Source organism: Hakea prostrata, chromosome 2, assembly GCF_041222555.1.
Source record: "Hakea prostrata isolate BN-2017 chromosome 2, UWA_Hpros_2, whole genome shotgun sequence".
Taxonomy (NCBI): Eukaryota; Viridiplantae; Streptophyta; class Magnoliopsida; order Proteales; family Proteaceae; genus Hakea; species Hakea prostrata.
This window is the reverse complement of record NC_142601.1, coordinates 19,327,094-19,399,182: the sequence shown is the minus strand read 5'-3', so window position 1 is coordinate 19,399,182 and position 72,089 is coordinate 19,327,094. Positions and strand designations below refer to the sequence as shown.

The 72,089-nt window shown below is 40.6% G+C and overlaps 1 protein-coding gene across 1 annotated transcript; it reads left to right on the top strand.

The window, feature by feature from the left end:
• The first annotated feature begins 42,880 nt into the window (after positions 1–42,880).
• On the top strand, positions 42,881–49,372 carry LOC149023963 (ABC transporter C family member 3-like). The gene is given in 13 exon segments (XM_089142867.1): positions 42,881–45,235; positions 45,555–45,641; positions 45,752–46,000; positions 46,002–46,316; positions 46,318–46,404; positions 46,514–46,678; positions 47,301–47,363; positions 47,366–47,597; positions 47,701–47,909; positions 48,047–48,352; positions 48,632–48,695; positions 48,920–49,159; positions 49,275–49,372. Coding segments are annotated over 13 exon segments (4,470 nt in total).
• The last annotated feature ends 22,717 nt before the right edge of the window (positions 49,373–72,089 follow it).

Below are 72,089 nucleotides of genomic sequence, written 5' to 3'. Positions count from 1 at the left end.
AGTCAGATGGTAGCTGACCCTCTTACCAAACCTATAGCCAAGGATGTTTTTATTTCTCATGTAAAATCCTTGGGCTTGTGTAGATTGTGACTATTTTTGTACTGAGACTTTCTTATTATTGAGTAATATGAGTTCATTCCAGCATTTATTTTATTCATTTTCTGTGTGATTGTGTTCTTATAGCATAAAACAAGATATGTCAATAGGCAAGAGAATGGCTCACTCATATGAGCATTCGCTTCTGGCCCCTTGGAGGTGAGCAGAGATGAGACAGATTGTGAATGACTTTGTGTAGGTCAATTCATAATCATGATGTTGCCTTGATTTGGAGTCAAGATGAGTTTCTCTATAGTGAACAGAATCGACATGAATGTTCCCACTATTCATGTTGCCTATAGGAGCTAGTGCGAGTACTTTATGTGGCGCCAAGGTGGCGACAATAAAGAAACTCGGGTTAGACACAAGAGGGTTGCTATCACATCCTCCTAGTCGGTACCCTAACTGGCATACCCGAGAGTGTGATCCACAGCCCTAAAGATCAAGTTTAGGAACTATCATATCCATTTAGCACAATAACATAATCAAAAGCAAGAACAAATCATTGTATTCTAATAAGTTAATAATAAAATTCAAGAAAAGATCTCAAAAGAATCACTAAGAATATTAGAGTGCGAAAACATGATACCAAATCAAAAGACAACTGTAGAGTATAGCGGAAATATACTCCACAACATATGCGCAAGGTAGATCGAAATCTAAGTAAAGCTCTAAGCTAATACAAGTAAAGTAAAAGATAAGTCTAGAAGAAACAAGAGAAATCTAATCCACATCTTCAGTCTGCTCTTCTTCATCTTCAGTCTTCATCTTCTTCACCTTGCCCTTCCTTATATGGACCGTCATCATATTTCAAACCTGCAGAGAAGTCTAACAAAAGATATGGTACAAAAGGAGTGAGTTTCGAAAGAAACCCAGTAAGGCAGTTAAATCCATAATAACATAAATGGCAGGATTTCAGAACAAACATAAATGCAATATGGTATGAGACAAACAATGAATGTATGAATCTAACTCTATGTATGCTGGTCTCTATTGGCAGACATGCTTTAAGTCATAGCACCGTACTTCTTTAGGAAAGTCTCATTCACTCATCATCAGTTGGTAATGGGTCCTTCATCCCTCAGGACATTCCATGGCTGGGGTATAGGTCACCACTCTCTCACATCACCATTGGTCTAAGTACCGGCGCATGTCAGGGTAAAGCCTAGCCAAATGTAAGTCTTCTACTTAGTTACATCAAGCCAGATCCAGATACGTCCATTCCTTGCCCCTGGCGATCCTTTCCGATATCCTTCACACTAGAGTCCTCATAGTCCCTAACTACGGACTCATCAACCCTATTGGTTATCCACATATGGTAAACGGGAAGCTCTCACGTCCCCTCACGGATTGGTTACCGGTCTTGAGAGCCCGTGAGCCCAAGTCTATCCATATGCAACCCTACCAATAAATGGCCCCCACAATGTGATTCCTGTCCTCTCACGGGTTGGTTATCGGTCTTGAGCGCCCATGAATCCCCATTGCTACCATGGGTCGTTCGGTCTCAATACCCCTCCGATTAGGGTCTGACATAATGGGACATCCTAGCCAAACACTACTAGACAGTCCTAAATATGTCATCCAACAGTTTAGGAAGGTGTCCAGAGGGCATCTCCGTAAACATCCCATAATATTCCCGTAGTAGTCCTAAGACAGAAGTGTCAAAAGGACACCTCTCCTTTCCAAACCATACTTAAGCATACACAAGCATCAATTCATAACATCCCATATATGGTAACTTCATATATGGAAAGAAATCAATAATTACAATCAACTTGTATATAACTGGTAAGTAAATCATAATGAGTCAATTTAATATAAATAAGTAATGATACTGATATCAAGAAAGTACCACAGTAGTATAACATTATAAGAATCTAATTAAAGAAATAAATTAACAAGATTCAAATATAGAAACTAAGATATGCAAATTTATGTTGTTAAAGAAGTAACCATCCTTACCTTTTATAACTTGCAAAGGAATCCTAAGAAATCAAGTAATATCTTGACAAACTTGAGAAGAAGGTCCTAAACAGGTGTATTAACATATTAGGAAAGATCCCTAACAAAAAAGATATCAAAACATCCAAAACAGACCAAATCTGGAGTTGTTGTACTCATTGGTCGATTGGATTGGTCTACTGTCCCAGTCGACCAATCAGTCGACCAATGGAGACAGTGGCCTACAAAATCAGAGTTGTAAGGATAAAGAACCGAATTTGGTGGTTCAAAAGGGTACTAAACAAGGGGTAAACTACATTGGTAGTATCCTAACATATAGAGGACCTCAAAACACTAATCGAATCAAGTTTTCAAGTTACAAATTAGGAAACAAAAAGTTACCATAATTAGATCAATCATGGTTCTTGAAGAATTCAAGATATAAATCATAGACAAGAACAATAGGAGAATGAATCATTGATTCAGATAAAGATATCATGGAAGGCATACTTAGATCTTCAAGAAAATAGATCTAAGAACATAAATCTAAATAAGGAAACAAAACCTACCATAGATGTAACTGTCATGATTCTTGAAGAAAGCATGGTATGGTAGAAGAGAAACTACTAGAGATTGATAGATCATGGATCATGTAAAGAAAACACAGCGATTGACTACTAACATGATCAATATAGTAGATCTAAGAAGATCAGAATTTAAATCAAAAGATGAACAAAGACAAGATCATGATTCCTTCAAAAGCTTGCAATGATCATGGTTAAGATCATCGCATTAGCCATTAATCCTTAGGAAGATCATAAGAGACAAGTTCAGAGATGTTTGCAACAGAGAATGCAGCATCTCCTCTACTGTCTCAACTCAAAAAGGAAAGAAAACAAGGTTAAAGAAGAAGAAGAGAGTGTAAACATACCTTTTTTTGTAAGAACAAGAGTTTTGACGAAGATCCGTCAAGATAAACACCAAGGACGCAAGGGAGATGACTTGCAGAGGTCTTTGGTTCGTTCCAAAGAGCCTGGAGGTAGAAAATACGAAGTAGACTCGAGATTGGACTTAAATAGAGCAAGCAAGACCTAATTACCAAAGACAGAACCCATTGGTCGAGTGGATTGGTCGACCAATCAGTTCAGCAACCTCTAAACAGGGAATTGAAGGCCCAGATCAAATCCAACCCTAAAGGGGTTTTGCACACATACCAAGTGACTTACCTAATAGGTAGAAATGCCTTCAAACCATGATAGAGAGCACTACAAGTCCATCAACTAATCCGATCTTCATCAAGATTCAGTTTCCATAAATAGAACCTCATCATCAACACTCATGGATTCAAAGCCAGACACCAAGTCCTCCACTGGGATGGCCCAAAGCCGACTTCTTACTTTACTTCGGGTCACTGGACCTACAAATAACAAAGTTTCCGGGTCAAGGTTAGGGCTGGGTTTCACATTCTCCCCCCCTTAAAGAAATTTCGTCCTCGAAATTGAAAGCGTACCTATGCTTCCAAAGAGGTGAGGAAACTTCTCCTTCATATCTTCTTCCTTCTCCCAAGAAGCTTCTTCAGGGGTATGGTTCTTCCACCGAATCTTCACCAGAGGGATGGTGCGATTCCGCAGCTACTTGTCCTTCTTATCCAAGATTTCGGCCGGCTCTTCATCGTAGGTCAAATCAGCACTAAGTCCTTCAGGTGCTTGTTGCAAAATGTGTTCCGGATTCTCTATGTATTTCCGGAGCATCGAAATATGAAACACATTGTGAACACCACCAAGAGGCGGAGGTAATGCTAATCGATACGCAACAGGTCCAACCTTTTCCAAAATCTCGAAAGGTCCAATGAAATGAGGGCTAAGCTTTCCCTTAACATTGAATCTCATCACACCCTTCATTGGTGAAACCTTCAGGAAAACTTTCTCTCCAACTTGAAATTCCAAATCGGTCCTCCTCTTATCAGCATAAGATTTCTATCTTGACTGGGCAGACTTAATCCTTTCTCTTATTATATCAACCATAGCACTCGTAGCTTCAATCATCTCAGGACCTAAGACTTTTCTTTCACCTGTCTCAGACCAAGACAAAGGTGTCCTACAAGTACTTCCATACAAAGCCTTGAATGGAGCCATGCCTATTGTTGCTTGATAACCGTTGTTATAGGCAAACTCAACCAAAGCTAGGTGTTCATCCCAATTACCACCCATATCCACCACACAAGATCCGAGCATGTCTTCCAATGTCCGAATTGTCCGCTCAGATTGTGGATGATGAGCTGTACTCAAGTTCAATTGGGTTCCCAAGGCCTTCTGCAAACTATTCCAAAACCTTGAGGTGAACCTAGGATCACGATCAGAAACAATACTCAATGGCACACCATGCAGGCGAACCACATTATCCACGTAAAGCCTTGCTAGCTTACCCAGAGTATGAGTGATCTTCATAGGAATGAAGTGGGCTGATTTGGTCAACCTATCAACAATCACCCACACGGTGTCATTGCCTTTACTTGTCCGAGGCAAGCTAGTCACAAAGTCCATAGAGATATCCTCCCACTTCCAACTAGGAATAGGAAGGGGTTGAAGTAATCCAGATGGGGGTTGACGAACGGCTTTCACACGTTGGCAAGTCTCACACTTGGCAACAAAATTATCGACATCAGCCTTCAAACCAATCCACCAAAAATGTTCCTTCAAGTCTTTGTACATCTTGGTGTCACATCCTCCCAGCCGGTACCCAATCTGGCATACCCGAGAGTGTGATCCACAGCCCTAAGATCAGGTATCGAGTAATCAACCTCCCACATAAACAATAACATAATCATGAACAATAATAATAAAAGTGCGGAAGATAAACCATAGATCCAAATAAGGAAAGAATGAATCATATATAAATCAGAGTACTAGATATAATCAGAGTGTCTAAAACAGATAAGTAAAGTGAGGCAAAATCCCACTCTACAACCAGCGGAAAAGTAGTTCTAAAAGAGAATAAGCAAAACAAAATCTAATCCCAAGAGCAGGTACATTGGGTAACTAAATTGTTCTCAACTTTATAGACAACATCCCTATAAGTATAAATCTCATAAACAGCACAAGGGCGCTTCCACTCAATGGTCGGACTAAGCATCGTACGGAGCATAACCACTCGCGGGATCTTCAGTGTAATTGTTGTAACCGCAATCACCTTCCCCGGAGATATGCCTCTTCTCCTTGCGCTTCTTCATAGGGGCCGTCATAATATTCAGTACCTGCAGAATAGTCTAACAAACATTGTACAATAAAAGAATGAGTTTCAAAGAAACTCAGTAAGGCAGTTAAATCCATAATAACATAAATGGCAGGATTTCAGAACAAACATAAATGCAATATGGTATGAGACAAGCAATGAATGAATGAATCTAACTCTACATATGCTGGTCTCTATTGGCAGACATGCTTTAAGTCATAGCACCGTACTTCTTTAGGAAGATCTCAATCACTCATCATCAGTTGGTAATGGGTCCGGCATCCCTCGGGACATTCCATGGCTGGGGGTATAGGTCACCACTCTCTCACATCACCATTGGTCTAAGTACCGGCGCATGTCAGGGTTAAGCCTAGCCAAATGCAAGTCTTCTACTTAGTTACATCAAGTCAGATCCAGATACGTCCATTCCTCATCCCTGACGATCCTTTCCGGTATCCTTCACTCTAGAGTCCTCATAGTCCCTGACTACGGACTCATCAACCCTATTGGTTATCCACATATGGTAAACGGGAAGCTCTCACGTCCTCTCACGGGTTGGTTACCGGTCTTGAGCGCCCGTGAGCCCAAGTCTATCCATATGCAACCCTACCAATAAATGGCCCCCACAATGTGATTCCTGTCCTCTCACGGGTTGGTTACCGGTCTTGAGCGCCCACAAATCCCCATTGCTACCACGGGTCGTTCGGTCTCAATACCCCTCCGATTAGGGTCTGACATAACGGGACATCTTAGCCAAACACTACTAGACAGTCCTAAATATGTCATCCAACAATTTAGGAAGGTGTCCAGAGGGCATCTCCGGAAACATCCCATAATATTCCCGTAGTTGTCCAAGGACAGAAGTGTCAAAAGGACACCTCTCCTTGCCGAACCATACTTAACAATCACAATCACAAATCAATCATATCATACACATTTACAGTATATAGAAAATATACCATAATAAGATTCATCTCATATACAATTGACAAATAAAGACTTTCATAAACTAAAGAAAGCAAGTAAATAATGCTACTGTAATTGAAGTAAATACAACAGTAATATATTCATAAAAGAATCTAATTATGGTAACAAATCCGAAAGATTCTAATATAGAAACTAAAATCACACAATCTATGCTATTATAGAAGTAACCATCCTTACCTTATATAACTTGAAGAGAATCTCCAAGGATCAAGGAGAATGTTCCCAAACTTGGCAAGAAGGTCCTAAACAAGTATATATATCATATTAGGAAAGAAACCTAGAAGGAAAGATATCAAAACATCCAAAACAGACCAAATCTGGAGTTGCTGTACTCATTGGTCGATTGGATTGGTCTATTGTCTCAGTCGACCAATGAGTCGACCAATAGAGACAGTGGCCTTCAAAATCAGAGTTTTTAGAATAAAGAACCGAATTTGGTGGTTCAAAAGGGTACCAAACAAGGGGGAAACTACTATGACAGTATCCTAGTATATAAAGGACTTCAAAACACTAATCAAATCAAATCTTCAAGTTACAAATTAGGAAACAAAAGTTACCATAATTAGATTAATCATGGTTCTTGAAGAATTCAAGATAGAAATCGAAGACAAGAACAATAGGAGAATGAATCATTGATTCGGGTAAAGGTATCATGAAAAGCATACTTAGATCTTCAAGGTAATAGGCTTAAAAGCATAAATCTAAATAAGGAAACAAAACCTACCATATATGTAACTATCATGATTCATGAAGAAAACATGGTATGGTAGAAGAGAAACAACTAGAGATTGATAGATCATGGATCATGAAAAGAAAACACAGCAATTGACTACTAACATGATCAATATAGAAGATCCAAGGAGATCAGAATTCAAATCAAAAGATAAACAAAGACTAGATCATGATTTGATCATGATTCCTTCAAAAGCTTGCAATGATCATGGTTAAGATCATTGTTTTAGCCATTAATCCTTAGGATGATCATGAGAGACAAGTCCAGAGATGTTTGCAACAGAGAATGCAGCATCTCCTCTACTGTCTCAACTCAAAAAGGAAAGAAAAACAGAGATGGAGGAGAAGAAGAGAGATCTTCTTGAGTTCTTGCGAGGGATCAACCAAGGATGCAAGGAAATTGATTAGAATGGAGTTCTAACTCGTTCCAGAGGCTTAGGAGGCAGAGGAGACGAACTAATCCCAAGATTGGACTTAAATAGAGCAACAAAGACCTAAATCTGGAAAACAGATCTCATTGGTCGATTGGATTGGTCTACTGGCCCAGTCGACCAATCAGTCGACTAATGCAGACAGCAATTCCAAAACAGGGAATTGAAGACCCAGATCAAATCCAATCCTAAAGGGGTTTTGCACACATATCAAGTGACTTACCTAATAGGTAGAAATGCCTTCAAACCATGATAGAGAGCACTTCAAGTCCATCAACTAATCCGATCTTCATCAAGATTCAGTTTCCATAAATAGAACTTCATCATCAACTCTCATGGATTCAAAGCCAGACACCAAGTCCTCCACTGGGATGGCCCAAAGCTGACTTCTTACTTTACTTCGGGTCATTGGACCTACAAATAACAAGGTTTCCGGGTCAAGGTTAGGGCTGGGTTTTACACTTGGTGCTTCCCGGGTGTATAGTAAAGACTGACTGGTGTGCTTCCTTCAATATTTCCTTTTTAATTTCTTCGTTTGCAGGCACGCACAGTCTTCCTCTAAACAATAAAGCACCATCCATGGATATACCAAAGTCGGGGTCCGACTCAGGATTCGAAGAAATCTTCTCAACTTTGATCAAAAGTTCTTGATCAGAACTCTGCAAAGCAACAATCTTATCTCTAAGGCTAGATCTTGCCATCATGGCAGAAAGAATAAAATCAGAATTCTCAGGGACAATTTCCAAATCAAAGCTCTCAATAGAAGACCACAATGGTAGACTCAAAGCATTCAAATCCAAAGTCTTCTTCTGGTTCTTCCTACTAAGAGCATCAGCAACAACGTTTGCCTTCCCAGGGTGATACTGAATATCACAATCATAATCAGAGACTAGTTCCAACCATCTCCTTTGTCTCATGTTCAACTCCTTTTGGGTAAAGAAGTATTTCAAACTCTTATGATCCGTGAAAATGGCAATCTTCTCACCGTAGAGGTAATGTCTCCAAATCTTCAAAGCAAAGACAACAGCGGCAAGTTCTAGATCGTGAGTGGGGTAATTTCGCTCATAATCTTTCAATTGCCGAGAAGCATAGGCTACGACCTTGCCATGTTGCATCAGTATGCAACCCAATCCAATCTTTGACGCATCGGTATAAACTGTCATACCACCGGAACTATCAGGTATAGTCAAAACCGGGGCACTTGTCAATCTATCTTTCAACTCTTGGTAAATTTTTCTCACAGGCGTCAGACCAAAGAAACTTCTCTTCTTTCCTGGTCAACTTAGTCATAGGAGCAGCCAACCGAGAAAAGTTCTCAATAAACCTTCTGTAGTAACCCGCCAATCCAAGAAAACTTCTTATTTCCGTTACCGACTTCGGTCTTTCCCAATCAGCCACAGCTTGGACTTTCTCAGGATCGACATGAATACCTTCAGCTGAAACCACATGGCCAAGGAATACTACTCTCTTAAGCCAGAAATCACACTTGCTAAACTTGGCGTACAACTTCTTTTCTCGCAATCTTTGCAAAGTGAAACTTAGATGGCTCGCATGCTCTTCTTCGCTCTTCGAATAGATCAAGATGTCGTCGATGAAAACAATCACAAACTTATCAAGCACATCGTGAAATACTCGGTTCATGAGGTCCATGAACACCGCAGGAGCATTGGTCAATCCGAAAGGCATGACCCTAAACTCGTAGTGGCCATACCGTGTTCAGAAAGCTGTCTTGAAGATATCACTAGACTTTACTTTCAATTGGTGATATCCGGATCTCAAGTCAATCTTTGAGAACACAACTGCACCTTTCAACTGATCGAAGAGATCATCAATTTTGGGCAGCGGGTATCTATTCTTGATAGTCAGCTTATTCAACTCACGGTAGTCGATGCACAGGCGCATACTACCGTCTTTCTTCTTGACAAACAAGACCGGAGCTCCCCAAGGTGATACACTAGGTTGTACGAAACCTCTATCAATGAGCTCATTCAACTGGTTTTGCAACTCTTTCAACTCAGTAGGAGCCATCCTATACGGAGCCTTAGATACCGGAGCGGCACCAGGGACGAGATCAATAGAAAACTCGACATCCCTGTCTGGAGGCACTCCCGATAGATCATTAGGGAAGACATCAACAAAGTCACAGACAACCCTGACTTCATCGACTCTTTTCTCCACTTTACCCTTGCCTTCAGATGAAGCATCATCCACTAGGGCATAGACTTGCATCAGTGTAGACAGCACCTTCTTACAAACCCTTCTTTTCTCACCAAGAAATTCGAAGACCGGACTTCCACAAATATGGAACTGAATCTTCTTTGAGGAGCAAAGAAACACAGCTTTGTGGGCTGTTAACCAATCCATTCCCAAAATAACATCGAAGTCCTTCATATCAAGAAGTACAAAATTGGCTTCCAAGTTCTTCTCACCAATCAACACAGGACATTTAACTAACCCTTTATCTAGTTTCACAACAGGACCAGTAGGTGTACTAATCAATAAACAACTAGACAACTTCTCAGGGATTAGGTCAGTCTTCTTGATGAATGCAGATGACATGAACGAATGAGATGCACCCGTATCAAATAAGACAAATGCAGAAATAGAAGCAACTAACAATGTACCTGTAATCACTTCATGGCTTGGATCCTGCTCAGCACTGGAAATACTGAACACTCTACCAGAGGGAGGAGTAGGAGCACTCTTCACCACTGGAGCAGGCTGCTGGACAGGCCGCTTCGGACAGGCACGAGCGAAATGACCAGCTTGCTTGCAATAAAAGCAAACAGGATTGCTGGGTCCAACTGGGGTAGCTGCAATAGGGGGCTTCTTAACTAAAGGCCTAGGATTCGCATTCACAGGCCTAGTACTTGCACTCACTGGTGGTCGGTTTCCGCCATACTGTCTAAACTGGCCGGGCTGCTGAAAACCCGAGTTTTGACCTACACTCCTAGGCTGAAAAGTAGGAGTGGGGTAGGGTGTAGGTCTCACAAAATGCCGATCATTACGATCCACCAACCCAGGGTTCCTTGGCTGCCAAGGCCTTTGCATATGCGCATTCTCCTCTGTTTCTTCCAACTTCTTTGAGTTCTGCACCACTTGAGCATAGCTCACTATAGGCTGAACTGTGAGGTGAGCTTTAATGGCAGGGCGCAGTCCTTTGAAGAACTTCTTCGCTTTGGCGAGATCGACCTTCAGAGAATCTAGAGCAAAGAAATGAAGCTCCTCAAACTTCTGTTGGTACTCCAACACAGACAAAGATCCTTGTGTGAGAACCATAAACTCAGCTTCCTTCGCATCTTTCACCGCCTCGGGGAAATAATTAAAGCAAAAAGCTTCTTTGAGCAACTCCCAAGTTACAACTCCTGCATGCAAACCTTCCAAAACAAGCCGAGTGGAGGAATTTGTGAAACCCTACCCTAACCTTGACCCGGAAACTTTGTTATTTGTAGGTCTAGTGACCCGAAGTAAAGTAAGAAGTCAGCTTTGGGCCATCCCAGTGGAGGACTTGGTGTCTGGCTTTGAATCCATGAGTGTTGATGATGAGGTTCTATTTATGGAAACTGAATCTTGATGAAGATCGGATTAGTTGATGGACTTGTAGTGCTCTCTATCATGGTTTGAAGGCATTTCTACCTATTAGTTAAGTCACTTGGTATGTGTGCAAAACCCCTTTAGGGTTGGATTTGATCTGGGCCTTCAATTCCCTGTTTAGAAGTTGCTGAACTGATTGGTCGACTCATTGGTCGACTGGACCAGTCGACCATCCACTCGACCAATGGGTTCTGTCTTTGGTAATTAGGTCTTGCTTGCTCTATTTAAGTCCAATCTCGAGTCTACTTCGTATTTTTTGCCTCCAGGCTCTTTGGAACGAACCAAAGACCTCTACAAGTCATCTCCCTTGCGTCCTTGGTGTTTATCTTGACGGATCTTCATCAAAACTCTTGTTCTTACACAAAAAGGTATGTTTACACTCTCTTCTTCTTCTTCTTTAACCTTGTTTTCTTTCCTTTTTGAGTTGAGACAGTAGAGGAGATGCTGCATTCTCTGTTGCAAACATCTCTGAACTTGTTTCTCATGATCTTCCTGAGGATTAATGGCTAATGCGATGATCTTAACCATGATCGTTGCAAGATTTTGAAGGAATCATGATCAAATCATGATCTTGTCTTTGTTCATCTTTTGATTTAAATTCTGATCTTCTTAGATCTACTATATTGATCATGTTAGTAGTCAATCGCTGTGTTTTCTTTACATGATCCATGATCTATCAATCTCTAGTTGTTTCTCTTCTACCATACCATGCTTTCTTCAAGAATCATGAAAGTTACATCTATGGTAGGTTTTGTTTCCTTATTTAGATTTATGTTCTTAGATCTATTTTCTTGAAGATCTAAGTATGCCTTCCATGATATCTTTATCTGAATCAATGATTCATTCTCCTATTGTTCTTGTCTATGATTTCTATCTTGAATTCTTCAAGAACCATGATTGATCTAATTATGGTAACTTTTTGTTTCCTAATTTGTAACTTGAAAACTTGATTCGATTAGTGTTTTGAGGTCCTCTATATGTTAGGATACTACCAATGTAGTTTACCCCTTGTTTAGTACCCTTTTGAACCACCAAATTCGGTTCTTTATTCTTAAAACTCGATTTTGTAGGCCATCGTCTCCATTGGTCGATCGATTGGTCGATCGACAAGAGACCAATCCAATCGACCAATGAGTACAGCAACTCCAGATTTGGTCTGTTTTGGATGTTTTGATATCTTTTCTATTAGGGATCTTTCCTAATATGTTGTATACACTTGTTTAGGACCTTCTTCTCAAGTTTGTCAAGATCTTACTTGATTTCTTAGGATTCCTTTGCAAGTTATAAAAGGTAAGGATGGTTACTTCTTTAACAACATAAATTTGCATATCTTAGTTTCTATATTTGAATCTTGTTAATTTATTTCTTTAATTAGATTCTTATAATGTTATACTACTGTGGTACTGTCTTGATATCAATAGCATTACTTGTTTATATTAAATTGACTCATGTATGATTTACTTACCAGTTATTTACAAGTTGATTGTAATTATTGATTTGTTTCCATATATGAAGTTACCATATATGGGATGTTATGAATTGATGCTTGTGTATGCTTAAGTATGGTTTGGAAAGGAGAGGTGTCCTTTTGACACTTCTGTCCTAGGACTACTACGGGAATATTATGGGATGTTTACGGAGATGCCCTCTGGACACCTTCCTAAACTGTTGGATGACATATTTAGGACTGTCTAGTAGTGTTTGGTTAGGATGTCCCGTTATGTCAGACCCTAATCGGAGGGGTATTGAGACCGAACGATCTGTGGTAGCAATGGGGATTCATGTGCGCTCAAGACCGGTAACCAACCCGTGAGAGGACAGGAATCACATTGTGGGGGCCATTTATCGGTAGGGTTGCATATGGATAGACTTGGGCTCACGGGCGCTCAAGACCGGTAACCAACCCGTGAGGGGACGTGAGAGCTTCCCGTTTACCATATGTGGATAACCAATAGGGTTGATGAGTCCGTAGTCAGGGACTATGAGGACTCTAGTGTGAAGGATACCGGAAAGGATCGCCAGGGGCGAGGAATGGACGTATCTGGATCTGGCTTGATGTAACTAAGTAGAAGACTTGCATTTGGCTAGCCTTTACCCTGACATGCGCCGGTACTTTGACCAATGGTGATGTGAGAGAGTGGTGACCTATACCCCAGCCATGGAATGTCTTGAGGGATGAAGGACCCATTACCAACTGATGATGAGTGAATGAGACTTTCCTAAAGAAGTACGGTGCTATGACTTAAAGCATGTCGGCCATTAGAGACCATCATACATAGAGTTAGATTCATACATTCATTGTTTGTCTCATACCACATTGCATATGTGTTTGTTTTGTAATCCTGCCATTTATGTTATTATGGATTTAACTGCCTTACTGAGTTTCTTTGAAACTCATTCCTTTTGTACAATGTTTGTTAGACTATTCTACAGGTTCTGAGTATCATGACTGCTCGTATGAAGAAGCGCAAGGAGAAGAGGCATATCTCCAGGAAAGTGATTGCGGTTACGACAATTACACTGAAGATCCCGCGAGTGGTTATGCGTCGTACGATGCTTAGTCTGACCATAGAGTGGAAGCGCCCTTGTGCCATTTATGAGATTTATACTTATAGGGATATTATATATAAGATTGAGAACAATTTAATTACCTTTTGTACCTGCTATTGGGATTAGATTGTATCCTGTTTCTTCTCTTTTAGAACTACATTTCCGCTGGTTGTAGAGTGGGATTTCGCCTCACTTTACTCATTTGATTTAGACACTCTGATTATATTTAGTACTTTGATTTATATATGATTCATTCTTTCCTTATTTGGATCTATGGTTTATCTTTAAACATCGAATATTATTGTTCATGATTATGTTATTGTTTATGTGGGAGGTTGATTACTCGATACCTGATCTTCGGGCTGTGGATCACACTCTCGGGTATGCCAGATTGGGTACCGGCTGGGAGGATGTGACAGATTGGGTATCGGCTGGATTTGGCTGCCAGTGTATACCAAATGTGAAATCCAGCCCAAACCTAGCCAGGACACCCTATCTATTTTGGGTGAAGAAAGGTTAGTTTAATGTTACATCTTGAAGTTGGACCTTGATTTTAGTGTTCTATCTTCTTCTTCTCTCTTTTCTTCTTCTTACTGTTCTATCTTGATGTTATGATTGTGAGAAGGTGTTACACTACTGTAACTACCTATTCTCTAATCTCCTTATGTTTTAGAGTGAACCCCCAATCACTCTATGCATTCCTTGAAACCACATGGTGAATCTCCTCAATTCTTCACTGATTTTGATTGAATTTTGGACAGCATGATCATTCTATTGTAGCTTCTTTTCTCATTAATGTTTAACATGTTTGATCTTAGCCTTTACTGCTGTTCCAATGTGTTTCATCTCCTTGAATCAATTCCCCTTTCTTTCTAGCCATTTTAGCCTTCTATGTTGACCATTGATATAAGCATTCTAATAAGTTTCTATTTTTGATTCCTCTCATTCTAGGATTAGTATTCTTTTGATTTTCTATTTAGTTATTCTTGCCTCTGATATGTTCTTGATATTCCATTAGAGAGAAGCCTTGTTCTCTCTAATTCTTCCCTTGAATCCATGGTGAGTTTGCTATGAGAACCAAGTTGTTTCCAGTTTAGAAACTCATGTTCCCAATTTATAAAGTACTGATTTTTGGACCATGGATGATGTCAAATTATGCTAGATAGTCTTAGTATGTTTGTGTGAAGTTCCCTTTCGAATTTCGGATCAATCGGACTTCAAACGAAGAAGTTATGACCAAAACAGTGCAATCTGTACCTTGCTGTCTCCATTGGTCGATCGATTGGTCGATCGGGCCGATAGACCAATCCAATCGACCAATGAGATCTGTTTTCCAGATTTAGGTCTTTCTTGCTCTATTTAAGTCCAATCTCGGGATTAGTTCGTCTCCTCTGCCTCCTAAGCCTCTGGAATGAGTTAGAACTCCATTCTAATCAATTTCCTTGCATCCATGGTTGATCCCTCGCAAGAACTCAAGTAATCTTCTTCCTCTTGCATCAAAGGTATGTCTACACTCTCTTCTTCTTCTTCATCTCTATTTTTCTTTCCTTTTTGGGTTGAGACAGTAGAGAAGATGCTGCATTCTCTGTTGCAAACATCTCTCTACTCATCCCTCATGATCTTCCTAAGGATTAATGGCTAATGCAATGATCTTAATCATGATCAATGCAAGCTTTTGAAGGAATCATGATCTAAATCATGATCTTGTCTTTGTTCATCTTTTGATTCAAATTCTGATCTTCTTAGATCTGTTTTATTGATCATATTAGTAGTTAATCGCTGTGTTTTCTTTACAAGAGTTGTAACCTGTCAATCTTTAGTTCTTTCTTCTTGATCATACCATGCTTTCTTCGAAAACCATAACTGATACATTTATGGTAAGTTTTGTTTCCTTATTTAGATTCATGTTCTTCAGTCTTAGATCTATTTTTCTTGAAGATTATGCATGCTTTTCATGATTTCTTTATCACAATCAATGATCCATCATCCTATCGTTCTTGTCCATGATTGTTACTATGAATTCTTCAAGAACCATGATTGATCTAATTATGGTAACTTTTGTTTCCTAATTTGTAAGTTGAAGACTTGATTTGATTAGTGTTTTGAAGTCCTCTATATACTAGGATACTGACATAGTAGTTTCCCCCTTGTTTGGTACCCTTTTGAACCACCAAATTTTGTTATATATTCTAAAAACTCTGATTTTGAAGGCCACTATCTCCATTGATCGACTGATTGGTCGATTGGTCGACTGGGACAGTAGACCAATTCAATCGACCAATGAGTACAGCAACTCCAGATTTGGTCTGTTTTGGATGTTTTGATATCTTTTCTGTTAGGGATCTTTCCTAATATGTTGTATACACTTGTTTAGGACCTTCTTCTCAAGTTTGTCAAGATCTTACTTGATTTCTTAGGATTCCTTTGCAAGTTATAAAAGGTAAGGATGGTTACTTCTATAATAGCATAGATTGTGTGATTTTAGTTTTTATATTAGAATCTTTCAGATTTGTTACCATAATTAGATTCTTTTATGAATATATTACTGCTGTATTTACTTCAATTACAGTAGCATTATTTACTTGCTTTCTTTAGTTTATGAAAGTCTTTATTTGTCAACTGTATATGAGATGAATCTTATTATGGTATATTTTCTATATACTGTAAATGTGTATGATATGATTGATTTGTGATTGTGATTGATTAAGTATGGTTCGGGAAGGAGAGGTGTCCTTTTGACACTTCTGTCCTTGGACAACTACGGGAATATTATGGGATGTTTCCGGAGATGCCCTCTGGACACCTTCCTAAACTGTTGGATGACATATTTAGAACTGTCTAGTAGTGTTTGGCTAGGATGTCCCGTTATGTCAGACCCTAATCGGAGGGATATTGAGACCGAACGACCCGTGGTAGCAATGGGGATTTGTGGGCGCTCAAGACCGGTAACCAACCCGTGAGAGGACAGGAATCACATTGTGGGGGCCATTTATTGGTAGGGTTGCATATGGATAGACTTGGGCTCACGGGCACTCAAGACCGGTAACCAACCCGTGAGGGGACGTGAGAGCTTCCCGTTTACCATATGTGGATAACAAGTAGGGTTGATGAGTCTGTAGTTAGGGACTATGAGGACTCTAGTGTGAAGGATACCGGAAAGGATCGCCAGGGGCGAGGAATGGACGTATCTGGATCTGACTTGATATAACTAAGTAGAAGACTTGCATTTAGCTAGGCTTTACCCTGACATGCGCCAGTACTTAGACCAATGGTGATGTGAGAGAGTGGTGACCTATACCCCAACCATGGAATGTCCTGAGGGATGAAGGACCCATTACCAACTGATGATGAGTGAATGAGACTTTCCTAAAGAAGTACGGTGCTATGACTTAAAGCATGTCTGCCAATAGAGACCAGCATACATAGAGTTAGATTCACACATTCATTGTTTGTCTCATACCATATTGCATTTATGTTAGTTCTGAAATCCTGCCATTTATGTTATTATGGATTTAACTGCCTTACTGGGTTTCTTTCGAAACTCACTCCTTTTGTACCATATCTTTTGTTAGACTTCTCTGCAGGTATGAAATATGATGACGGTCCATATAAGGAAGGGCAAGGTGAAGAAGATGAAGACTGAAGATGAAGAAGAGCAGACTGAAGATGTGGATTAGATTTCTCTTGTTTCTTCTAGACTTATCTTTTACTTTACTTGTATTAGCTTAGAGCTTTACTTAGATTTCGATCTACCTTCCACATATGTTGTGGAGTATATTTCCGCTATACTCTACAGTTGTCTTTTGATTTGGTATCATGTTTTCGCACTCTGATATTCTTAGTGATTCTTTTGAGATCTTTTCTTGAATTTTATTATTTACTTATTAGAATACAATGATTTGTTCTTGCTTTTGATTATGTTATTGTGCTAAATGGATATGATAGTTCCTAAACTTGATCTTTAGGGCTGTGGATCACACTCTCGGGTATGCCAGATTGGGTACCGGCTGGGAGGATGTGACAGATTGGTATCAGAAGGGTGTGATGAGATTCAATGTTAAGGGAAAGCTTAGCCCTCGTTTCATTGGACCTTTCGAGATTTTGGAAAAGGTTGGACCTGTTGCGTATCGATTAGCATTACCTCCGCCTCTTGGTGGTGTTCACAATGTGTTTCATATTTCGATGCTCCGGAAATACATAGAGAATCCGGAACACATTTTGCAACAAGCACCTGAAGGACATAGTGCTGATTTGACCTACGATGAAGAGCCGGTCAAAATCTTGGATAAGAAGGACAAGCAGCTGCGGAATCGCACCATCCCTTTGGTGAAGATTCGGTGGAAGAACCATACCCCTGAAGAAGCTTCTTGGGAGAAGGAAGAAGATATGAAGAAGAAGTTTCCTCACCTCTTTGGAAGCACAGGTACGCTTTCAATTTTGAGGACGAAATTTCTTTAAGGGGGGGAGAATGTGAAACCCAGCCCTAACCTTGACCCGGAAACTTTGTTATTTGTAGGTCCAGTGACCCGAAGTAAAGTAAGAAGTCAGCTTTGGGCCATCCCAGTGGAGGACTTGGTGTCTGGCTTTGAATCCATGAGTGTTGATGATGAGGTTCTATTTATGGAAACTGAATCTTGATGAAGATCGGATTAGTTGATAGACTTGTAGTGCTCTCTATCATGGTTTGAAGGCATTTCTACCTATTAGGTGAGTCACTTGGTATGTGTGCAAAACCCCTTTAGGGTTGGATTTGATCTGGGCCTTCAATTCCCTGTTTAGAGGTTGCTGAACTGATTGGTCGACTCATTGGTCGACTGGACCAGTCGACCATTCCACTCGACCAATGGGTTCTGTCTTTGGTAATTAGGTCTTGCTTGCTCTATTTAAGTCCAATCTCGAGTCTACTTCGTATTTTTTGCCTCCAGGTTCTTTGGAACGAACAAAGACCTCTGCAAGTCATCTCCCTTGCGTCCTTGGTGTTTATCTTGACGGATCTTCGTCAAAACTCTTGTTCTTACACAAAAAGGTATGTTTACACTCTCTTCTTCTTCTTTAACCTTGTTTTCTTTCCTTTTTGAGTTGAGACAGTAGAGGAGATGCTGCATTCTCTGTTGCAAACATCTCTGAACTTGTCTCTCATGATCTTCCTGAGGATTAATGGCTAATGCGATGATCTTAACCATGATCATTGCAAGCTTTTGAAGGAATCATGATCAAATCATGATCTTGTCTTTGTTCATCTTTTGATTTAAATTCTAATCTTCTTAGATCTACTATATTGATCATGTTAGTAGTCAATCGCTGTGTTTTCTTTACATGATCCATGATCTATGAATCTCTAGTTTCTCTTCTACCATACCATGCTTTCTTCAAGAATCATGACAGTTACATCTATGGTAGGTTTTGTTTCCTTATTTAGATTTATGTTCTTAGATCTATTTTCTTGAAGATCTAAGTATGCCTTCCATGATATCTTTATCTGAATGAATGATTCATTCTCCTATTGTTCTTGTCTATGATTTCTATCTTGAATTCTTCAAGAACCATGATTGATCTAATTATGGTAACTTTTTGTTTCCTAATTTGTAACTTGAAAACTTGATTCGATTAGTGTTTTGAGGTCCTCTATATGTTAGGATACTACCAATGTAGTTTACCCCTTGTTTAGTACCCTTTTGAACCACCAAATTCGGTTCTTTATTCTAAAATCTCTGATTTTGTAGGCCACTGTCTCCATTGGTCGACTGATTGGTCGACTGGGACAGTAGACCAATCCAATCGACCAATGAGTACAACAACTCCAGATTTGGTTTGTTTTGGATGTTTTGATATCTTTTCTGTTAGGGATCTTTCCTAATATGTTGTATACACTTGTTTAGGACATTCTTCTCAAGTTTGTCAAGATCTTACTTGATTTCTTAGGATTCCTTTGCAAGTTATAAAAGGTAAGGATGGTTACTTTTTTAACAACATAAATTTGCATATCTTAGTTTCTATATTTGAATCTTGTTAATTTATTTCTTTAATTAGATTCTTATAATGTTATACTACTGTGGTACTGTCTTGATATCAGTAGCATTACTTGTTTATATTAAATTGACTCATGTATGATTTACTTACCAGTTATATACAAGTTGATTGTAATTATTGATTTCTTTCCATATATGAAGTTACCATATATGGGATGTTATGAATTGATGCTTGTGTATGCTTAAGTATGGTTTGGAAAGGAGAGGTGTCCTTTTGACACTTCTGTCCTAGGACTACTGCGGGAATATTATGGGATGTTTACGGAGATGCACTCTGGACACCTTCCTAAACTGTTGGATGACATATTTAGGACTGTCTAGTAGTGTTTGGCTAGGATGTCCCGTTATGTCAAACCCTAATCGGAGGGGTATTGAGACCGAACGACCCATGGTAGCAATGGGGATTCATGTGCGCTCAAGACCGGTAACCAACCCGTGAGAGGACAGGAATCACATTGTGGGGGCCATTTATCGGTAGGGTTGCATATGGATAGACTTGGGCTCACGGGGGCTCAAGACCGGTATCCAACCCGTGAGGGGACGTGAGAGCTTCCCGTTTACCATATGTGGATAACTAATAGGGTTGATGAGTCCGTAGTCAGGGACTATGATGACTCTAGTGTGAAGGATACCGGAAAGGATCGCCAGGGGCGAGGAATGGACGTATCTGGAGCTGACTTGATGTAACTAAGTAGAAGACTTGCATTTGGCTAGGCTTTACCCTGACATGCGCCGGTACTTTGACCAATGGTGATGTGAGAGAGTGGTGACCTATACCCCAGCCATGGAATGTCCTGAGGGATGATGGACCCATTACCAACTGATGATGAGTGAATGAGACTTTCCTAAAGAAGTACGGTGCTATGACTTAAAGCATGTTTGCCATTAGAGACCAGCATACATAGAGTTAGATTCATACATTCATTGTTTGTCTCATACCACATTGCATATATGTTTGTTTTGTAATCCTGCCATTTATGTTATTATGGATTTAATTGCCTTACTGAGTTTCTTTGAAACTCATTCCTTTTTGTACAATGTTTGTTAGACTATTCTACAGATTCTGAGTATCATGACTGCTCGTATGAAGAAGCGCAAGGAGAAGAGGCATATCTCCAGGAAAGTGATTGCGGTTACGACAATTACACTGAAGATCCCGTGAGTTGTTATGCTCCGTACGATGCTTAGTCCGACCATAGAGTGGAAGCGCCCTTGTGCCATTTATGAGATTTATACTTATAGGGATATTGTCTATAAGATTGAGAACAATTTAGTTACCTTTTGTACCTGCTATTGGGATTAGATTGTATCCTGTTTCTTCTCTTTTAGAACTACATTTCCGCTGGTTGTAGAGTGGGATTTCACCTCACTTTACTCATTTGATTTAGACACTCTGATTATATTTAGTACTCTGATTTATATATGATTCATTCTTTCCTTATTTGGATCTATGGTTTATCTTTTGCACATCGAATATTATTGTTCATGATTATGTTATTGTTTATGTGGGAGGTTGATTACTCGATACCTGATCTTCGGGCTGTGGATCACACTCTCGGGTATGCCAGATTGGGTACCGGCTGGGAGGATGTGACAGATTGGTATCAGAGCCCAAGCTTCGAGGAAATCCTAACCACAAAAGACAATAACTGAACATTCCTGAGTCATAGATTTGAAATGACTCCTCTACTCTTAGAAGTGAATAATAGAACACTTGGATTAGAAACTTAACGTATGAAGCATAACAGAACATTTCCGAATAACATACTATAATTATACTTAAACAAATGTCACTAATGCAAATAAAAGAAAGGTGCATAATATACAATAATTAAGTGAAACAAAAAGAACTTCATTAATTTCAAAAGCTTTTACAACGATTACATCTGAAATGCATAAATGAAAACCCTAGGGTACAGTCTATCTAGGTGATCTCCTCTGATCTCTGTATGCTCTGAACTCCTCCATTAGCTGAGTCACCTGATGCTCTATCCTATCCTGTCGTGACTCCATCCTCTCATACATCTGCTCTTGTCTGACCTCCATCCTCTCTAGCATGGAAGTCATCGATCTCATCTGTGCCCCAAGATCTGAAGTCTCTGGAACTGCATGAGAGGGGCCACCTGCCTCGAAGTGCGATGAAGGAAACTCGTGATGCACTGGCCCAGCCTCGTGCATCTCTGTATCGTCTTTGGCCTGATCATCACTATCAGGACCGATATCCTCTCCTCCATCCTCTGACTCCTGATCCTCACCCTCTGGACCAGGAGATCTCACAGTCTGCTGTAGTCTCATCTGACGAATGGTCCGAGTCCCGATGACATATCCCTGTGAACCAGTGTCCACTGGTGTATCCTCAAAACTCACCCCGAAATGCCTGAAGATCAAGGTCAGTAGCCTCCCATAGCAAAGGTTCCGCATGCTAGGCGACAGAACCAAGTCCAGCATGACCTGCTGAATGATGTAGGAGAGATCGATCTCGAAACCCATGTAGATGCGGTAAATGACTAAGGCCTCCATCACTATGACCCAATGGTGATGTCCGGCTTTTGGCATAATGTTTCGGCCGACTATGCGATCGATAATCCGTGCAGAATCCGTCATCCGTCCGCTGGTCCACGGAGTGAAGCATCGACGACTATCCCATAGTGTGGAGCATATCTCGCGTAGCTCATACAGCATCAGATAGCTGTCCAAATCTACTCCCGCAGGTATCCACACACACCGCTCTGGTGGATAGTAAGGAACCCGCAAGATCTCAGCCCAGTGATCGGGTGGAAAAGCGAATCTGAGTCTGGAAGACCCTGCTCCTGAGGACAAGTCTAAGTGGATGTCCTTGACCTCGAGCCTCCTCTGTGTAAGTAAGGTTGCTGAAGAACAACCTCACTAGCTCCGGGTATACCGGCAGATCCTCAGTGAAGAGATGTGTCCACTGCAACGTGTCGAATCTCTGCCGAATCCTAAAGACTCTGAGCTGGCGTAGGTAAAGCAGACGTCCCAGCTCGATGTTGTAGTAACTGAAGTAGGCCTCGTACAAAAACTCGGCCTGAGGTGTGTCGAACATGTTCGGTCTCCGAACCTCCTGTCTAGGCTCTGAAGGAACCCGACCTCCGCCCCTAAGTGCCCCTACAATACGACCACGACCTCTACCTCGTCCTCGCCCTCCCCTCTGCATAGTGTGTATCTGTGAAAGAGACAAGAGACATTTCCAGTTAGTGCTACTTTAAGATTTAAGCCAAAAGGGTATTTTCGTAATTTTTCGAAAAATTTCAAATTTGGGGAAAATTTGATTTGAACATACTAGCATGTGCACAATACTTGGAATTTCATGTTTATAAAGTTTGTTTGAAGAAAATTGATCGAAAACTTGAATTAAAGCGAAAAATTCAGCAAGAAGGAAAATTTGGGGATTTTGCAATTTAGGTCAAAATTGGATTTTTGAAAAGTTGAAATTTGTTAAATCAAATTTTATGGACCTATCTACAATATCATCTTGAGCATGTAGCATTTGATTTCGTGCGGAAATTTCAAGCGGTTTGTGAGAAAACGAAAATTTTCTAAAGTTATCAATTTCGGTACGAAAACGTTGCGAGATGAACACCAATATGTTAGAACTTGTTGTCTATGCATGTCATTGTGTTTAAAACCTAGGGAATATGTTTCTAAGTATTCCTAAGCATGATGTCTAGCATTGAATACAAGCAAAACATGGTTTTGTTGAAATGCAAGCATGAGAAGATGAAAATGGAAGAAAGAATGAAAGATTTACCTTGTTTGTGATGGTTGTGTGTTGAAGTGTTGTTGTTGAAGCACCAAAACACCTCAAGAGCACTTGGAAGAACCTTTGGAGACTTTCCCTAGAGCTCTCTCACCTTTGAAAGAGGATAAAATGAAGTTGGAATGTGGAAATGAGGCTTATAATGCGAATTTTCGTATTCTGTCTTGATTGGTCGACTCATTGGTCGACTGGGTCAGTCGACCAATCACTCGACCAATGGACATAGAGACCTCATTTTCTACTGAATTTTTGGAAAATGTGATTTTTGCCTTATGGATTATTGTTTGATGACTATATGGATATATTTAAGCATGATTTAAGTTTTCAAATCATTTGGACTTGTGGGTTATGTTGAAACTTCGAAATTTGATATTTTGATGTTCTCAGTTTTTGCAGAATGGTTACTCTGAGAAGTGGAGGTGATGAAATACCTCAAGGAGATGGTGAAATACCTCATGGAGTTGGTGAAATACCTCATGGAGGTGGTGAGATACCTAATGTTGATCAGGGTACCCATGAGATACCCGGTGCCCCGAATGTTGGAAGCTTTCGTGATATTGCCAATATTATGGGCAATATGATGCAACAGCAAGCAGCTCAGTTCAACCAGATGTTGGTGGGTTTCATGACTCTGCATAATGACACTCGAATTGGTGCTAATGTGAATCCTCATGCCGCAGTCCTGAATGCGGGAGGTTTAGCTAGAACTTCTCATACTCGCTTGATGGAGAGTTTTCTGAAGATGCAAGTACCCACTTTCACTGGAGTTACCAAGGATCCCTTGTTTCCTAACAAGTGGCTTCGTGAGTTGGAGAAGGCTTTCCGACATCTGCAATGCTCGGAAGCTCGGAAGATTCTCTTTCTTGAACGTGGTTGCAACAAGAAGCTGATGCATGGTGGACCTCCACTCGGCCTGTTTTGGAAGGTTTGTATGCAGGAGTTGTAACTTGGGAGTTGTTCAAAGAAGCTTTTTGCTTGAATTATTTCCCCGAGGCGGTGAAAGATGCGAAGGAAGCTGAGTTTATGGTTCTCACACAAGGATCTTTGTTTGTGTTGGAGTACCAACAGAAGTTTGTGGAGCTTCATTTCTTTGCTCCAGATTCTCTGAAGGTCGATCTCGCCAAAGCGAAGAAGTTCTTCAAAGGACTACGCCCTGCCATTAAAGCTTACCTCACAGTCCAGCCTATAGTGAGCTATGCTCAAGTGGTGGAGAACTCGAATAAGTTGGAAGAAACAGAGAAGGAGAATGCACGTATGCAAAGGCCTTGGCAGCCAAGGAACCCTGGGTTGGTGGATCGTAATGATCGGCGTTTTGTGAGACCTACACCCTACCCCACTCCTACTTTTCAGCCTAGGAGTGTAGGTCAGAACTCGGGTTTTCAGCAGCCCGGCCAGTTTAGACAGTATGGCGGAAACCGACCACCAGTGAGTGTAAGTACTAGGCCTGTGAATGCGAATCCTAGGCCTTTTGTTAAGAAGCCCCCTGTTGCAGCTACCCCAGTTGGACCCAACAATCCTGTTTGCTTTTATTGCAAGCAAGCTGGTCATTTCGCTCGTGCCTGTCCGAAGCGGCCTGTCCAGCAGCCTGCTCCAGCAGCCTGCTCCAGTGGTGAAGAGTGCTCCTACTCCTCCCTCCGGTAGAGTGTTCGGTATTTCCGGTCTTGAGTAGGATCCAAGCCATGAAGTGATTACGGGTACATTGTTAGTTGCTTCTATTTCCGCATTTGTCTTATTTGATACGGGTGCATCTCGTTCGTTCATGTCATCTCGCATTCATCAAGAAGACTGACCTAATCCCTGAGAAGTTGTCTAGTTGTTTATTGATTAGTACACCTACTGGTCCTGTTGTGAAACTAGATAAAGGGTTAGTTAAATGTCCTGTGTTGATTGGTGAGAAGAACTTGGAAGCCAATTTTGTACTTTGTAAGAAGGTGCTGTCTGCACTGATGCAAGTCTATGCCCTAGTGGATGATGCTTCATCTGAAGGCAAGGGTAAAGTGGAGAAAAGAGTCGATGAAGTCAGGGTTGTCTGTGACTTTGTTGATGTCTTCCCTAATGATCTATCGGGAGTGCCTCCAGACAGGGATGTCGAGTTTTCTATTGATCTCGTCCCTGGTGCCGCTCCGGTATCTAAAGCTCCGTATAGGATGGCTCCTACTGAGTTGAAAGAGTTGCAAAACCAGTTGAATGAGCTCATTGATAGAGGTTTCGTACAACCTAGTGTATCACCTTGGGGAGCTCCGGTCTTGTTTGTCAAGAAGAAAGACGGTAGTATGCGCCTGTGCATCAACTACCGTGAGTTGAATAAGATGACTATCAAGAATAGATACCCGCTGCCCAGAATTGATGATCTCTTCGATCAGTTGAAAGGTGCAGTTGTGTTCTCAAAGATTGACTTGAGATCCGGATATAAAAAATTGAAAGTGAAGTCTAGTGATATCTTCAAGACGGCTTTCCGAACACGGTATGGCCACTACGAGTTTAGGGTCATGCCTTTCGGATTGACCAATGCTCCTGCAGTGTTCATGGACCTCATGAACCGAGTATTTCACGATGTGCTTGATAAGTTTGTGATTGTTTTCATCGACGACATCTTGATCTATTCGAAGAGCGAAGAAGAGCATGCGAGCCATCTAAGTTTCACTTTGCAAAGATTGCGAGAAAAGAAGTTGTACGCCAAGTTTAGCAAGTGTGATTTTTGGCTTAAGAGAGTAGTATTCCTTGGCCATGTGGTTTCAGCTGAAGGTATTCATGTCGATCCTGAAAAAGTCTAAGCTGTGGCTGATTGGGAAAGACCGAAGTTGGTAACGGAAATAAGAAGTTTTCTTGGATTGGCGGGTTACTACAGAAGGTTTATTGAGAACTTTTCTCGGTTGGCTGCTCCTATGACTAAGTTGACCAGGAAAGAAGAGAAGTTTGTTTGGTCTGATGCCTGTGAGAAAAATTTCCAAGAGTTGAAAGATAGATTGACAAGATCCCCGGTTTTGACTATACCTGATAGTTCCGGTGGTATGACAGTTTATACCGATGCGTCAAAGATTGGATTGGGTTGCGTACTGATGCAACATGGCAAGGTCGTAGCCTATGCTTCTCGGCAATTGAAAGATTATGAGCGGAATTACCCCACTCACGATCTAGAACTTGCCGCTGTTGTCTTTGCTTTGAAGATTTGGAGACATTACCTCTACGGTGAGAAGATTGCCATTTTCACGGATCATAAGAGTTTGAAATACTTCTTTACCCAAAAGGAGTTGAACATGAGACAAAGGAGATGGTTGGAACTAGTCTCTGATTATGATTGTGATATTCAGTATCACCCTGGGAAGGCAAACGTTGTTGCTGATGCTCTTAGTAGGAAGAACCAGAAGAAGACTTTGGATTTGAATGCTTTGAGTCTACCATTGTGGTCTTCTATTGAGAGCTTTGATTTGGAAATTGTCCCTGAGAATTCTGATTTTATTCTTTCTGCCATGATGGCAAGATCTGGCCTTAGAGATAAGATTGTTGCTCTGCAGAGTTCTGATCAAGAACTTTTGATCAAAGTTGAGAAGATTTCTTCGAATCTCGAGTCGGACCCCGACTTTGGTATATCCATGGATGGTGCTTTATTGTTTAGAGGAAGACTGTGCGTGCACATAAACGAAGAAATTAAAAAGGAAATATTGAAGGAAGCACACCGATCGGTCTTTACTATACACCCGGGAAGCACCAAGATGTACAAAGACTTGAAGGAACATTTTTGGTGGATTGGTTTGAAGGCTGATGTCGATAATTTTGTTGCCAAGTGTGAGACTTGCCAACGTGTGAAAGCCGTTCGTCAACCCCCATCTGGATTACTTCAACCCCTTCCTATTCCTAGTTGGAAGTGGGAGGATATCTCTATGGACTTTGTGACTAGCTTGCCTCGGACAAGTAAAGGCAATGACACCGTGTGGGTGATTGTTGATAGGTTGACCAAATCAGCCCACTTCATTCCTATGATGATCACTCAGACTCTGGATAAGCTAGCAAGGCTTTACGTGGATAATGTGGTTCGCTTGCATGGTGTGCCATTGAGTATTGTTTCTGATCGTGATCCTAGGTTCACCTCAAGGTTTTGGAATAGTTTGCAGAAGGCCTTGGGAACCCAATTGAACTTGAGTACAGCTCATCATCCACAATCCCGAGCGGACAATTCGGACATTGGAAGACATGCTCAGATCTTGTGTGGTGGATATGGGTGGTAATTGGGATGAACACCTAGCTTTGGTTGAGTTTGCCTATAACAACAGTTATCAAGCAACAATAGGCATGGCTCCATTCAAGGCTTTGTATGGAAGTACTTGTAGGACACCTTTGTCTTGACTGAGACAGGTGAAAGAAAAGTCTTAGGTCCCGAGATGATTGAAGCTACGAGTGCTATGGTTGATATGATAAGAGAAAGGATTAAGTCTGCCGGTCAAGACAGAAATCTTATCTTGATAAGAGGAGGACCGATTTGGAATTTCAAGTTGGAGAGAAAGTTTTCCTGAAGGTTTCACCAATGAAGGGTGTGATGAGATTCAATGTTAAGGGAAAGCTTAGCCCTCGTTTCATTGGACCTTTCGAGATTTTGGAAAAGGTTGGACCTGTTGCGTATCGATTAGCATTACCTCCGCCTCTTGGTGGTGTTCACAATGTGTTTCATATTTCGATGCTCCGGAAATACATAGAGAATCCGGAACACATTTTGCAACAAGCACCTGAAGGACTTAGTGCTGATTTGACCTACGATGAAGAGCCGGCCGAAATCTTGGATAAGAAGGACAAGCAGCTGTGGAATCGCACCATCCCTTTGGTGAAGATTCGGTGGAAGAACCATACCCCTGAAGAAGCTTCTTGGGAGAAGGAAGAAGATATGAAGGAGAAGTTTCCTCACCTCTTTGGAAGCACATGTACGCTTTCAATTTTGAGGACGAAATTTCTTTAAGGGGGAGAGAATGTGAAACCCAGCCCTAACCTTGACCCGGAAACTTTGTTATTTGTAGGTCCAGTGACCCGAAGTAAAGTAAGAAGTCAGCTTTGGGCCATCCCAGTGGAGGACTTGGTGTCTGGCTTTGAATCCATGAGTGTTGATGATGAGGTTCTATTTATGGAAACTGAATCTTGATGAAGATCGGATTAGTTGATGGACTTGTAGTGCTCTCTATCATGGTTTGAAGGCATTTCTACCTATTAGGTAAGTCACTTGGTATGTGTGCAAAACCCCTTTAGGGTTGGATTTGATCTGGGCCTTCAATTCCTTGTTTAGAGGTTGCTGAACTGATTGGTCGACTCATTGGTCGACTGGACCAGTCGACCAATCCACTCGACCAATGGGTTCTGTCTTTGGTAATTAGGTCTTGCTTGCTCTATTTAAGTCCAATCTCGAGTCTACTTCGTATTTTCTGCCTCCAGGCTCTTTGGAACGAACCAAAGACCTCTGCAAGTCATCTCCCTTGCGTCCTTAGTGTTTATCTTGATGGATCTTCGTCAAAACTCTTGTTCTTACACAAAAAGGTATGTTTACACTCTCTTCTTCTTCTTTAACCTTGTTTTCTTTCCTTTTTGAGTTGAGACAGTAGAGGAGATGCTGCATTCTCTATTGCAAACATCTTTGAACTTGTCTCTCATGATCTTCCTAAGGATTAATGGCTAATGCGTTGATCTTAACCATGATCATTGCAAGCTTTTGAAGGAATCATGATCAAATCAAGATCTTGTCTTTGTTCATCTTTTGATTTAAATTTTGATCTTCTTAGATCTACTATATTGATCATGTTAGTAGTCAATTGCTGTGTTTTCTTTACATGATCCATGATCTATTAATCTCTAGTTGTTTCTCTTCTACCATACCATGCTTTCTTCAAGAATCATGACAGTTACATCTATGGTAGGTTTTGTTTCCTTATTTAGATTTATGTTCTTAGATCTATTTTCTTGAAGATCTAAGTATGCCTTCCATGATATCTTTATCTGAATCAATGATTCATTCTCCTATTGTTCTTGTCTATGATTTCTATCTTGAATTCTTCAAGAACCATGATTGATCTAATTATGGTAACTTTTTGTTTCCTAATTTGTAACTTGAAAACTTGATTCGATTAGTGTTTTGAGGTCCTCTATATGTTAGGATACTACCAATGTAGTTTACCCCTTGTTTAGTACCCTTTTGAACCACCAAATTCGGTTCTTTCTTCTTAAAACTCTGATTTTGTAGGCCACTATCTCCATTGGTCGACTGATTGGTCGACTGGGATAGTAGACCAATCCAATCGACCAATGAGTACAGCAACTCCAGATTTGGTCTGTTTTGGATGTTTTGATATCTTTTCTGTTAGGGATCTTTCCTAATATGTTGTATACACTTGTTTAGGACCTTCTTCTCAAGTTTGTCAAGATCTTACTTGATTTCTTAGGATTCCTTTGCAAGTTATAAAAGGTAAGGATGGTTACTTCTTTAACAACATAAATTTGCATATCTTAGTTTCTATATTTGAATCTTGTTAATTTATTTCTTTAATTAGATTCTTATAATGTTATACTACGTGTTAGTCTTGTCTTGATATCAGTAGCATTACTTGTTTATATTAAATTGACTCATGTATGATTTACTTACCAGTTATACACAAGTTGATTGTAATTATTGATTTCTTTCCATATATGAAGTTACCATATATGGGATGTTATGAATTGATGCTTGTGTATGCTTAAGTATGGTTTGGAAAGGAGAGGTGTCCTTTTGACACTTCTATCCTAGGACTACTACGGGAATATTATGGGATGTTTACGGAGATGCCCTCTGGACACCTTCCTAAACTGTTGGATGACATATTTAGGACTGTCTAGTAGTGTTTGGCTAGGATGTCCCGTTATGTCAGACCCTAATCGGAGGGGTATTGAGACCGAACGATCCGTGGTAGCAATGGGGATTCATGTGCGCTCAAGACCGGTAACCAACCCGTGAGAGGACAGGAATCACATTGTGGGGGCCATTTATTGGTAGGTTTGCATATGGATAGACTTGGGCTCACGGGCGCTCAAGACCGGTAACCAACCCGTGAGGGGACGTGAGAGCTTCCCGTTTACCATATGTGGATAACCAATAGGGTTGATGAGTCCGTAGTCAGGGACTATGAGGACTCTAGTGTGAAGGATACCGGAAAGGATCGCCAGGGGCGAGGAATGGACGTATCTGGATCTGGCTTGATGTAACTAAGTAGAAGACTTGCATTTGGCTAGGCTTTACCCTGACATGCGCCGGTACTTAGACCAATGGTGATGTGAGAGAGTGGTGACCTATACCCCAGCCATGGAATGTCCTGAGGGATGAAGGACCCATTACCAACTGATGATGAGTGAATGAGACTTTCCTAAAGAAGTACGGTGCTATGACTTAAAGCATGTCTGCCAATAGAGACCAGCATACATAGAGTTAGATTCATACATTCATTGTTTGTCTCATACCATATTGCATTTATGTTTGTTTTGAAATCCTGCCATTTATGTTATTATGGATTTAACTGCCTTACTGGGTTTCTTTCGAAACTCACTCCTTTTGTACCATATCTTTTGTTAGACTTCTCTGCAGGTTTGAAATATGATGACGGTCCATATAAGGAAGGGCAAGGTGAAGAAGATGAAGACTGAAGATGAAGAAGAGCAGACTGAAGATGTGGATTAGATTTCTCTTGTTTCTTCTAGACTTATCTTTTACTTTACTTGTATTAGCTTAGAGCTTTACTTAGATTTCGATCCTACCTTCCGCATATGTTGTGGAGTATATTCCCGCTATACTCTACAGTTGTCTTTTGATTTGGTATCATGTTTTCGCACTCTGATATTCTTAGTGATTCTTTTGAGATCTTTTCTTGAATTTTATTATTAACTTATTAGAATACAATGATTTGTTCTTGCTTTTGATTATGTTATTGTGCTAAATGGATATGATAGTTCCTAAACTTGATCTTTAGGGCTGTGGATCACACTCTCGGGTATGCCAGTTAGGGTACCGGCTGGGAGGATGTGACAATTGCGACTGGACTAAGACTTGTATGGTGTTGAGATGGACATACGTTCTATTGTATATAGAATGCTCCACCATAGCATGTATATCATACTATGTGTGCTTAGCGATCATTGGAAATGAGAGGATGGATCCTTGCTCCTCTCATTGTTTGAGTCCTGGACCTTAAGGTCTATTAGTGTTCTTAGTGACTTTCGATGACATCATGAAACGAAGGGTTGTTGTGGCTACTTTGGGGTGTTACCTATGGTCATGATAGATTCGACCTAAAGGGGCACTACCGGAAAGGAGTCTATCCTAAGTGTAGTGATGGTCTGGGGCGAAAGGAAAGGTTTGATTCAACTGCACCCTAAAAGTGTTTGCTGGTGCCAACTGTATGTGTTACAGTAGTGAACATTTTAAGGACAAGAAGGTGATCACTTAGAGGGATCAAGATACCTCCAGTATGGTGAGTTTGAATAAACCTAGGACACTATGTTATACTAATGCTTATTTGATATGTTTTTTTGAGTGATGTGCCATTCTGGCCTTCTAGAAGGTTTCTAGTTTGGGGCTCACGCGTGCAGGTATATCACCGGTCACACAACCCATTTTGCCAGTATGACTTGTGGATATTAGTGTCTAGGACACAGGTGGTCTATGTATCTGGGATACATAGTGAATAGATCAATATATATGTATATCTGGGATATACATGTGTGTCTAGGACACAAGAGGTCCATGTATCTGGGATACATAGCAGAGAGATTAAATATGTATATCTGGGATATACATGTGTGTCTGGGACACTAGAGGTCTATGTATCTGGGATACATAGCAGAGAGATTGAATGTGTATATCTGGGATATACATGTGTGTCTGGGACACATTGAAAGATTAACACTTGCCCTTGTGCAAGTGGGAGCTGTTGGAATTTATTAATATATTTAATAAATTAAATGCCCAAGGGCAAATTTGGAAACTCACTATTAGGGCGGTTACAAAATAGGGTTATATATTTAGGTAACCACTGCATAATTGAGTGTGTTTAGATCACGTAAGTTTTCCAACAAAAGGAAGCGGCTCCCATCTCTCTCTCCCTCTCTCCAAGAAACGCAGGAAGGAGAAACCTAGTGGAGGTTTCCTTCCTTTGCCTTAGATCTTTCTTCCATCTTTTTTCCACACGGCATTTGGGTTGTGGAAATACTTCCCTTTCCTTGTGATTGTGAATCATCCCGGTAGAAATTTTGTGGTGGAACGAGAACGTGGATCAAGATTTACTTCCGCTGCGAATACTTCACAAAAGGGAAAGCAAATCCAAGTAAGGAGTATTTTCCCCATCAATTAATTGAATTGAATTATTTTGGAGAATACTTCACAAAAGGAAGCATGACTCGATCGATGCTTCTGCCCCAGAGAAATCCAAAAAGAATAAAGATTCTGAGGAGGTCTTCGTTCCTCAATGGTCGTTGGTAGTGACAGACCGAGTCACACAGGACCATGAGAAGGCTGCCAAGTGGAGCTCTCTCGGCCTCATGCCTGCTGATCGTCATGCCTTTGAAGCCCTCCAAGACGACTCTCTAGTTCGTCTTTCCACAAGGTATTGTTTCTCTTGGTTTTTTGCTACTTGCTTTGTAATTTCTCCTGGGATTTTTGATAATTCGTCTGCTTTCTCAAGAATGCCGTGCTGAGTTTCTACCAGCACATGGAGGCCTTGAGCTGAGTTGGTCGCAGCTGCTCCTTACTGCAGACTTGTGAAGAGAATTTGGCGAAGGCCAATTCTGAGATGGACCGGCTGAAGAAAGCAGCCGAAGAGTCAAAAGAGGAGAATGACATGGTCATCAACTCTTTGAAAAAGGATTTGGACTTGTCAATCAGTCGTGCTGCTGCTGCAGAACGCGAGGCTAAAAAGCAAAAATAGCTTGCCATTGAGAGTACTGATAGACTTGAGCTTCAAGCCCTAGAGAATGAGCGTCTAAAGGAAATGGCAGTTCCTAGCAAACCTGAACATCTTTCACAAGATCTTCAGAGAGACTGCATTCGGAAGTATCTGAACAGTGTTCCCTTCAGCGATCTGATTACTCCATTCAACCTTCAATCCTACCGAGCGGGGCAGAATGACATCTGGACGGCTATTCTTGAAGCTGATCCTTCCTTTGACACAACTCCCTTCCAGGGTGTTTGCCACAAGGAAGTCTTTGAGAAGCTTGAGCTACCTTTTCCTGACTGGGTTTGGGAGGATATTCCAGCGAATCTAGATATCGAGAAGCATTGATTTGGTTCTTATTAAACCCTTTATGGCGCTTGGCATCTTTATCTTCTGACTGTTCTCTCTTCATGACGAAGCCCAAACGTTTCCTCGTATTCGCGTACAAATTGTTCTTCCCAAGAAATTGGGAATACTCTTTTATTTAATACTGGTGCGACGGTTGGTATTTGGTAGTATCCTCATATCAGGCGCACATTGCTCCACATGGAAACTAAGGATAGCCTTTAAGTTTCGAATTTGAAGCACCGTTATCTCCTGACCGTTGATCCTGCATTTTTTGGAATTCGAAACGTCCCTTCCATTTTAACCCTTGATTTGCTTGGGCTTTCAACCGTCACCTTACTTCCTGAGGCTATTTAAGTTCCTCCTGGGTGTTTCATCTTTGTCGTCGCTATCTGCAAGTCGTTCTTATCTGCTAAATTTGCAAAGTAGTGTTTTGCCTTTGCCACTTCTGTACTCTTATCTTTTGGTGATACCTCGATCAGAACTTGAACAAGTGAGTTTCTCCCCTGTTGTTCAGTTTTAGCATGAACTTCTTCTTCTCCCTGAGTAATCTCCATAGTAGTATACTTGGGGCTTACTCATTTTGAAAGGTCCTTGTTGGATATTCCTTGCGGCGTCTGTTTTTTAAAAATCTAGGGTTTTCCCTTTTCTGCTTTAGTTTTGGTTGATCTCTCGTCCTGACGATGTTTTCTTTTCCTTTGTAGTGCCTCCAAGATTTAACTTGGATAATATTAGGGCGAAAGCTTTTAAAAAGACTGCTCCAGTGTTGACGAAGGTAGTTCCCTGTGAGGTGATTCCTGTTGATGAATCTTCTAAACGTGGGGAGATTGTTGTTGGTGAATCTTCTAAAGTTCAGATTCCCACAGCTTCCGCTAGTGCTTCTCCCCGCGTCTGCTTCGTTGAGGGAGACCGTTCGGTCTTCTAAGGAGGATGTGCCTCCCTCCGTCGCTGTTCGCACTGCCGAAACCCCTGCTGGCGCTACGCTGGAGTCTTCTTCCATGATGAAGACCGTTCGGTCTTCTAAGGAAGATATGGTTCCTTCGGTCATCATTCGGGCTTTTGAACCTGACTCTAGTGCTTGTTTGGCATCCTCCTCCAATCCTCCGACTGCGGAGGTTTTCAAGGAGGCCGAGGGTACTGCTTCTAGGAAGCGCCCTCAGTTAGATGATGATGTGTTCCAACCTTCCTGGTCATTGAAGAGGTCTGACTTGGTGATAGGCGATTTTAACAAGGCACTAGAATGGTGCACTTCTGTCCAAATGCCTGCTGAGAGCAGAGCCTTCTCTATGGTCCCAGATAGGGATTTTGTAAAGTCCCTGGTGATGTAAGTTTCTCTTCATTACCTTTCGTTCTGAAGATTGTTTGCTCTTGACTGACTCTTGAGTCGTTGCAGGAGCCTTGCTGGTAATTTCCACAATCAAGTGGAAGCAACTCTTAGACTCAGTAAACTAAGTGATGAGCTTTACAGGCTTTGGGAAGAATCCAGAGCCAAAGATGTTGAGATTGCTCGTTTTTGAAACAACACTTGGGAGATTGCCCGAGTGAAGAATTCTGAAAATGAGCGTCTTCGTTCGGATTTGGATGGTGCCAGGGAGAAAATCCGAAAGCTGGAGCGGGAAGTTGAAAAGCTTTCAGCAGGGGCGAAAGGGTCTGGAGCTGTATCAACGCCACAAAGGCAAGCTATTACCCTTTTGCCTGAGTCCCTTCCGACTGATGTTCGCAGGGCTTGCATCTTCAAATATTTGCAGAGTAAGCCTTTTGTTGACATGCTGAAAGCTTATAACTTGAGGCATATTGGGACGGTGAGAACGAGGTATGGGAATTGATACTAAAAAGAAATCCTTATGTCAACACGACTCCCCACCGAGCCAATTGTCATTCCGAAGTGTTTGCAAAGCTAGGACTTCCTCTTCTTGCTTGGGCCAAGGACGGGGTGGACCTCCCTCCTCAAGATTCGAATATAATGCATCATCTTGATGACTCTCCTCCTTTGTCTCCTCTTAAAGGATTCAGCTATGAAGAGCTTGCCTTGAATGCAGGTTTGATCAAAGGCCAGGCTTCTTTAAAAAAAGATGGATAAAGAGTATGGAACTGCGGAGGATTTTGTAGGTTGGAGTTTACAGAATTCTTCGCAATCCCCGAGGAAGAGAAACAAATGATGAGAGGACTCATGTTTCCATGGCCAATAGCCATCATATGTTTTCCTAACTCTGTTCTTCTTGACTCTGTGTTGCTTCTAACAAAGTTTCTTTGATCCTGTTTTGGAGTTCTTCACGATCACCGATGATGACTTTCCTTCCTGACCGAATGAAGATTGTATTCCAACACTTGTTACCTCATATGTATTTGATGTAAAGGTTGGCTCCTTCTGGTGGTTTAAAGGAATAAAGAATTAACTTCATCTTTGAACTTTGTCAGTCACTTGAGTCTTTGTTGCAGTAGGTCTTAGTTGTTTTAAAACAATGCCTTTACTTAGAGATTTCCGTAGAAATTCAATAAGTTTGAGAAGGACTCACTTAGGTTTTAAACCGACACCTTGTAGAAGGTCCCACACGGGTTTTAAACCGATGGCTTTACTTAAGGATTTTCGGAGAAATTCATTAAGTTTGAGAAGGACTCACTCGGGTTTTAAACCGATGCCTTGTAGAAGGTCCCACACGGGTTTTAAACTGATGCCTTTTGATTTTGTTGCTAGATCTGATCTTGAGTGTTGTGTGTTGCCCCCAATCAAAAGATAGTGTGTTGAAAACTGAGAATTGTATTGATTGAGTTGAATATTGTTACATCATGAATGAAAATGATAATCTCCTCAAGGATAATATTTTTTCAAGTGTCTAGCATTCCACGAATGATCCAGCTCTTTGTTTGTTGTCATGTTCTTCAGCTTATATGCTCTTGAACCGACTGGTTTAATAACCATATATGGGCCTTCCCATGAAGGCTCCAATTTCCTCTAATGGTGTGGGTCTAAAGCTAAGGTATTCCTTAATACCAAGTCTCCCGCTAGGTATCGACGACTCTTTACAAGGGAGTTATAATGTGACGCTATCCTTCTTTGATAATGTTGAGTGCGTGCTATTGCTTTTGCACGAACTTCATCTAATAAATCAAGGCTATCTAGCAATCCCTCTTCGTTTGCTTTTTCCTCAAACTCTCTTTCCTGTAGTGTTCCAGCCATTATCTCGACAGGCGCCAATGCTTCAGATCCGTAAGCCAGATTAAAAGGAGTTTCTCCTGTGGGAGTTCGAACCGTAGTTCGGTAGGCCCATAGAAGTTGTGCAATTCTTCAACCCATAAAGCTTTATCAGCTTCGAGTCTCTTCTTTATCCCCTCAAGTAATGTTCGGTTTGTAACCTCCACTTCGCCGTTGCTTTGGGGGTATGCCATTGATGACATACGATGCTCAATCAGATATGTATCGCAAAATTGCTCAAATTGTGGATTATCGAATTGTGTGCCATGATCGGTTACGGGTATTTTTGGCATCCCGAACCGATAAATGATAGACTCGAGCACGAACTTCTCTACTTTTCTTTCAGTGATGGTTGCCAGAGCACTAGCCTCGACCCATTTGGTGAAGTAATCAATCGCAACCATTAGATATTCTCTTCCGCCGGATGCCTTGGTGAATTTTCCCATGATATCGAATCCCCACATCGCAAAAGGGATGGGATCTAGAATCGAAGTCAAGGTTTCAGCTGGTCTTTTAGATACCGTAGCATGGATCTGGCAATTGCTACTTCGACGAACATATTCCATAGCAACTTGTTGTAGCTCAGGCCAATACAGACCGAGTCTTGAAATTTTGTGTGCCATGGCCCAACCGCCCATGTGAGCCCCACAAATCCCTTCATGAACCTTGGCCAGAGCTATTTCCGATCCTTCGAGACCCAAGCATCTTAAGAGGGGTCCAGCATAGGATCTTTTGTATAGCCTTCCATTCTGCATTATGAATCGTGCTGCTCGTACCTTGATTAATCTCGCCTCTTTCGGATCTTCTAGCAACTTATCATCTCTCAGATATTCTACGATCGGATCCATCCAGCATCGTTCAGCTTCAATATAGGATACTTCATTCTTTTGGTAACTTGGGAATGTTACTTCCTCTATATAGACCAAATGGTCTAAATTCTTTTCCTTGGTGTTAGCTAGTCTTGATAGCTCATCTGCCATTGTATTTTCTTTTCTTGGGATCTGACATACTTTCAGATTCCTGAATTCTTTCTGCAATGCTTGCACAATCTCTTGATATTTTTGCAATCGGGGTTCTTTGACACCATACTCCCCTTGTACTTGATTAACAATAAGCTGTGAGTCACTAAAAATAGTTACCTCCGCTATCGCCAATGCTTTTGACAAGCGAAGTCCAGCTATTAGACCTCGTATTTTTGCTTCATTGTTACTTGCTTCGAACACGAATCTTAACGCATACTGAATAATAAAACCTGCCGGGCTTTTCAAAAGAATTCCCGCTCCTGCTCCTTACTGCCCCTCAAATCTTTGAGTGCTTTGAAAAAAGGTAGGCACTTTTCTCTCAACTGTGAGATGAACCGGTTCAACGCGGCTACTCTTCCCTTTAAGCATTGCACATCTCGAACAATCTTGGGTGCTTCCATAAAAATCAAAGCCTGTATTTTGGCCAGATTAGCCTCAATACCTCTTTGTGATACCATAAAGCCCAGGAACTTGCCCGACAAGACTCCGAAGGCGCACTTTTCCTGATTCAGCTTCATTTGGTACTTTCGCAGTACTGAAAATACCTCCGCTAAATCCTCAATGTGTTTTGACCTGGCAGTGCTCTTTACCAGCATATCATCAACATATGCCTCCACGTTTCTCCCGATCAGGTCTTCAAAAATTTTGTTGACAGCCCTCTGATAAGTAGCCCCTACATTTTTCAGGCTGAACGGCATGACTTTGTAATAAAAGCTTTCATGATCGGTCATGAAAGCAGTAAACTTTTCATCCTCTTTGTTCATGAGGATCTGGTTGTATCTTGAGTATGCATCCATGAAACTCAATGTTTCATATTTTGCTGTGGCATCTATCACCAAATCTATCCTGGGCAACGGATAACAATCCTTTGGACAAGCCTTGTTGAGATCTGTGTAATATGTACACATTCTCCATTTGCCTTCTTGACCATCACCACGTTGGCCAACCAAACTGGGCATTCTATGGGTTCAATGAAACCAGAGTTCTTCAATTTTTCAACCTCACCTCGAACGGCCTCATGCTTTTCAATGGAGAAATTTCTCCTCTTTTGAATTACTGGTTTCACCTTCGGATCTATCCAAAGTTTATGTTCGCAACCTTGCCGATCAATTCCCGGCATATCTTCCGCAGACCATGCGAACACATCGCTGTTTTGCTAAAGAAAAGACTTCAGCTCCTTCTTGAATTCTTCTAGTTGCTTAGACCCGATATAAGGAATTCTTTTTTTGTTATCGGTAAACAACTGAATTTGTTCCAACTTCTCGACTGGCTCGGGCCTTTGCATCTCTGCCTCGTCCCGATTGTCTCGTAATTCTATTGGTAACGCAGTTACCTTCTTCGGGCCCTCCTTATCCTTCAAAAATGCTACATAGCATTGTCGAGAGATTCTTTGGTTAGAAGAAACCTGACCAATTCCCATTTCTGTCGGGAATTTTATCTTCAGGTGTTTTGTTGAAACTATAGCACCTAACTTTGATAAGGATGGCCTTCCAAGGATGACGTTATAAGCCGGAAGTTCTCGAACCACCAAGAAATTTACCCGAACAGTAGCTTCTTTAGGGAAGCTTCCAATCGACAAATCTAGCTGTACTGATCCTTCTGCTATTGCGGACGATCCCGCAAAGCCATATAAGTGTGTAGATGACGGCTCCATCAAGTCTTCATCCACTTTAAGCTTTTGATAAGCTACATAGGATAAGAGGTCTGCAGCAGACCCGGTGTCAACTAACACCCTATGCACTTCTCGGCGTGCGATCTCTACCTTGATGACTATGGCATCATCATGAGGTAAACAGACGCCTCTTTCATCTTCCTCACCGAAGGTGATCGAACCCTCACCATTCGGCCTTTTCCGCTTCTGGATTTCTCTGGTTCCAACAAACTTTGATTTGGCTTTCAGTTTCTGAAGTGACTTAGGTTCGGGACCTCCAAATATTGTTAGTATGGGCGACCGAGTAGAATTGATCACTTCTTTACCCTCCTTAGATTTAGGAGCCTTCGTCGGTCGTTCTGGGCTAACTAAACGTTCCCTCTTGTTACCTGTGTTTTGCGGTTCCGTTCGTTTTCCTCTGACGAAATTGGACAAGTGTCCTTGAGATATCAATTTTTCAATATCTGCTTTTAAATGTCTGCAATCATTGGTATAGTGACCGTAATCCTTGTGGAAACGGCAATACCTTTCTCTATCCTGCTCCCCAGGCTTCGTGGGAAGCTTTGGAGGCCATTTCAAGATATTCTGTCTCTTGATGATGTTTAAGATATCAGCCCGAGGAGTATTTAATGGAGTATACTCACTTTTCCCGGGAGATCTCTGCCGCCATGCCTAGTGAGGCTTTCCAACTCGAGCACAAACATTCTGCTTCGGCCTCTGCTTGTTCTCATGGGCCTTCTGTTCTTTTGTAGAGGCTTTATTATCCCCCTGGCGTGCATCCAGGATCTCCGTCACCTCTGGCCTCCTTCGACACCTTTGCACCAGTTCAACATAAGTGGTAGGCATGTCTTGAAGTAGTAACTCCAAGAGCCGTCGGTTAGTGAGTCCAGTGAACAAAGCAGTTTTAGCTACTTGTTCATCTAGATTCTCTATCTCCATTGTGACCCTGTTAAATCTTTTCAGGTATTCCCGAATCGATTTACTTTTACCTTGTTTGATAGTGAACAAGGTTTCCTCGGTCTTTTTGATCTAGATTCCACTCTGGAATCGTCCTATGAATTTTTGCGCCAATTCTTCAAAATTCACGATCCTTTCCAATGGGAGGTTCAAAAACCATTTCTGTGCTGCTCCTGTCAAGGATGAACCAAAAACCCCGCAAAGGATTTCATCTGAATTATCGGCAACTGCCATAATCTGTTGGTAGTAATTGATATGAGCGATAGGATCTCCCGAACCATCGAATGTGGAAAAGGTTGGCAAACGGAAATTGTGAGGAAATTGATATCTGGCTATGGCCTCGGCAAATGGAGTTTTTCAAATAATCAAATAAATAACATCAGTTATTCTCCCTCTCGCCAATTGTTCGAGTTTTTGATTAATATTAGCCAATTCTTGACCAATATGTGCTGACCGATCTCTGACGACACGATCATTCTCCCGAACCGTGCGCCTGATAGTTGGTGAGTGAGTTCGTACTCCTGCACCCAACCTCGTATTTGAATCGGTTGTGCTTCCTTATGGTCCTTCAAACCGCTCATCTCTCCTAGGGAGCTCTCCAGTTCTCCTAGGTTCTCTTTCTCGCCTCCTGTTGCCTTCCCGAAAATTCTGACCGACATTCTGGTCATTGATCAGTCTTTGCTCCCTTTGTAATGCACGCCTTCCCGCATCACGTTGATCAGGTGCTTGCGGCGCCACCACCTGCCTGGTCAACGTACGGAGCGTCTGACTCACCTCTAATAACTGGAGTTTCAGTTGATCCAGTTGATACTGGAGCAGATCTGGAGGATTATTACCTCCCTGTCCACCATCTTCCCATACTTCAAGAGGTCGACTTCCCTCAGGAATATCTGGGATTATTTGCTCGGGAATTTGAACGCCAGCCTTTCGCTGGGCCGCCGCAACCACTGCTGCTGCTGATCTGGTAACCATGGCTTTCTGAAGCGTTTCCCACAGACGGCGCCAAATGATGCGTCCAAAATCTGCTCAGCCTTTAGATCTCCTGCGTATGACTTGCAAAAACGAACGTCAGATGTGGCCTGACCGTTAGGATCGGGAGTCCACTTACGAAGGCTAAGTCAGTTGATGAATTGATCATAAACGACTCTGCTTGAGCACAGAGCTAATGAATAAAATGATGAGAATACGATTCAGATTGTATCTGTCCCTCTACCTTGTGGGAAGGTGATGTCATATATAGAGTGTACCTTTGAATCTCCTTCGTTGGATGTATTTGAGCCTTCTTCGGATAGCCGTCAGATCTTAACGGATAGATCCGTTGAGTGATAGATCCGTATTAGGTTTGGCTAATAGATAACTCCTTTGTTGATACGACTGTTATATGGCAGTTATCCATATAATAGCGATAAGCACCTGCGCAAATGCTGCTACCCGTCTCTTTGACGATTAGTCCATTCTGAACATAGCGGATTAGGACGTGCTTGTTAATGAGTTAGTTTACTTCCTCAGCAAGCTACCTTTTGAACCCGGCCCGCTCGGAAGCTTGTCGATTCCATTCGTCCTGACCGGGGTCGAGGGTCGAACCAAGATGAACCCGGTTCGATCATATTTTCTCCGTATCAATTAGATAAAATAAAAATTAACACATGGCAGGGTTGTAGACAATGAAGGAAGATTGAGGGTCAAGCAACTAGAGAAGCAAGATTCTCAGGTTGGGAGGGATGAGGCGAAGTCAAACATGGCTATTTTCAAGGTGACCAAAAATGGGTAATTTCCCTAGGCATGGCGTCCGATTTGGTTACTATGTTTAACTTACGTTTCCATGACCCCAGAAACGGATGCTGAGTTATCTGCCACCACCAGCAATAAGCACAATCCAAATTCCTTGAAGCGATGCATAGGAATAATATATTTAGTTCGTCGAAGAAGCTACAGGAAGTAGTAAAACCTCCGCCACGCAAGAAAGACAGGAATTTTTGAAGCTTCACCGCCAAGGTGCACTTCTCTCTCTCTCTTGAAAATTTCTTTATTTTTCTCCATCAATCTTCTTAGCTGCGCATATGGAATAAATTTATATGATCATGGAGCTTCTTTCATTCTAATTATTTTATTAAAATTTTACTATTTCTCTTGCGGTACTTATACATTTTGAAACTTTTTATTTTATTTCATTTGTCTATCCATTAGCAGGTTCAACCGCGTCCATATGTGATATTGAGAATCCAATATTGGTGGTCCGGGATACTTGAAGTGGAAGTCGTTGGTATTTAAATGTTAGAGAATTTCTACAAGAACTGTGCAAATAGACCCGCTTCAATTTTGAATTTTGGTACAGCAGATTGCTTTTTTCCCCTTTTCATATCTGCATAAATTGAGCTATCAAATTACGAATACAAGACAGGAAATTTCGCAACATGGATGCTCTCGAAGAATCAAAAGCCGATACAAATATTTGGAAATTCTTTTCACGTTTTTCAACAACAATGGTGTTGCATGGGGTTTCCGCCTCTTCACACCTAATTTTGTTATTAGTCCTATCAATTTCTTCAGCTTGCAAAAGATGCATGACACCTACTCTTCAAAATTCAAGACCAAAGTTGACGCATGCATACCTATACTACTCTTCGGCCGTTATATCGTGCATGGGTTTGTCTTTCTGTAGTCTTCTACTTTTCACATTAAACCACCTTTCTGGGTATATCCATGGCTGGTCTGATCTAAAAATTCTTGTGGATTTTGATTTTGCGTTCAGAACAGTCTCTTGGCTTTTAATCTTCGTTTACTTGCATGCCCAATTTTCCCATTTGAACGAGAGAAGGTTCCCCATATTACTAAAGATTTGGAGTGTCTTCTACTTCGTGATGTCTTTTTCCTATCTGGTTATACATCTCGGTTTGTATTGGGAACATTCACGACCCTTCCTGATATTTGTCTCAGATGTTGTATCAATTGTTGGAGGTTCATTATTTTGTTATGCTGGGTTATTTGGCAAGGGAAGAAAAGATGAAGATATCGATAGTTTGGAGCCTTTCTTGGAAAATTCCTCCAATGAAGATAATGGCAATGAGGGTGTCAATGGTGAAAGCATAACTTCTTATGCAAGTGCCAGTATTCTTAGTATTTTTACTTTCTCTTGGATGGGTCCTTTGCTTTCACTTGCACATAAGAAAACATTGGATCTTGAGGATGTTCCTCAACTCAAGAATTGTGATAGTGCCAAAGTGGTATATGCTCATTTCAAAAATAAACTTGAAGATGATATTAATGGGGGTCAGATAAGCACATTCAAGTTAATGAAGGCATTGATTCTCTTAACATGGAAAGAAATTTCTCAAACGGCTCTACTCTCTATTGTTTGCATAGTCGCTTCTTATATTGGGCCATATCTTATCGACACTTTTGTTCAATATCTTAATAATCCTCACCAACTTAAGTACAAAGGCTATTTGTTAGTACTTATTTTCTTTTCTTCAAAGCTCATATGGGGCTTCTCAGAGAGGCACTTGTTCTTCCAGTTGCGAAAGATGGCAATTAGAGTTCGTGCAGCTTTGTTCTCAGCAATTTATATGAAGGGTCTTAGTCTTTCTAATGGATCTAAGCAAGGTAGCACTAGTGGGGAGACAATTAATTTAGTAAGTGTTGATGTTGAGAGGATTGCACTTTTCAGTTGGTACTTGCATGATATATGGATGGTTCCTATTCAGGTTGTTTTAGCACTATTAATTTTATACAAGAACCTCGGAGTTGCTTCAATTGCTGCCGTAGCTACCACAATGATTTTTATGTTGGTGAATGCTCCACTCGGAAAGTTACAGAATAAATTTCAAGTGGGACTAATGGATTCGAAAGACCGAAGAATGAAGGTAACATCTGAAGCCTTAAGGAATATGAGAATTCTCAAACTCCAAGGTTGGGAGATGAAACTATTAGGCAAGATAATGGAGCTCAGAAGTTTCGAAATGAGATGGTTAAAGAAGTTAGTATATACATCAGCTATTACTGCTTATTTCTTCTCTTCAGCTCCCATGTTTGTATCAGCGGTCACTTTTGGATTTTGTACAATTATGAAAATTCCATTGGACTCGGGGAAGATTTTATCTGCAATTGCAATGTTCGAAATATTGCGAACACCAATTTATAATATCCCTGCTACAATCTCTATGGTAGTTCAAACTAAAGTTTCTCTTGACAGGATATCTACTTTCCTTCACCTCAATGATCTCCATCCAGATAAAAGGAAAAACCTTCCAAGAGACGGTGCCAAGGTTGCAATTGAGATAGTACATGGGAACTTCTCTTGGGACATTAATTCCCCTAATCTCACATTAAAGAATCTCAATTTCCAAGTTCATCATGGGATGAGGGTTGCTATATGTGGTTCTGTTGGGTCAGGTAAGTCAAGCCTACTTTCATGTATATTAGGAGAAATGCTGAAGGTATCTGGAGCCATTAAATTGAATGGAACAAAGGCTTATGTTGCACAATCATCTTGGATACAAAGTGGAAAGATAGTAGATAATATATTGTTTGGTAAGGTTATGAACAATGAAAGATATGAGATGATCCTTAATGCATGTTCGTTAAAGAAGGACCTAGAAAATTTTGCCTTTGGGGACCAGACTATTATAGGAGAGAGAGGGATCAACTTGAGTGGTGGGCAAAAACAAAGAATTCAGATTGCACGTGCTTTGTATTATGATGCTGATATTTATCTACTTGACGATCCTTTTAGTGCTCTGGATGCTCACACAGGAACTCACTTATTTAAGGTAAATGCTCTTTGACATATGCTTAAAAATATTCAACCATGAACTTAGCTTGACGATTCACATCTTATTACTTGCTTCATGATTTTGTTAGTTGAATACACAATGAACATGATCCATTACTAATGAAATCATGTCTAAGCTAAAAAGATATATAAACAATCTCTATTGGATGATGAATGTTATTGCATATATCCTATATAGTTTGATAGTACTTATTATACTAAAAAATAAACTATATTAATTGTGTATCCTATCCTTGTATCTTATTAGCCAAAACTTGTTTTTAACCTTATATGTAACAACTAAATTTCTATGGCAGGAGTGTTTCATAGGAATGTTAAGTTCAAAAACAGTAATTTATGTTACCCATCAAGTGGAATTTTTATCCTCTGCTGATCTAATCATGGTAAGAACATGCCACCTTTTTTTCCTATCTTCAAGTCTCTCAACCTTTAATACCAAAAAAGGAAAATCTCTCATTTTTCGGGATAATAATTACTTCTTTGTATTTAATAGGTTATGAGAAATGGAAGGATTACTCAAATAGGAAAGTACAAAGATATTCTTAGCTCAGGAAAGGATTTTATGGAACTAGTGGGAGCACATAAGAAGGCGTTGGCGGACCTTGACTCAATTAAACAAGGGACAGATTTGCATAACTTAATTAATAGTGAGGATGATAGCAGTATCTTGCATCATGATAAATCTATTCAAGATGATAAGAAAAGTGAATCCAATAAAAACAAAATGGAAGAAGTGGCTGGAGCAAAAAGGGCAACTTGTACAAGAAGAACAAAAGGAAAAAAATGGAGTTGGTTTATTAGTGTACTGGAAATATATTACTACTGCATATAAAGGCGCATTTGTTCCTATGATAATATTGTCTCAAATTATTTCTCAAGTTCTCCAAATAATTAGTAGTTATTGGATGGTAATGGCCACTCCCTTGTCAATGGATCCAAGAACTCATGTTGAAGGAATCACTCTCATTTCAGTTTATATCGCTTTAATCATTGGAAGCTCTCTTTGTGCATTTATAAGGTCCATACTCGTTGTTACTATTGGATACAAGACAGCCAGTCAGCTTGTTTAACAAAATGCATTTGTGCATATTTCGTGCTCCCTTGTCATTTTTCGATTCCACTCCAAGTGGAAGGATTCTAAATCGGGTTAGTAATGTGCTTATTTTTTCTTGGGATCCACATGATACTGATTGATTACCACCATATAGACATAATTTTAGCTTTTAAATTAACTACATATGTATTTTCTATACAGGTATCCATAGATCAAAGTACACTTGATACCTTTATCCCGCAAAAAATTGAAGAGTTTCTTATCTCAATCATTGCATTTTTGGGAACTGTTATAGTTCTGGCACAAGTTGCATGGAAAATGTTATTAGTCTTTATTCCAATGACTGTGACATGCATATGGTATCAGGTAACTAATTACATGTCCATTTCTACTTTCATTCTTAGAATTTCAAGTCAAGTTAGCTCCACTAGATAGCCTCAAAATTAATAGATATAGAAAAGTTGGTTTAAGCTTTCTTGATCAGTGAATTCTAGATTTATTTTGTTTCATGTCGAAAATTCTTGTATTTATTTGAACTATACATAAGAAATACATTTTCTCAATCATAGATTTTCTTGCAAGTAAGTTAATACAAAATACTGAACTTTATCTACCAAAATTTTTTGAGCAAAGGTCCATAAAACACGTATGCAATCTAAGTGCAAAGCACAACTTAGTAATGTGACCATGCTTTTGATGTGCATAAAATGACTATAAGATATCTAAGACTAAGAACATAATTTGTCATGCTTCCTTTATTGGTAAATTCTATCAGTTGAAGACAATACGTTGGATAAGCTTTTTATTAAGAATCAGACATAAGATTTTTGGAATGTAGTTAATGTGCAAATAATTTTAAAAAAACATAATAACATAAAACAACTTGTAGCAAAAAATAAATAAATGAAGGCACATAAAAAAAAAAGTTGAAGTAAACGAATGAAATGTTTTCTATAGCTATAACTAACTGTTATTTCAAACCTTGTAGCAATACTACACACCTGCAGCTCGAGAATTGTCACGATTGTTCGGCATATGTCAAGCTCCAATTTCACACAACATTTTGTTGAATCTAGTTTAGGTTCAACAACAATCAGATGCTTTAATCAAGAAGAGAGATTTATGGATATCAACTTCAAGCTTATTGATAGGTATTCCAGGGCCAAATTTTATTTCTCTGGTGCAATGGAGTGGTTATGTTTTCGTATGGATACGCTAGCATCCATCACTTATGCCATCTCTTTGGTTTTCTTGATCTCAATACCAAAGGGAGTAATCAGTACTGGTAAAAATTTGATCTTGTTATATTGTGAAATCATTATTCATGATTGTTTAAATTAAAGAATGGGGTTACACTTATTTTATTGATTTGTTTGTCCATTTTGAAGGAATTATGGGCCTAGCAGTTATATATGGGCTTCGTTTCAGTATGCACGGGGTAGTATGGGATCTTAACAGACTACGACCCAAAATCATATCTGTTGAAAGAATACTACAATATTCTTTCATCTCAAGTGAAGGGGAAATATTGATCAAAGAAACCAGGCCAAGTCATGATTGGCCATCACAAGGACAAATTGATATTCTTGATCTACAGGTAATTTTAATCTTAGATTCCTCAAATGCTATATTTTTAGTGGAATAGACTAGCGAAGCCCAGTATTGCTAAGTATTCTTCTTACTCTTGTGGAATTTTGTTAAACCTCACGGCTTCGTTATTTAATATGTATTTAGGTCAAGTATGCCTCACACCTTCCCCTTATCTTGAGAGGTCTCACATGCTCTTTTGCGGGAGGGTTGAAGATTGGCATTGTTGGACGAACAGGAAGTGGAAAATCAACTCTGGTACAAGCACTCTTTCGCGTACTTGAACCTACAGCTGGACAAATTCGGATAGATAATATTAACATCTCTACGATTGGTCTTCATGATTTACGATCAAGATTAAGTATTATCCCACAAGACCCAACAATGTTTGAGGGAACTCTAAGGAGCAATCTTGACCCATTTGAAGAGTACACTGATGAACAATTATGGGAGGTTCAATTTCTTTATCCATAATAAAGTCTTTAATCAATATGAAAAGTATATATGTATATCTCATGCTATTGATGACTAAAACCTAAAATGGCATTTATTTCATTGAACTGCATTATCGTGGTCACTTTCTTTTTAGTTATTCTTGAATAATTTTTAGATATATCATTTCTATTGAGATATAAAAGTCATTCTCTTTGGCTTAAGATATTCTCTTAAATGTTGTATCAGTTTGAATAATCAATAAAGGTGATAAATTTACATTGATTTTTGTTGTCATAGGTTCTAGATAGAGTTCAGCTTGGTGACGAAGTACGAAAAAAGGAAGGAAAGCTCAATGTTATAGGTTTGTTTCTTTTTTCATATTCAATATATGATAATGGTGCCCAATACCAACTCATATATACACAAATGCACAATCTTTAAAATCTTTTTTTGTACGATATATCTAACTTTTAGTCTACAGCCCAACCTCTTAGGCCCTCCTTTAACTTCTTTTTGGCAAAGGGGAAAAAGATTAATGAAAATAAAATTTTAAATAGCTAGTTTAATTTTGTATGTTGTTCATAGTGACTGAGAATGGAGAGAATTGGAGCATGGGTCAAAGGCAACTAATCTGTTTAGGACGTGTGCTATTAAAGAGGAGCAAGGTTTTAATACTTGATGAAGCTACTGCATCAATGGATATTTCAACTGACTATATGATACAACAAACGATTACGCAGTACTTCTCAAAATCTACTGTTATCACGATTGCACATAGGATAACGTCAATTCTTGATGCCGACAAGGTCTTACTTCTTGATAATGGTTAGTAGCTAATAATTAAACCACACTAAATGAGCTTTGAATTTGGTAGTCATTCATTTTATCCTCTTTTCTTCTTTGTCTAATAAGACTAACATGGTTTTTTGTTTGTAAACAGGCAATGTACTAGAATATGACTCTCCAGGCAAATTGCTAGAGACCAAGTCATCATTTGCAAGGCTTGTTAGAGAATATACCCAAAGATGTAGTTCATAGTATTTATTTTCTTTTGGGTAGAAGGTTTGTAGTTTTGAAAGTCAAATAAATGGTTTTGAATATTTAAATGTAAAAATGCAACATTAGAGCGAGATGCATTGTTATGTTGGGTGACACCAAATTTTGTTGGAGAACATAGTAGTGTAGAAAGGGGAGCTAGCTACCAGTAGTCATCTGATCTTTCACAAGAATTTGGTTGAAGATTTAGGGGTAGAAAGAAAGCTGAGAAGGACAAGAAGAAATATCCATGCTATAAACTTTCAGAGAAGTTTTAGTAGTTTGAACAGTATATGTTGATCAAATCTTGTTACAGGTATCCAAACATGAGATGTTGGACGGGTTTTCAAGGCCAATGTTCCTTTGTTCACATGTCAAAGTTTAGTTAATTGGAGTTTGATCAAATTTAAAAATAAAAAAAAAATTCTGTAAATCTAGAAAGAAAAATCTGAATCTTTCTTTTCTAGTTATAAACAATTGTAAAGAAAAGCAAATATGCTACAAGTGTCACAACCCTCCAGCCGGTACCCTATTCGGAATACCCAGAGGTGTGATCCATAACCTTGAAGATCAAGTTTAGGAACGATCATATCCACGTAGCACAATAACATAATCAAAAGCAAGAACACATTATTGTATTAAAGTAATTTAATAACAAAATCAAGAAAAGATCACAGAAGGATCACAAAAGAATATCAGAATGCGAAAATAACGATACCAAATAAATAAAAAATAAATAACTGTAGAGTATAGCAGAAATATACCCCACAACAAACGCGAAAGGTAGATCGAAAATCTAAAGCAAGGTCTAAGCTATCACAATTAAAAGTAAAGATCTAGAAAAAAATAAGAGAAAACTAATCAAAATCTTCTGTTGGCTCTTCTTCTTCTTCACTCTTCATCTTCTTCACCTTAGGATTCTGCTCTTGTAACTTTAGGTCAGCATCTAGCTCAAAATCCCATCAGCGAACAAAATGATGCCGACTACTATCAATAGGAGCCGTCAGTATAGTCCAAACCTGTGTACTGGTTACACCATTGTCATGACCTTCTCCATTGAATTCTGAAGCTGAACCATGTAAGGAAGGATCCTCCATACCGTAGCACGAGTTCTCTTTCGATCATGCAAAAGCATCTAAAAACATGTCCCCCAAAGGGTAAGCTCAAAAAGAACTTAGCAAGTAGTTCAGTCGCAACAAACATCTTCACACACAATCCGAAGCAATATAAATGCAATGAGATAAGACAATGAATGCAAGTATGCTTCCAACTCTATATATATATATATGCTGGTCTCTATTGGCAGACGCACTTCAAGTCATAGCACCATACTCCTCTAGGTAGGTCTCAAATCACTCTCCCTTAACCTTCCTAGTCTTTTGGGTTTTCCATTGATAATTGGGTCTTGCATTCTTGCCGGACATTCCATGGCTAGGGTTTAGGTCACCACTCTCTCACATCACCATTGGTTTGGGTATTGGCGCATGTTCAGGGTTAATCTTAGCCCAATGCAAGTCATCTACTGAGTCATATCTACTTAGGGTTAGATACGTCAATTCCTTGCTTCCCGCGATCCTTTCCGGTACCTTTCCTACTGGAATCATCATCTCCTTCCTAGCTACGTAGACTCTTAGCCCTATTGGTCATCCACAAACATTAAACGAGAAGCTCTCATGTCCTCTCATGAATTGGCTACCGGTCTTGAGGGCCCATGAGCCCAAGTCTACTATTGTAACCCTACCAATGAATGGCCCACACAATGTGATTCATGTTCTCTCATGGGTTGGTTACCAGTCTTGAGCACCCACAAATCCCCATTGTTGCCACGGGTCACTTGGTCTCAATTCTCCTTCCGATAGGGTTAGATATGATGGGGGTTTCCCTAGCCAAAAACTTCTAGACCAATCCTAGGTATGTCAACTAGTAGTCAAGGAAAGTACCAAGGGCACCATAGGAAAACGTCCCATACCACCTCCACTGGTGTTCAAAGACAGAAATGCCAAAAGGGCATTCCCCATTCCACAACTACAACTTAGGCATTCATATCATATCATGATTCCATACATATCACATTCACATTCACATCATAGTCCAAATTACATTCACATCATTCAATAATCAATTCTAATGTGTAAATCTCAATATGCACATGCTCCTGTAGTTACAGAAGTAGTAAAATGTTAAGAAAGTAAAACAAAAGTAGCTAAATCGTGCATTCAAGTCATATCACAACAAGGCTTGTAAATCTACATATTGTAAGTGAACGTACTCACCTCCAATTCCGAATCGATGACCTTCAAGAGAGAGATCAAATCTAAACAAGCTTAAACAAACATCTATAGACCATAAGAAGTAATTCCAAAATATTGGAGTCGAAACGGAGACAAAACAGGGAATTCTGCTGTCAGCAACTCCTTTGGTCAATGGTCCTTTGGTCCATGGCATCGACCAAGCAAACAGTGTATGGACAAAATCTCCAATTTTTTATCGGAAACTCGCCGAAACACATCAAAACACCCCAAAATTGACATAAAAATTCTAAAACATCATACTAAGATTATCTATGAAGGTTTAAACATCTAAAAAGGTCAATGGAAAAGAATTATAATAAAACACCCTTTTAGGCTAAAATCGCGGATCATCACGGAGAGGCTAGAATGAAAGGTAACTCAATCAAAAGGATAGAGAATACTAGATCATGCATAGAAAACAACTAAGGAGAAGGTCTAACACAATTTAGAATCGAAAACTACAGTAAGAGTGGATCATGTTAACAAAATTAAATCAAATACATGGAAATCACAATATGGCTTCAAGGGAGAACATAGAGTGAATGGGGATTCACTCTAAGACAAGGAGATCAGAGGTTGGGTCATTACAGTAGTGTAATACCTTCCTCATAATCAAAACAATAAGAAGATACAATAGAGAGAGTAGATCAGAGAAGAAAGAGAGAATACCAAACTCGTAGAAGAGTAATCAAAGAGAGACTTTTGTTGAATGCTTGGGGATCTTCCTTGGCTTGAGGAGGAGGCTCTAGGGTTCTTCCCACGTTCTCCAATAGTTTAGAGGCAAAACAATTAGGTTTAGACCATGGTTACATTATATAGGGAATCAAAAATCCAAAACTTCCAGAAATTCTGATTTCCGGAGTCCCTTTGGTCGATGGTGCTTGGTCGATGGTATCGACCAAGGGAAGATCGACCAAAGGGTCTCCCTTTGTCAACTTGCTGAATTTTGGTCTCCAAGGTCAAAACTAACACTTGGGCCTTCAACCAACTTAAGGAAAGGTCCAACCAGACTTCCTAGGACTTTCCAAAGATATCAATCTACACTGAACTTAGGATCCCACTTCAAGGTTAAACAACAATCAAGTCACTTCTTCATCCAAAATAGACAGGGTGTCCAGGTTAAGGTTAGGGCTGGATTTCACAACAAGCCATCCCCTGTATTTCACATGTAATATACTCTATTTCCTAAGGCTATTTGTAGAAAGTTGGATTCCTTGTGCCAACGGTCCTGGCTTGGGCACAGAGATACAAGTAAACATCTGACACTTATTGGATGGGACAAGTGCTACTTGCCCAAAAAGAAAGGAGTATTAGGTTTTTAAAAAATGGAACAAGTCAACACTACATCATCTATTAAAACAAGGGCGGAGGTTATTAAATGAGGCTGAATCCGTTTGGGCGAAATGCCCTAAGGCAAAATACATTCCAAACTCTTTTTGACCCAAAGGAATGCAATAAATATGGATTTATGGTGTGGAATTGTTTATGTAATATTTTTCCCTATCTTGAAATATGGTTTTTAGAGAGGTGGGAAATGGCAAAGACAATCTTTCCATTTTGATCATTGGTATCACACCTCACCCATCATACCCAAATTCTTGTGGGGGTGATACGCTATAGGCCCAAGGTTCAGCGACAAATCCATACAATCATATGACAACATAATCAAGGACAAGAATAAATCAAGTTCAATACTAAAGTTATAAATCTAAATTATCAATGAGGTTACAACTATCCATTTACTATAGTTAAAACATAAACTAAAGTTAATAAAAACTGAGCATCAGAGTTTAGAGGAATGAAATGTTTGCAGCGGAAATATTCTAGTTGTTTTGATGGAAGGCGACATCGCCCCTCTGTTAATCAAAACTGAGCATTGGAGTTTAGAGGAATGACATGTTTGCAGCGGAAATATTCTAGTTGTTTTGATGGAAGGTGACACCACCCCTCCCTAAAGATTTAAGAGTAGAGACATAACACAACACTATGAGGTACAATATCAATTCCCAAGATATTGCCGGCTCTCCACTAGTACCCATCTCTGTAGGAGCATTCTGGGCATGGGCACAAAGCTCCATGCAAGTCCACCTCCTCAAGTCGCTCCCTCAAAATACTCTGCCAACAACAGATACTCCATTTGAATGGAATCCTCATAACCTGTATAAGATACATATAAAATGAATGAGTTCAACAAAACTCAGTGAGGTCAACTCAACTACATATCATGCATTCATCCATAAATTCCCACATCAAATATATAAGATTAATAATGAAAGCATGAATAATGAATGAATATGAGATCATGCTTCTAACTCTATCATGAGGTCTCTATGGCAAATATGCATTCAGTGATACACTAGTCTCCTCTGGGTGGTCTCAATCACTCTCCTTGAACTAGAGACGTTTATTGCGCTCTCCGCAGTTGTTGGGTCAAGTCACATCAATTCATGACTGGGGATACAAGTCACCACTCTCTCACATCACTGTTTGGCATGAGAACTGGTGTGTATCAAGGACAACTCTAGGCCCAATGAATGGTTATAAGGTCTCGTAATATGGTAAGTATATTTCTCACCTTTTCAAGTTAGTAAAACTCTCTGAAGTCCCACAAAGTTCACCCAAGAGTGTGTAATTAGATCCAAAATAACCCTAGTTACATAAGAACATGAGTAACAATTGGGAATCAATCAGGGTTCAAAAGTGGGTCAAAACACACATCCCAAAATATGGCCGGTTAAACTACCAGTTGGATAGGCTTACAAGGCCAGTTGAGCGGCCGATCAACCTCCCACCAACTGGTTTTGAGCAAAATTTCAGATTTCAGCCCTGATTCGAAGTCAAATTGAAGCGGGACTTCAGGATCTTCAAATCAAAAGTATTAGGGTCCCAAAGTGCCAAACAATCATCACAATTAGGCCTCAAACAAAGAGCCCCAAAATTGGCTCTCGTGTCTGCTTGCGGGCTTCTTTGAGAGGTTCGAATTTGTTTTGAATGCAACAATTCATATAACCAACTCTCAAAAACGTTTGGAGACACAAAGATAAGTAATTGGAAGCATTCACTGCAATCCAATAACCCCAACCACCAAAACCTAGCATTCAATGGTGATAAAAACCATTAAAACTAGGTTAAACAAGAGAGTTTTTGAGAACACTCACCTTTCTAAGCGTTATCGTGATGTCGAGCTTCGATCCATGCTGCGTGGAAAGAATCCACAAATATCCTGGGACCCCACTCTAGCAATAATAAATATGTTTATTATGAGTGGAGGAATAAAATAGGGTTCTAAAAACCCATTTTCCTGAGTTTACCCCAAACTGGGCAAGGGGCGGTCGACCCAGCCCGGTCAACAGGGCCCGGTCAGCGGCCCTTGGTTGCGCCTCATTTGGGGTCCAAATCCAGTGATTTATGGCTTGTTAAAAGGTCTTTCTAGGGCCCAGACTTGGGTATGTTTATCTTGGCATTTGGGTCATCCTTCATCGGTTTCCGAACGTGTTAAAATCTCCTCTTAACACTTTCATGATTGAATTTCTCTCTCCTCTTAAATTCTAGGAGACTGTCTGAGTCATTTATAGGGTCATCAACTACCATTAGGTCCATTTTTGAACCTTCAGGCTCCACTCAAATGGCCCACAGTTGTCGCCTACTCGAGTTCTGGGTTGGCGGTCCTTGAACCATGGGTAAAAGGGTAAAAAATCTAGGGGATTTCACAATTAGTTCTCTTCAACCAACTAACCACATAATTTGAGAGTTTTTCATCCTCATTTTCAACCAAGGGGCTTGCTGATGTAATGGACTGAAAATCTCTCATAAGGGAGGAGATTCAACTAACTTTCCCCCAGTGTTGAAACAACTATCAATGCCATTTACCCTTCTTTAGAACAGGATGTTTGGACCTCAATAATTTCCCTATTGGATGTTTCTCACTTAAACTTGCTTTTAAAGAACTGATTCGTAATAACTATGACAATTCTGATAGCTCTTGTTATAACTGGTGGAATTTTTTTGGAAAGACAATATTCACCCAAAGTTTTAAATTTTTTTCTTCTAGTGATTGGTTCATGCAAGAATTCCAGTTAAGGAGACTCTCGCAAAATGACCCCAATTCACCCTCAATTTGTACTTCATGTTAGTAGCAATGAATCAATTTGGCATCTTTCGACACATATGGGCGACGGGACCACTAGGAATAAGGATTGAGTTCCTCCATCAAAATGATATACTCAACTTATGTTACTCATTATTTTACAATTCAAATCTAGATAAACTTATGTTGCAATGAATATCTTCAATCCGGATGATTACTTGGTATGCAATATGGAAGTTAAGAAATGAGGTAACATTCCGCTAGGAACAACCCAACTTGAGGGAATAGTAAACTTTGTTTCAATATAGTCCTAGACCTAAATCTTGCCCCCACCTAGATAATTAACCCAAGCCCATTGCTAACATAATGTGTATATGCAAGGCTCTTCAAGGGATTGACTCGAATAATAATACAATCTTAATGTGTGCAGGGGTGTTCCATGATCAAAGGAACATGTCTGCTGGGGGGGGGGGGGTTTGAAAAAGACCAAGCTTGGGTTTCCATGATAGAATTTATTCACGAAATAGACCAAACCAAAGTGGTTCTTATGAAGTGTATTGCAATTTAATAAGATTAAAATATCTCTATATGTAATACAACATATTGGGACATGTGGCTATCCCACAATTTCCCTAATACCCTCCCTCAAACATGGCCGGCTAACGATGACGTTTGGTACATAAGATATGAAACTCCTTGTGAGAAAGGGGTTATATAAAAATATCAGCAAGCTGCCAATGAGAAGCTACATAACAAGTAAGCAAATGTCCTCAGGCAACCTTTTCCCATAAAAAATGGTAATCCAATTCAACGTGCTTGGTACACCCATGAAACACTGAGTTCATAGTCATGTGAAGAGCACATATTATCACAGTAGAGAATGGTTGGTTGAGGCTGCAGAATGCCAATATCACGAAGAAGAAAGCTCAACTCAGCAGTAGTAGAGGCCATGGCTCGATACTCCGCTTCCGTATCTAAAATGAGAAACTGTAGTTTGCTTCTTAGCACTCCAAGAAATGCAATTTTCCCCAGAAAAGTGCAATAACCAGTAGTAGAATGCCGAGTAGTAGGACACCTTGCCCAGTCAACATCAAAGAAACATATAACTAAAAAGAGCCAGCCTGACGAATACACAAACCACAACCAAATTACCCTTTACATAACAAAGGATACACTTGACAGAAGAGAAATCAAAGGCTGTCGGTGCATGCATAGATTGATAAACTGTATTCACTGTCAAAGAAAGATTTGGACGAGTCATGGTCAAGTATTGAAGACCCCCTAATATACTTCGAAACAAAATAACATCATGAAAAAGCGAAGAATCTGACACCACAGTTGGCCAAGACACCATAGGAGTCATCATAGGCTTTGCATCAATCGTAGTAGCACGGCGAAGCAAATCAGCGGCATACTTGGCTTGGGATAAAAACAGACCATAACTAGTAAAAGTAACCTCTATCCCAAGAAAGTAATGTAAAGAGCCCAAATCTGTCATGGCAAAAGTATGGCCCAAAGTGGTGATAAAGGAACTTAAGAAAAGTTCATCATTGCTAGTGAAAACAATGTCATCAACATAAAGCAACAAGCTCAAAGCCCTCCTGTCATGGCGATAACCAAACATAGGTCTATCAAAGAAACTACTCTCAAACCCCAAAATCTAGAAGAAAACCACTAAACCGATCATACCAAGCCTTAGGCGCTTGACAAAACCAAGAGGTTTTCTTATAAACACCGGAGTGGATAAAAAGCCATGAAGAAGCGCATTCTTAGCATACAATTGGCGTAGAGGCCATTTGAGCATAGTAGCAATGCTTAAAACCAAACGAATAGATCCAGGGTTAACCATTGGACAAAACGTCTCAAGAAAATCAATGCCCTCCTGTTGATTATAGCCACGAGCAACAAGACGGGCTTTAAGATGCTCTAAACTCCCATCAGCTTTCAATTTTGTCTTAAAAAACCATTTGCAGCCAACAAAGTTCATCTCAGGTGAACAAGGAACTAAAGACCAAGTATGATTAGTAGCAAGAGCTGCCATTTCTTCTTTCATTGCAGCCATCCAGCCAGGACGGGCTAAAGCAGACTTCACTGTCTTAGGCCCAGAACAAATAAAATCAACATGCAACACACACTTGGGATTAGGTTTGCGAACACCAAGTTGAGCACGGGTCACCATATTTTGCATGGAGCGTGTAAATAGAGCAGATAAACTACAATCAGTAGGCTTTAAAGCAGAAGAGACCAAACCCATTTCAGCAAATTGATCATGGGCCTGAGGTGTAATGGCCTGTAACTCACTAGATAATCCCATTTCAGCAAATTGATCATGGGCATGAGGTGTAGTGGGCTGTAATTCACTAGATAAACACCCATTTGGGCCTATGGGGTTTAAAAAAGTTGAAGGTACTAAAACGTCAGTTGGGCCACTGGTGTCTAATAAAGAGGGACTAATCAAATGTGGTGAATCCATAGGATTAGAACCCATGGGCTGATCATCAATAATACCCAAATGAGGGGCAGAAATTGGCACACTTTGATCCAGATTATTTGGAGATAAAACATCAGTAGCAGAAGCACCCGAAGTTCTAGACAATATAACAGTAGTTCCAAAAGGTGCAGAATCAGAAAACCAAGGTCTCACAGGCGAACCACCACATGAAACACTAATAGGAGCTAACGTTGTATCCATCTTGTTAAGAGGAGAGAACACAGTCTTAACATATGCAATCCAACCTTCAAATGTAAAACAAGTACCCAAAGAAGAACACAACAGTACCCTTGAAGGGAAAAATATTCAGATCAAATATATCCCTTGAGTTATAAACTCGACAAGTGGAGACATGTAAACATCAATACCCCTTGTGGCGATCACTATAACCCATAAAAACACATGCCAATGATCGAGGCTCAGACTTATTAGAGTTATAAGCATAGAGATATGGAAAGCATACGGAACCAAAAACTTGAAGTGTATGATATTGGGGAACTTGATTAAACAAAAGATGAAGAGGAGTATCCATTTGTAAAACCTTAGATGGAAGATGATTGATGAGAAAAACTGTAAGAAAAGCCTCTACCCAATTACACAAAGGAACCGAGGCATGATACGTACAAGAGAGCTAACCCAAGCTCCACAAGATGTCTATGTTTCCTTTCAACAACATTGTTTTGAGCTTGGGTTTTAGGACATAACATATGATGAATAATACCCTATGAAGCTAAGTGAGACTGGAATGCAGTAAGCCAAATTCACCACCACCATCACTTTGAAAAATCTTTATTTTAGAGTCAAACTGGCACTCTACAAGAGACTGAAACCGCATGAAAACATGATAGAAATCTGATTTTTTTTCTAAATGGATAAAGCCAAGTAAAACATGAATAATCATCCACAAATAGCGCATAATACTTGATTTTTTGTAAGAATATGAGATTTCCCCCACAGATCATAGTGAATTCGTTCCAAAGGAGCAAGAGCAAGTGTGAATGAAGAATTGTAAGTTAGGTGTGTGCTTTTACTAAATTGGCAACTATCACAAACATTATGAACAGTCCCTGTCTTAACAATCCCAATCTTTGACTTACAACCAAATTGAATTAAACCATGAGAATGCAAAAAACAAGTAACAACAAAATAAGGATGGCCCAATCTCAAGTGCCAAATCCTCTCAGAAGTAGTAGTTTGCCTAGAAGAAAATAAAATTACTGGAACCAACACTGGCAACGCCACCAGGACTATCAATTCTCAAATCAAATACATGCAATCCATCCTTCTTGGTCCCCGATGCCAGAACCCTCTACTTTGTGTGATCCTTAACAAAAAAGCAACTGGAATTAGTGAACTCCAGATCACAACCAAGATTAGAAGTAAGTTTAGAAACTGATATCAAATTGCGCTTGCTTGAAGGTACCACAAGAACATCCTTAATAGGAAGAGAACTACTACCATTAGATATGGTTCCAAAACCAACATTAGTGATGTGTAAATAATCATCATTACCGGTCATCAATGAAGAAGATCCTTTAAAAGGAACAACAATAGAATGGTTACTTGGAGAATATGTAACATGATCTGAAGCCCCTTGAATCGGGAAGCCAACCGAAGAGGCATTAAGCTGAATTGTAGCTAAAGCTTTTCGATTTTTTTCAGACTGGTGATTATGATCATATCGGCCCCAACAGATCAAAGCATCATCACCAATTTTCTTGCAGATCTGACAACAAGATGGTGAAGAAGCAGAATTGAGATGTATTGCAGCCAAAGCTTTCAGAATCTCTTCAAACTAGTAACGATGATCATATGGCCCCAGCATTTCAAAGCATCATGGCCAGTTTTCTTACAAATCTAACAACACTAAGGTGATGGAATAGGTGAAACAAAAGAATTACCTCTATTTCTGAGATCATGACTCTGTAGCAGCGATATTAACTCAATATACGACGGTACTGGTGGCTTCAACATCGTTGTCGCAAAGGTTTCATAAGCAGATCCCAAATTATTGAGAAGAAGAAAGACTTTCCGTGAACCAACAATCGGTTTGCTTATCACAACGAATTGATCGCATGGAATTTTAAACAAAAGCAAAAAACACTCAAAGATTGTGTCTCTTTCTTCTTCATAAAGTGCAACAGAGACAACAATTCAAACTCTCATGCTTTAGAGGATTGAGAGAAGGCATCAGATAAGATGCGCTACAAATCTGCATAAAATTTTACTCCATACGCAAGCCCTAGAACACCTTCCGAAAGAGTTCCAATAAGCCAAGCTTTCACTAATCGATCAGTCTTCAACCAAGAATGATAAATCGGGTTAGGCGTTTCAACACCAACATCAGATCTGAGATTTTTTTCTAAAGCAGAGCAATTTCCGGTAAGAAAATCCAATAGATCTTGACCCTCCACCAAGGACAAAACTGAGTTTGTAACCAAAGATAATTCTCAAAAGTTAAACGAAGAGTCACAAAGTTTGTGACATTCAGATTAGTCAGATAAGGGAATAAGGGAACAACGGAAACATGATTAGCCAAAGTTGTTGCAGAGGAAGATTCCGAGTTTGCCATGGAAGAAAGCTTCAAGAACCGAGCTTCAAAAGAGATTTAACCAAGAAGAAAAACCAAGAATAAGAGACAGAAAAAGCAAGTCAGAAATGTACGGGACACGTGTTCCAATAGTTCTGAGAGATCTTATTAAGGGTTTACAACACATGGGCCAGCTACAATGGAAGGTTACAACAATTTGGAGCAATATCGATTTACTAACAGATTACTTACTGATGCATCCAAAATCTGCTCAGCCCTTAGATCTCCGATGGATGACCTGCAAAAACAATCGTCAGATGTGGCCTGACTGCTGGAGTTGAGAGTCCACCTCTGAAGGCTAAATCAGCTGATGAACTGATCACAAAAGGCTCTGCTTGAGCACAGAGCAAAAGTATGAAAACGAATATTGAGAATACGATTTAGATACCTCTCTTGAAAGTAGGTTGTGTTTGTATAGGGTTTACCCTCGAATCTCCTTCGTTGGATTTACTCGAACCTTCTTCGGGTAGCCGTCCAATCTTAATGATTAGATCCGTTCGCGGTAGGATAATGGATAACTGCACGATCATAGCGTGGCAATTATCCAAGTAAGCACGATCGTTTGCTCCCATAAATGCCGTTTAACCGTTTGCTTGACGATCCGTTGGCTCCAATTATCACGGATTCGGGTGTGCTTGTTGACTGAGTCAGTTTACTTCCTCAGCAAGTTAGCTCTTAAATCCGGCCCACTCTGATGCGAGTCGGTTCCTTTCTTCCCAACCGGGGTCGAGGATTGAACCACAGGCAGACCCGGTTCGATTATGATTTCTCCCATATCACGAGCCCCCCAGACCAAGCGTTCAGGCAATTCCGAGGGCTTGGTTTGAACTGGACTCGTTTGTCGAACAAGGGTTCTGCATAATCCTTCTCTTATTAAATGTTGTATCGCATTTAATGTGGCTGCATCTCTTTTTCCTCAAGTTTCGTGAATGTCTTCATTCTCTACGGGGGTGATGCCACGTGTCCTCTACAGCCGAAGTCATCATTGCTCAAGAAATCAAAACGACGGTTTCTCCAAATGCCCGTTCTGATTCAAAATTTTTTGAAACGTCTTCTGATCGTGATCGTTGATGCTGAAATTATCTTGACCGTACACGTCCTCGATCATCTGTGTGCTTAAAAGCGATTCGTTGTCTTCATATATTTCATTCTCTTTCTCAGGAATTTGAAACTTCGTCGTCTTCCTTGCACCCTAACAATCTTCTCGCTTTTAGGCTCTCTGTTTCTGTGAATCAGTAAGTTCACTGACTCCTTTGTTCTCTTTACTTGCTGTCTAATCTTTCCTTTTACTTTCGTCTCCGCTTTCTTTTTGTTAAAAAACCAGAACCAGACCCTCATAGTAATGGAAGGTGGTAGGGTTTCTTCTGAAGGTCCTTCTGAATATAGCACCTGTACGGGCGATTCTGGTGGTGAGGCCTCTGTTTCTGTCCCCCTGACCAATCAGATAATGATAAGAAAACCTTAACTGTCCCTTTTTGTTTTTTCAAAGAAGTTAGCCAGCAGAAAAGAGCAAAGAAAAGCATTGAAGTTCCTTCTGTGCTTCTTGAGTCTGGACCCTCCAAAACTCCCAAAGTGATTGCCGAGGCTTCTGGGCAGTCTAAGCACCCTAGCAAGTCCAAGGAAGAACTTAGTGTTCCTTTCTCCTCCACTGAAATTGATCTCCCATCGGCCATTGAACATTTTGACTTTCCTCCTTCGTATTATCTTAGAACTCCCAATCCTAACGAGAGGGTCAATTCGAATCCTCCCGAAGAATTTTCCTTGTATATAGATACCTTGGAAAGTGGAGTTCGTTTTCCATTCTTCAATAATTTGTTTTTCGCTGTTTTAAATCACTGGGACATTTGTCCCAGAATGTTTCTCCCCAATAGCTGATGTCTCATTGTCAGCTTTTTGGGTTTATGTTTTGAACTTGGTATCACACCTTCTCTCCCTCTTTTTGTACATTTTCATGTTCTTTCTCTTTCCAACCCTTCGGGTTGGGTTTTTCTTTCCAAGCGCAATAAGGTTGAGCTTGGATGGTCGGGCAGTATCCTCGCCAGGGGAACCTATCCTTCCAATAAAAAAGGGTGGCGCAAATGGTATTTTTCTGCCAAGCGCCTTAGTCAGACCTCAACTTCCCGATCACTTGGAAGCTACTTTCTTCATATTCCGAAGGTAACCGGGTCCTTCAGCTATCCAAAACCAAAAGACCGCTGCCAGGAAGATCAAGTCCGTTCCATGGTATCAAGAAATACATGGTTATGAGATGGAATACACCCCAATTCTTCAGTATTGGGGACTAGCTCACTGTGATCTTTCTAACTTTTGTGTTTGCCTTTTTTGAGTGTACTGTAGCTTCACTCAATTTTTTGACTTTTGTCCTTCTTTGCAGTGCCTCCTAAGGTTAACCCAGAGAACCTTCGAGCCAAGGCCGCAAGGCCGTTGTAGCTGCAGAACAACGGTCCCCTTGGACACTGATGGCAGATGAGATAGCTACTCTGCCCCCTCCAGACCCTTCTTACAAGGGTATTAGAAATTTGAAGCCAATAGTTGAACCCTCGGGCAAAGGAAAAAGGCCAATCGGGGAAGATGCCAAAGTTCCTTCCTTAGCCCGAACCAAGAGGAAGGATGACTTGACCGAGGCCTTTGTCCGGAAGAAATCCCAGAAGAGCAAAGACTCCGAGGAGGTTTTTGTTCTACAGTGGACGTTGAGTGTGTCGGACCGGGTCACGTAGGACCATAAGAAAGCTGCTGAATGGAGCTCTCTCAGCTTGATGTCAGCCGACTGTCAAGCTCTCGAGTCTTTGAGTGACGATTCACTCGTTCGTCTCTCAACAAGGTACTTTGTTTCCTTGATCTCTTGTCGCTTGCTTTGTAATCCTTCTTAGGATTTTTCCATAATTCGTCTGTTTTCTCAGGAATGTTGTGTTGAGCTTCTACCAACATATTGAGGCTTTGAACCGAGTTGGTCATAGTGGTTCCCTACTCCAGACTCGTGAAGAGCACTTGGTAATGGCAAATTTTGAAGTGGAGCGGTTGAAAAAGGAGGTTGCAGGATTGAAAGAGGAGAATGACAAGGTCAACACTTTGAAGAAAGAACTTGACTTGTCCATCAGTTGTGCTGGTGCTTCGGAACGTGAAGCAAAGAAACAGAAAATGCTTGCTTCCGAGTGTACTGAAAAGCTCGAGATTTTGGCCCTCAAATATGATAGTTTTAAGAAGGTGGCTGTTCCCAGCAAACCTGAACATCTTTCTCAAGATCTTCGGAGGGACTGCATTCGGAAGTATCTGAACAGTGTCCCCTTAAGCGATCTAATGACTCCGTACAACCTTCAAGCCTATCGAGCAGGACAAAATGATGTCTGGAAGGCTATCCTTGAGGCAAACCCTACTTTTGTTACAACTCCTTTTCGAGTGTTTGCCACCAGAAAAGTCTTCGAAACGCTCGGGTTGTCTTTGCCTGACTGGGCTCTGGAAGAAGAGGATCCTATTTCGGCAGATCCGAATATTGAGGATTTTCTTAATGACTCGCCGCCTCTTCCCGAAGAACCTCCGCAACCTGCTCCAGTTGCAAATCCTTCCGCAAAACTTGTTCAAGAAAAATAGGAAACTGATTTTTTTTGTAAGGGTTGGCCCCCCATGGCCTATGATAATGAATATTTGTCTCCTTTTTCTTGAACTCTTCCAATAGCTGTTGCAATGATCTGGTAGTACTTTCTCATAGCGTACTTAGAGAATTTACTTCATTTCCTTCCTTCATAATCACGTTCGGGAACTGAACTTTGGCTTTTTCTAAAATAACCTTGTACCTTCGTCAAAGCTGACATTCGGGGACCTTAGAGGGATTGACGCTCGGGAACATTGGAATCTACTTGGCCGAACCTTTTATGATATACTTGAAGCATTTCTTTCCAGGTTGCTCCCCCTTTATGAAGAAGCCAAATTGTTTCCTCGCATTTGCGTACGAATTGTTCTTCCTAAGAAATTGGGAATACTCTTTTCATTTAATATTGGTGCGACGGTTGATATTTGGCTGGCATCCTCGTATCAGGTGCACAATGCTCCACGTGCTGGCTTGGGACGAACTTAGCTCTTGAGTTATGAATTTGAAACATCATTATCCCCTGACTGTTGATCTTGCATTTTTTTTCAAAATTCGAAACGTCCCTTATTTTTTGACCCTTGACCTGTGTGGGTTTTCAACCGTCACGTCGCTCCATGAGGCTATTTAAGTCCCTCAAGTGTGCTTCACTCTTGTCTTCGTCACTTGTAAGAATAGTCTTCCTCTTTGCCTTTGCTGCCTCTTTACTTCTATCTTCTGTCAATACCCAAATTAGAACTTGAACAAATGAGTTTTCTTCTCTTCTATTTAGTTCTAAAACAAACTTCTCCTCCTTGAGTAATCTTCAAAGTAGTATACTTGGGGGTTATTCATTCCGGAGTTCCTAGCTGGATATCCTTCTTTGATGTTTGAACTTCAGACATCTAGGGTTTCTCTCCCTCTTTTGTTTTTTGCGTTGGCCGACCTCTTGAACTGACGGTATTTGTTTTTTCTCGTAGTGCCTCCAAGAGTTAACTTGGATGTGGTTAGGGAAAAGTCTCTCAAGAAGACTACTCCAGTGCTGACAAAGGTTGTTCCACGTGAAGAGACTGCTGCTGATGATTCTGCCAAAGTTCAGGTTCCCACAGCCTCTGCTGGTGCCTCTCTCGCACCTTCTTCCATGATGGAGACCGTTCGGTCTCCTAAGGAAGATGTCATTCCTTTTGTCGTCACTCGCACTTCTGAAACCCCTGCTGGTGCCTCGTTGGCATCTTCCTTCAACCCTCCACCAAACGTGGAGATTCCTCCTCCGTCCGTGGAGGAGGTTTTTGTAGAGGCCAAGGGTGCTGCTTCCAAAAGAAAGCGTCCTCGGTTAGATGATGATGTGTATAGGCCTTCCTGGTCGCTGAAGAAGTCTGACTTGGTGACTGGCGACTTTGAGAAGGCACTAGAATGGTGCACTTCTACTCAAATGCCCGCCGAGAGCAGAGCCTTCACTGCAGTCTTGGACAGGGATTTTGTAAAGTCCCTTGTGCAGTAAGTATCTCTTCCTTGCTTTTCTTTCTGAAAATTTTGTGCTCTTGACTAACTCTTGAAGTATTGTAGGAGCCTTGTTGATAACTTCCACAAGCAGGTGGAATCAGCTTTTAGGCTCAGTAGCCTGAGTAATAATCTCTCCTGCCTTCGGGAGGAATCCAAAGCCAAAGACGTCGAGATTGCTTATCTTAAGGATAGGCTTTGGGAAGTTGCCCGAGTGAAGAATTCTGAAATCGTGCAACTTCATTCAGATTTGGATGGTGCTAAGGAGAAAATCTGAAGGCTGGAGCAGGAAGTAGAGAAGTTTTTGGGAGAGCCGAAAGGGTCTGGAGCTAAGGCTCTTGCGCCTCCAAGGCAAGCTGTTACCCTTCTGCCTGAATCTCTTCCGGCTGATGTTCGCAGGGTTTGCATCTTCAAATATTTGTAGAGTAAGCATTTGTTAACATGTTGAACGCTTATAATTTGCAGGCATATCGGGATGGCGAGAACATGGTATGGGAGTCGATCTTAAGGAGAAATCCTTATTTCAACACGGCTCCCCACCGCGCGAATTGTCATCCCGAAGTGTTTGAAAAGCTGCGACTTCCTCTTCCTGCTTGGGCCAAGGTTGTGGTGGACTTGCCCATTCCAGATCTGGATATAGTGCATTATCTTGATGACTCTCCTCCTTTGTCCCCTCTCAAAGGATTCAGCTATGAAGAGCTTGCCTTGAATGCATGTCTGACCAAAGGTCAAGCCTCTTCAGAAAAAGCTGGATAAAGAGTATGGAATTGCGGAGGATTTTGTAGGTGGGAGTTTACAGAATTCTTCGCAATCACCGAGGAGGAGAATCAAATGATGAGAGGACCTATGTCTCCATGGCCAGCAGTCATCATACGTTTTCCCGACTCTCTTTCAACGTTCCAGACTCATTTTTCTTGACTCGTGTTTGCTTCTGGAAAAGTTGCTTCAATCCTTTTTTGGAGTTCTTCACAATCACCGATGATGATGTATCTTCTCGACCGAAAGAAGATTGTACCTCAACACCTATTATCTCATATGTATTTTTTCTGAGAATTTTGTTGTAAAGGTTGGCCCCTTCTGGTCATTTAAAGAAATAAAGAATTAACTTTATCCTTGAGCTTTGTCATTCAATGAAGTCTTCGCTTTAATAGATCTTAGTCGTTTTAAACCAATGCCTTTACTTAAGGATTTCTGTAGAAATTCATTAAGCTTGAGAAGGTCCCACTCGGGTTTTAAATCGATGCCTTTTGATTTTGATCCGTTTGTCACTGAATATGTGTACGTTGCCCCCAATCAAAAGATATTGTGTTGAAATTAGGAATTGCATTGATTGAGTCGAATGATGTTACATCAAAAATGAAAATGATGATCTTCTTAGGGATAGTATTTCTTCAGATGTCTAGCATTCCACGAACGATCCAGCTCTTTATCGGTTGCCATGTTCTTTAGCTTATATGCCCCCGAACCGATCAGTTTGATTACCATATATGGTCCCTCCCATGAGGGATCTAGTTTCCTCTGGTGGCGTGGATCTGAAGCTAAGGTATTCCTTAGAACTAGATCTCTCGCTCGGAATTGACGGCGCTTTACTCGGGTGTTGTAGTGTGACGCTATCCTTCGCTGATAATATTGGGTTCGAGCAATCACTTTTGCCCGAACTTCATCTAGTAGCTCAAGACTATCCAACAATCCTTGTTCATTGGCTTTTTCCTCGAATTCTGTTTCTCGAAGTGTTCCAGCCATTACTTCAACTGGTGCTAATGCCTCAGATCCATAAGCCAATTTGAATGGTGTCTCACCTATGGGAGTCCGAACTGTAGTTCGATAGGCCCACAGAACATTGTGCAGTTCTTCAACCCATAAGGCTTTATCAGCTTCGAGTCTCTTTTTATCCCATCAAGTAGTGTTCGGTTCGTAACCTCTACTTGACCGTTACTTTGGGGATATGCTATTGATGACATACGATGCTCGATCAGGTAAGTGCTGCAGAATTGCTCGAATTGTGGGTTGTTGAATTGTGTGCCATGATCGGTCACAAGGATTTTTGGCATCCCGAACCGATAAATGATAGATTCTAATACAAACTTCTCCACCCTCCTTTCGATGATGGTCGCCAGAGCACAAGCTTTTACCCATTTGGTGCAGTAATTGATTGCTAAGATGAGATATTCTCTCCCGCTTGCAGCCTTAGTGAATTTTCCCATGATGTCAATTCCCCACATTGCAAAAGGGATGGGGTCTAGAATTGATGTCAGGGTTTCTGCTGGCCTTTTCGATACCGTGGAATGAATCTAGCAGTTGCTACATCGATGAACGTATTCCATTGTAGCCTGTTGGAGCTTCAGCCAATACAAACTGAGTCTTAAAATTTTGTGGGCCAGAGCTCGACCGCCCATATGCGCCCCACAAATTCCTTCATGCACTTCTGCCAGAGCTATTTCCAATCCTTCGGGTCCCAAACATCTCAAGAGGGGTCCAGCATAGGACCTTCGGTATAACCTTCCATTTTGCATTATAAATCGTGATGCTCGTACCTTAATTAACCTTGCTTCTTTTGAATCTTCAGGTAGTTTATCATCTCTAAGATATTCCACGATCGGGTCCATCCAGCATCGTTCCGCTTCAATATAGGATATCTCCTTCTCCTGACTGCTTGGGAATGCTAATTCCTCAATGTAGACCAAAGGGTTTAGAGTCTTTTCTTTGGCATTAGCCAGTCTTGAAAGTTCATCTGCCATTGCATTTTCTTTTCTTGGAATCTGACATACTCTCAGATTCTTAAATTCCTTCTGCATTGCTTGTATGATTTCTTTATATTTTTGTAATCGAGGCTCCTTGACTTTGTACTCCCCTTGCACTTGATTGACTATAAGCTATGAGTCACTAAAGATAGTTACCTCTGCTATTGCAAGAGCTTTTGACAATCGAAGTCCAGCTATCAAAGCCTCATACTCTGCCTCGTTGTTGCTTGCTTCGAATGTGAACCTCAAAGCGTATCGAATAATGAAACCTGTCGGGCTTTTCAAAAGAATCCTAGCCCTGACTCCTTGTTTGTTGCTCGAGCCATCCACATATACCTCCCACATGGTAGGAATACTGGGTTCGACTACTTCCTCGGTCTGTGCCGTGGTTTCTACCATGAAATCGGCCAATGCTTGGGCCTTTATTGCCGTCCGAGGCTTAAAACTTACTTGGAATTCACCAAGCTCAACTGACCATGCTACCATTCTTCCAAATAAATCAGGCTTACGAAGAACTTTACTAAGGGGGAAAGTAGTCAATACCTCTATCGGATGTGCTTGAAAGTATGGCCTCAGTTTCCTTGCCGCTATCATAAGAGCCAAAGCTGACATAATAAATTGGCCACTGTTTCTTGTCTTTCTCGCGAACAAGTATCACACTCATTGCCAAGAGTGATGTTGCCAAGTAAACTTGCAAAATTTCTCCTTTCTCCGGTCGAGACAAAAGCGGTGGTTTACCCAGTGTTTCCTTCAGATCTTCGAATGCCTTTTGACATTCTTCTGACCACTTTGCCTCCTTACTTCCCCTCAAATCCTTGAGTGCCTTGAAGAAAGGAAGGCATTTTTCTCCCGATTGTGAAATGAACCGGTTCAACGCAGCTACTCTTCCCGTTGGACATTGCACATCCTGAATGGTTTTGGGAGATTCCATGTTAATCAAAACCTGTATTTTGGCCAGATTTGGCCTCAATACCTCTTTGAGACACCATGAAACCTAAGAATTTCCCTAACGATACCCCGAAGGCACACTTTTCTGGGTTCAGCTTCATTTGGTATTTTCGGAGTACCGAAAATACTTTTGTCAAATCTTCAATATGCCTTGATCTTGTGGTGCTTTTTACTAGCATATCGTCAACGTATGCTTCCATATTTCTCCCGATCAGATCCTTGAATATTTTGTTTACTGCCCCTCGATAGGTTGCCCTTGCGTTCTTCAGGCCGAACGGCATGACTTTGTAATAGAAACTTTCACGATCAGTCATGAAAGCAGTAAACTTTTCATCCTCTTGATTCATGAGGATCTGGTTGTACCCCGAATATGCATCCATGAAACTTAACGTTTCATATCCAGCAGTGACATCTATTAAAAGATCTATCCGGGGTAACGGATAACAGTCTTTCGGGCAAGCCTTGTTGAGATCTGTGTATCCGTACACATTCTCCATTTTTCATTCGCCTTTTTGACCATCACCACGTTGGCCAACCAGATTGGACATTCGATGGGTTCAAAATGAACCCAGAGTTCTTCAATTTTTCAATTTTGCCCCTGATGACTTCGTGCTTTTCTATAGAAAAGTTTCTCCTTTTCTGAATAACTGGTTTTACCTTTGGATCTATCCAAAGTTTGTGCTTTTCTACCTGCCAATCTATTCCGGGCATATCCTCCGTGGACCATGCGAATACATCATTGTTTTCCTGAAGGAAAATTTTCAGTTCCATCTTGAATTCCTCTGGCTGCTTAGATCCGATATGAGTAGTCCTTTTTTCATTATCAGGATACAGCTGGATTCGCTCCAATTTCTCTATTGGCTTGGCCTTTGCATTTATGTTTCGTCCCGATCGTCCTGTATCTCTATTGGCAATGCTGTGGCCTTCCTTGGGCCCTCCTTATCCTTCAGATATGCCACGTAGCACTGTCGGGAGATTCTTTGGTCAGAGGAAACCTGAGCGATATTAGTTGGGAATTTTATCTTCAGGTGCTTTGTCGAAACTACGGCACCTAACTTTTAAAGGGATGGCCTGCCGAGGATGACATTGTAAGTTGGAAGTTCCCAAACCACCAAGAAGTTCACTTGAAAAGTAGCTTCTTTGGGGAAACTTCCAACTGATAAATCCAGTTTTACCGATCCTTCGGCTATAGCTGATGATCCAACAAAGCTATAAAGATGTGTAGATGATGGTTCCATTAGCTCCTCTTCAACTTTCAGCTTTTGATAAGCCTCATAAGATAAAAGGTCTGCAGCAGACCCTGTGTCAATCAACACTCTGTGTAACTCCTGGCGTGCAATTTCTACTTTGATGACTATGGTGTCATCGTGAGGTATACATACGTCTCGATCATCTTCCTCACCGAAGGTGATCGAACCCTCACCATTCGGTCTCTTCCAGTTCTGGGTTTCTCCAGTTCCAATGAACTTGGATCTGGCTTTCAGTTTTCAGAGCGACTCAAGTTCGGGTCCTCCAAATATTGTTAGTATGGGTGATTGAGTGGCATCGATCACTTCTTTGCCCTTCTTAGATTGAGGAGCCTCGATTGGCCGTTCCTGACTTACCGAACGCTCCCTTTTGTCACCGGTTCCTCGTGGTTCTATTTGTCTCCCTTTAACGAAGCTAGACAGGTGACCTTGTGATATTAATCTCTCGATATCGGCTTTTAAATGCCTGCAATCATTGATATAGTGACCGTAATTTTTATGGAAACGGCAATACTTCTCCCTATTTTTCTCCCCAGGCTTTGTTAGAAGCTTTGGTGGCCATTTTAGGATATCCTGCCTTTTGATAATATTCAAGATGTTTGCCCGAGGAGTATTCAATGGTGTATACTCGCTTTGATCGGGAGACTTCTGTCGCCACACCGAACGAGGCCTTCCAACTCGATCTCGAACACTTTGCTTCGGCTTTTGCCTTTTCTCGGGAGCTTTCTATTCTTTTGTAGGAGCCTTAGTGTCTCCCTGACATGCATCCAGGATCTCCGTTACCTCCGCTTGCTTTTGACACATTTGCACCAGTTTAGCATAGGTGGTAGGCATGTTTTGAAGTAATAATTCCAAGAGTCTTTGGTTGATGAGTCCAGTGAATAGCGCAGTTTTAGCTACCTGTTCATCTAGATTCTCAATTTCCATTGTGACCCTATTGAATATTTTCAGGTATTCCATAATCGATTCACTTTTTCCTTGTTTGATGGTGAACAAGGTCTCCTCGATCTTCTTGATCTGTATCCCGCTTTGGAATCGACCGATGAATTTTTGTGCCAGCTCCTCAAAGTCCACTGATGAGCACATTTATGTGTGAAATCTTAGGGCATAAAGCATGCATTTTATACACTTAGAGTGGAGTTACCTTGGGTTTTATGTTGTTTTTGCAGATTTTAGGACTTTTCAAGATTTAAGCAAATATTTGGAGTTTTGGGCTTGAATCATGCTATTTTACACGTCAAGAAGTTCATTCAAATTCTCAAA